Raw genomic sequence first — 64,590 nt, forward strand, 5'->3', positions numbered from 1 at the left:
CTGCATACTAATGTTGAATCTCAAGACATACTGAATGTAATTCTGCCAACATAGACAGAATTGAACAAATTCAGCAAGCGTCGAGGTTGAATTTTTTTTACCAGATTTGAAGGTTTTGGTCAATTTAAGTTAAAAAGATTGAATACAAACTGATATTATTTGTTTTATTAGCCTTACCATTGTGGTTGTTATATATTGTGTTTTTTCCATTATAGTGGTGAACCTGCGCACAAAGAGGCAACTTTTTGACCAGGTTATGCTGGTCAGGCGTATGGAAGAGGAAAAAGTCATCATTGTGAAGGAGATGACCCAGCATTGTCAAAATCTGAGGCAGGCACTGGACAAACTGGACCACCTCCTTCATCAGACAAAAGACGACATCAGGAACCAAAGTATGTTCCACAAATACCGATTTATAACATTTGCCACTGCCCCCCTCCCAGTGTCAAATGTCTATCACTGAATAGCATCTGTAATGATTGCATTTTTTCTGAATCACAAATATTTTTAGCTAATATACAGCCTCGGAGTTAAACATTAAAATTGCTTATATGGAACCAAAATCAATGCTAATTAAAAGTTGCCTTACATAGACTGTCATTTTGTCTTTTTATTTTAGTTTCTCCAAGCGATATAACAGAAGAGGGATACAGGGGACTGCACTGCTGTATTTTACACCATCAATATCTTCTGGAGCAGAAACTGAGCAGAGTCACCAGCACCTACAGCTGTATTGGCTCGGACTCGTCTTTTCTCGTGATGGAGGAAGACATTGAAGACGGTAATGAGGACGACGAACAGGACGGTGATGAGGACGGTGATGAGGACAACGAACAAGACGGTGATGAGGACGGTGATGAGGACAACTAACAGGACGGTGACGAGGACAACAAACAGGACAACGAACAGGACTTAACAAGTCTATTGTGTTGTATGCATGTCAACGTATTAAAACGAGTATTACGATTGAATGGCTTGTTTATTACCTTTTTTTTTTTATATGATCCTGCTTTGTATTTACTATGTCTGGTATTCAACTAAATGCCATCAGCAGTTATCAGTCACCTTCAGATCCAAGTTACCTCGAGGGCTGGAGGTTCCCCACCCCTGGTATAAGGTTTTGGTGATCACCCTTATTATCATCATGTCATTTAATCATGATCTGTTTAATTACCCAATGCTTACATCCAAAGAATGTGTCTAGACTTTACTCCTATAGACACACACTAACAATAAAAATTGAGCTAAGTAATACACTCACGAGCCACTTAATTAGGTACACCTTGCTATGATGGGTTGGACCCCCATCTGCTTTCAGAACTGCATTAAGTCTTCATGGCATAGATTAAACAAGGTACTGGAAGCATTCCTCAGAGATTTTGCTCAATATTGACCTGATCGCATCACGCAGTTGCTGCAGATTTGTCGGCTGCACATCCATGACGCAAATCTCTGGTTCACCACATCCCAATGGTGCACTGTAGGATTTGGGTCTGATGACTGTGGACTGTGACATTTGAGGAAAATTAATTGTCATGTTCAAGAAACCAGTTGGAGAATATTTGAGCTTTGTGACACGGTGAGTTATCCTGCTGGAAGTAGCCATCAGAAGATTGGTACACTGTTGTCATAAAGGCATGGACATGGTCAGCACAACCCGGTATCACGGCAAGACGTGAACATGTGACGATTTACCATGATGGGAGACGTGAAGCTGTCACGATTTCGTCCCTTCAAACGTGACAATTACACAGTATTGTTAACGTGGCCCAACCAGTGGAGATATACCCGGAAATGCCAAGCAAATGCTACCCCGACGGTCGGTTGTTATTATTATCAATATTAATATAATAATGATTTAATTTGTAATAATCACACTAAATTTCGCCAATTTTCTTGTTGCCCCAGCTGGTCGGCACCTCTTTTAGCAGATACAAAGGCTACATTCATTTATTAAATCGATGTGTGTGGATGTGGAATTAACGGACGTGACGTTGCACGATTGCGTTACCAGGCAACAGCTTCGGTTCATGTTAATTTATAAACTCTTCAACTCGAACCGTAGTTATATTTTAAAACATTTTAGAAAGCCTCACGAAATACTTTAATGTACATTTTAATTTAAATGTGAAGGAATGTGTGTATAACAAAATACATCCGTCAAAAACAATACCGGAAACAGACGTAGGCAAGATCCTCGGTTATGGCTAGAAAGGATCCGTCTAGTGTAAATATGACGTCAGCAGTAACATGATGCAACATACACATTAATGCAGCAGCAATATTAATAGAGAAACATCAGACATAATAGTAAAACACTGCAAAGGAACATTTTATTGCACCAGGAGCTATCTTGGGACTTTTACTGCGACAACGTTGACTTGCCTGTGAATAAAAAATAAACCATAGTGTTGGTGATCTACAGTGTTGTCATTCTTCTTTGAACACCAGCAAGACCGCTTTTCAACAATCACACTCCCTGTCATTGACATAATTAATAGATAGTCTAGCTCCTCACCATCATTTGCTGTGGCCAACTGATGTTAACGATCGTAACTGAAAGGCTGCCTGCCAAACGTAAACATTCAGCCACGTGACATTCAGCCGAACTCTCGCGAGAGTTTTACACAAGACGGATCCTTTCTAGCCATAACCAAGATCCTCAGCTCGGTGATTCATGGTTTAGCCGCAATGCACGTTGGGAAATGGTGTTTATGCGATGTGAAATCCGAAAACATTTAAAAAAAAATAATAATAATACTTTATTCCGAGTTTGCTTGCTTTTCTCTTTGGAGCTAATCACATAACGGCATTTTAATACACAGTTCGGCTGCATTACATATTACATATCTGCCGTAGTTATCTATTTATAGAGCCCTGACGAGAAGACTTCTATACAAACAGGAAGAACTGCCGCCAAAAATGAAAACGTGACGTGGATCACAAATATATCAGCCATTTAACAACATCTTAGATTTATTTTCACACAATATGTCTCCTCGCAATATCAACAGTAATTCGGCTGACTTTTATATTTGATCCAATTGGTGGATAGGCAGTATTTACACCATAACGGTGCACAGCTGATAGACGGGCACCTAGTGGTTAAAGCGCGTTATTGAATTGTATTATTATTATTAACTAACAGAATAAGAGACCTGACAGGTGATGGTCAGACGTTGACCTGGCTGCACAGTCACAGAGGCTGGCTGTGTCAACTGTTCACACCTGTACAAATACAAAAAAAAGTTATATGACAGATTATCCTGTTAAACAGCAATATAATAAGTGTTCACTCACTTCCAGCTGCCAGCAGCAGCAGCAGAGAGAACATGATGATGATGACTCTCATTTCATTTAATTTCAAACCTTTATTTATACAGGTGTATCCCATTGAGATCATTGATCTCTTTTTCAAGGGAGACCTGCTCAAGTAGGTTCCACATGAAACATAAAAACATAAACAGAACAACAAAAAAGGACATCATACAGCATCATTTACATAACTATCCACATAAACAGGTACCAATAGCTTCCGATTGAGTAGCATCCAACCGAGCTTTAAAAACTTTTAGTGGCACCAGATTGCTCAGTTTCCATTTAATTTGCAGACTATTCCAAGACAGAGGAGCTGCGCATCTAAAAGCTGTCTTCCCTAAGACAGTCCTAGCAGTTGGCACATTTAATAAAACCACAGCATTCGATCTCAGGCAGTAGCCACTTACAATTTTCCGTGAGATCAGGGAGCAGATATAAGATGGAAGTTTCCCTAACATGGCTTTGTATATACAAATTTACCAGTGACTGAGCCTCCGTACAGTTAGTGAAAGCAAACCAGCCCTTGCATACAGGGTACAGTGATGGGTTAATGCTTTACAGTTTGTCACAAATCTCAGTGCACTGTGATACGCAGCATCTAACTTGACCAGGCAATTTGCAAGTGCATTCATATAAATCAAATCACCATAGTCCAGCACAGGTCAAAAGGTCACAGTGACTAGCCTTTTCCTGGCCTCAAGCAGAGAAACAGGACTTGTTCCTGTAGAAGAAACCTAGCCTAACCCTCAGCTTTTTAAGCAGGTTATTGACATGAAGTTTAGAAATGTGAGACAATCATCAAGCCAGATACCAAGGACTCTGAGAAGACGTGAGCTCCTGATCCCCTTTAATATCCACTGACAGTCTCTTGTGAAGGCCTTATAACTGTATCACAATGGATATTACTGAGTTTGCATAGAACCAAACGTGTTCACGTGTGAATGTGAACATTAATAGAATATCACCTCCCATCTTCAGAGCAATCTGACTATTATAACATTAGCGTTAAGAAAGCTAATTAAATATCTGCCACAACATAAGTAACTGGATCAAAGTAACAGTACAGTCCGCGGCATCACATCATAATGTATCATATATTTCCTTATCTGAGTCAGCTGAGCCGTATCTGGCCGTGCAACACTTACAGTGTCACATACTGTATGCAGAAGTATTATTTTAAGCAACACATTACGAAACACTCGAGTCAAATGTAATTAAAGTCAGATCGTGTCTTAGACGGGGCATATCATAAACCTGTTAATGTACGCATTCAAACACTTTTTCTTGTACCAGCTGTATTCACCTTGCAAGTGCAGCTATGTGGCTTTTATCCTGGATAAAGTGTTTGAGTCATGGATGTTTAAAGTCTTCATATTTGTCTTATTATATAGTTGACTTTTCATTCAGGAAGTATGAAGCGCTGCGCTGTCAGTACGCTTCTCCATGTTTGTGATTGGTTGAATGCTCCAAATACTACCCCTTTTATGTGAACGCGCACCTAACTAGATAGGCACGGCTGGCTTGAGCGATCCACTTGATAACCCGTGTCGTAGTGCCGTTTAGCGAGAGGGCGTATGTTTTGGATTAGGCCAACCGGCTAACTCAAACATATCCAGGTTAGGTTGAACCAGTTTCGTGGTATACCCCCCAGGTCTTGTCCTGACTGAGCACAGGCACCTGTAGCCTTGGCTGCTGTGCTCTCAGTGTTTTGTCTCCCTGTTCCTGCCTATTGGCGTCAGCTGATAGAGGTGTTGGTTTTATCTTGTTATGCACAATGTTGATTCTTCTCTCAGAACTAGCTAAATATGGGTCTGGGGTAGAGATCTTCAGAATTGGTTTGGCATCTTTTGTGTCAATTCGTGGCACACATGTCTTGTGAATAAACCATCAGTTTGCCATCAAAGTTCCTGCTCTCCTCGTGTCTCTCTGACTCCTGTTTCCATTGCTTCAGAAGTTTCCATCGCATATGAAAGATTTTTACATGTTTGTAAATGATTTTGGTTTCAGTGTGTGTGTTTCACATGGGTGAACAGTATATTTATATGTTATGGAATGAAATACAATGTCAGATTAGGGGAATGTTAGGGGAGTGCATGTTAATGTGTCTGGAGGTGGCGTGTTCCAAAAGTGTGTGGGTTTGTCTGCCGTGTTTGGGCTGCGTTCCATTTCAAATTGCCGCCTGTACAATGTATGCAACAGTCTGTGATATGCCGATGTGCAGGCCCGCCCCTACATACACGCCGATCACACAGACTGCGTCTGCCTCTCGCCCTCATCTTGTGGAGGGAGCCTCATCTGATGCGCAAATGCGGCGCAATTGAGCGCCACAGTTTCTGCTGCGAGGCTCCACTAGCTGTAATCGGCTTGGTGTGTCCAGGGTTTACACACCACCCCCCCCGTCGACGCTCGCGAGGGCCTCATCACATCACAGCCCTGCCGATGTGATATAATGTATAGGACCTTTTTCCTCATGGGTGTCATTCACAACAGACCAATCATGACAGTTTTAGAGAATGAGTTTGTATGGATACACTTAAAACATATATTTGTATTTGTCTTGGCTTCAGCTCACTGATAACATAAGAACACAAATGGGCACAACACTAACATAGATGTTTTTTTTATATGTATTTTATTACTCCAAAGTAGAACAAAAAAAAGTCAGCCATATTTAACTGGGAAAGTTTTCCTTTGGCTCCCAGGAATTTTTCCACTTCGCCCCACTGTAAAACAGAAACACAGCAAAAAGTATTACTTTTTTTCAACTGTTTGGAATATGTAGTTCTACAGTATGTTGACAATGCTATTTCAAATGAGAAGATACACTAAGTCACTCAAAAATATCATGATGAAAGTGCAGTATAATGTATATATTTATATATAACACGTACATCATATATAATACAAGGTACATTTTTTATTTCAAAGTCAATGTTTCATTTGACCAATTCTTTGAATTTGCTGTCTTATCAACTGCCTGCAAGACTGCACACAGAAATAATACTACTTGCTACTACTAACTATACTTATAGTATAATTGTTAAGAACAAATGTAACAAGTCAGTAATTACAAAAGAGATCAAATACCATCCAGCCTCACATATCAATCATTTAACCTTTAGTGATATTGATCAAGGATAAACTCTATTGTATATTTTATTTTAATTTCTATTTCAATGTAGGCTACTTCCCTGCTTATGTGTTACAATCAGACAGCGTTTCTAGGGCGCGATGTCTGAATGACGAAGGGCAGAGAACTTGGATGTCTTACTTTATGGCGCAAACGTCTGATAGAGCCATTGATGAGATGGCTCCCCACCCCCATGTGATCAACTAAATTCAATTTACTGCTGAGGAACCCAAAATGTTTAAGTTAGTGATCTCAGGGTTGATGAAGTTGGTTGGTAAGACTACTTTGTGGCCCCTGTTCTGCCAGACCTATCAGCTACACTGAAGGAAACTTCAGATTAGATACATACCATCCAGAGCAAGACTGCCACTGCACCAACACCTCGGTATGGCCCTGAGTAAAGAAACACAGATTTTAGGTCAACTTCATTTTTTTCAAATGTCATACATGTAAATACAAAAAGTCCAGTGAAATCAAATGATAATTTGAAATAATAGTAGGTACGATTAACTCAAACATATGAAGGACTGTAACATAGTCAATAGCATTTTCCCCATCAGTTTAATATTTTGGAATACTATTATTATTTTAAAAAATATTTTTACTGCCAAGAATAGGAATTCACCTACAAAGGATTACAAGAAATTTTTTTATATACAAATAAATGGCTGGACATGATGCATTAATGCGACATGAAGCATTACACAAGTACCTCAACCTTAAATTAATAATAAATTATTGTTACTGTAATTTCAATTTACATTAGCAGTCATGCTTAAGACTGAAACACTCCTTTTAAACAAAGTATATGAAAATCCAATAAGATAAGACTTGGTTCCACGGAAACATTATTGTCATTGTTTATTTATTTAAAAATATTTTCTAAACAAACCTCCCTGATTCGTTCACTCAGTAGTTTTTTGTAGGGGAAAGTGTCTGACCCTTGATGAATGGGACATTCTGCAAGGAATTAAAAGATGGTAATAAGTTGAAATTCAGCAATAACCTCCTAAACATTGCCTAACATCACATTGTGCTCAATTAAACTGTTCAAAATGGCACTGAGACTTTTGATACTGCAAAGTCTTAAACAAAACAAAAGGTGGTGTATTCTAATTGTACCGATGATTGTTTTCTCTCTCTTTAACTAATTCAATGTGCAAAATCAAACACAGTTTCAGTCTATGTAAATAAGATAATTACTAATTAACCCGCACATACCATTAATTGCCACTTTATTCCTCGTTGGTCTTCTTTTCTGTGAGGAAGACACTGAGGAGAGAGCAGGAGTCAGGCCGGAGGAGAGAGCAGGAGTCAGACCGGAGGAGAGAGCAGGAGTCAGGCCGGAGGAGAGAGCAGGAGTCAGGCCGGAGGAGAGAGCAGGAGTCAGGCCGGAGGAGAGAGCAAGAGTCAGGCCGGAGGAGAGAGCAGGAGTCAGCCCGGAGGAGAGAGCAGGAGTCAGGCCGGAGGAGAGAGCAGGAGTCAGCCCGGAGGAGAGAGCAGGAGTCAGGCCGGAGGAGAGAGCAGGAGTAAGGCCGGAGGACACAGGGGTGAGGAAGAGAGTGAACTCAGTGTCAGTCTCGGTGGTAAGAGGTACAGACAAGTCTGATCCTGGGTCTGCGGCCATTTCTGCCTGTGTGGTTGAAGGGCCCTCAGGTTCAATTGCCAAAGTCACTATTGAGAAGAAAAAAAAGTAGACGCGTGGTGAATAAATGACCAAGTATAATCCGCCATATATATTTATAATCTGAGTAATTACAGCTAAAAATGAAACAGCGGAACATCAGTGATTATGTGTTACAATGGCGTTTGTTAGCAACCAGGAAATGACACCAGTAAGGACAAACAGATGAGAATGCTGCGTGGGGTCTGGGTGCCGTGTTGGCGGGACGTTTGAGGCTCGAAGAGCAGGCATTTTGAGCTGGATTACTGGTGTTGTTTCCTGGTTGCTGCGTGGGGTCTGCGAGACAGCGAGGAACTCAGCCTGAGCGCACACACACACACACTCACAGCCAGGCTGTGAGTGTGAGTGCGTGTGTGCGTGAGGAGATCCACGGAGCCTCGGCTGAGAAAAGATAAGGCTGAGTGAGTGTGTGTGTGTGAGCCGGTACGTCACTATGCCCGTTACGTCACTATACTCAGGAAGAAAAAAATTGAAAAAGAGCAGCATAGACAGGTATTTTCTGTGTTAGAGTTTTACTCGCTACAGGGTGTACTTTGAGGGTTTGTGACTCTGCAGACCGTTTACATGCAGGAAAAGCTTCATAACACACAAGGGGACGGGTAATAACCAGAAAAGCATGACATGGGCCCTTTAACTGACAAAACAAGACATAAGGACATATTTGTACTACTTGGTAAACAGTGATTCACATTTTTTTACATTTAAAACCAGATAACTGGGCAACTAATTTACAAAAAATGTTAACAGATAAATTGCTGAAATATAGCATGCAGATTTGTATACTTTACCATTAATAAGGCTTTCGTAAATCCTCTTTATGGTAACAAGTGCATTGTTACCATCTTCTGTCTCGATTTGCCATGGACAGATGCAATCGGCCGCAAAACCATTTGTGCCTCTCTTGGCAAGAAGGAGGATGGGACGCCGATCTAACATTTTCCATTTGTGGAGCTGGAACACAATGGACACAAAAAAACAAGAAATATTATGTACACAACAGCTCTAAACATTTTCACACACCTAAAGCCATTATAACTCCATTTATTTTGCATAAGTGAAAAATGCACTGATGTGATACATGTGCACATTGAGGAAGGCACCCCACAATTAACCAGGTGTGATTTTAGACCCCTTTTAGGGGAGCCCCTAAAAAAGAACTGTAAAAAAAAAAAGAAGTTTATCGAGCTTGGGTTCACTTTGAGTTTTTTTTACATGGGCATAGTTATTTTTATATGGGTTAGGGATGCCAGCGATTATTCTATTTTTCGAATATTCGTTACAGTCTCCATAATCGAAGATTATTTTTAAAATTCGATTTTATTTATATATATTTTTATTATTATTTATATTTTTCTTTTTTTTCCTGGCTTAGTTTCAATTCGGCGGCGAATAATCTATTAATATTCGCCAGGTCTGTCCGATTTTGATCATGGTCAGTTTCTGGCATCCCTAATATGGGTCCATTTAACTCTCACATTCAGATATCTGAATAAGCTACATTTAGCTTTGAAACATGTCAGCAAGCTATAACCTATATTTTTTCAGGTTCAAAGTTCTGCATTAAAAGCACTTCAGATGTAAAGCTGGTGTTACAGGGGAATTTTGAAATGACTGTTCGAACACGGCTCAAAGTCAGAGACTCTGGTAAGCTTAATGAAAGTGCTTTTAAAGGCCTTTTTATTAATACTAACTCTTTCCAGGTCTTGATTGTCTTTCAAGCACTATATTAATATGGGCTGGTTTTGATTCTCTGACATTCTTGGTTTTACCATTTATTAAAAAATGTATATGATATTTCATTTATTTTACTTTTGGAAACCATAGTCACATAATTATGTGTTTTCCATACCATGAAGTTCCAAAATAAAATATAAAACACCAAAATGCAGGTTTTTTTGTAAGATATAATTAGAAAAACATGTACATTGAAGCTCTGATTCTAGGAATTACCACTCGCCTGAACTATGTTACTTCTGGTTAAGAAATAATGTTTTACTAAAACTGGGTGCTTGCAAGTACAAACACTATCTAACATCAGTTCGAAAAAATGTGTTATGCCTTTACAGATTTAAATACAACGGTGACAACAATTTTGCTTAACACATTACATGAAGCGAAGTAATCGTGCACTAGTCTGTACTTCTTACATAAACTTAATTAAGAAATTAGGATTATTTTTAAAATGTAAATGAGGGCGACTGTTGGAAAGTATAAATCAATTAAGTAATTTAACAATTTGTATAAAAAGATTAAGATCAGGGATTATTTACACACTTTTTTATGATAACTGACATCTGCAAGAGAAAAAAGCTTACCAGTAAATGTGTCGAGTCATACACTTTGTGGACACTGTGGTTTTTCTTTTGCGTGGCCTTCCACTCCTGTGCAACCTTTTCTTTTTGCTTGGAGAGTTTCTCTTTGTAGGGTTGGATGGCACCACATTGTTTGCATTTTTTACTTGCTACTCCTATGCTTTGCCTGCATGTCTGGCACACTTTTTGAGTAGGCATATGTAACAGAAACACAGATAATGTCAGGGAACACCAAAAATAAGAATACTATACTACAAATGTTTACAGGATTCATGTATTTTATTATATCGTGAAAAATCTTGTTAAAACAATGAACTCATGTTTTTTTATCTTTTAGATAGGATGAACAAAAATCACAAGAGTAAGGAAAACAATGTTATACAGAGTCAGTCACATGTTTAAAGTGACTGTTATGGACAACCCTAATCTGTCAGTATCTGGTTGATCCAAAAGTTGATGCTCCATCATCACAGAAAATAATACTAAAATCATCATTACCAGGGGTGTATTGCTAATTCTATAAGTTCTGCGTGTGCACGCGCAGTTGTGGCTCGTTTTGAAGCTTATGTAACTACTGTCAATTAACACTCCAGCCAGAATCAACAAAGAATGGTCCTTTATTAAGTCTGCATTATTGAATAAATGTGTGATTCTTACAGTAAATGCTGCACACAGCTGCGTGATAGTTAAGTGATCAGTGAAGGACCTTTATAAACTAACTCCCTCCTGCTGAGGTACAAAGGTTACTATATAAAAAGTGTGCACATTTATTTAGTATCCTATCCATGTGAATATGTTTTAAGTGGGGGTGGACCTCATGTCCTCTAGGGCAGTGGTCCCCAACCCCCGGGCCCCGGACCGGTACCGGTCCGTGGGTCGTTAAGTACCGGGCCGCACAGAAAGAATAAATAACTTTCATTATTTCCGTTTTATTTATTATTCGAGTCTGAACAATCTTTTATTTTGAAAAATTCTCCGAATTCTCCCCGTTACATCCGTCTATGACTCACGTGACCCACTCTTGACACCGCTTGACCTATGCGATTGACACATGTCAATATTGTGGTCACGTGATACATTAACGGTTAGCGCTAATATTAAATATTAACGGTCGCGCTAACTCACAAGCTAGAAACTCACAAGCTAGAAAGATGAGTAAAAAACAGACGTCTTTGGAAAGTTTCTTTGCAAAGGGGAAAAGGGCCAGTGAGGAGACAGAAGAAGAGCCTATACCCACCAAGAAAAAGAAAGCTGCATTTAACAGACAGTACCAGGAGACCTACTTAAAATATGGATTTATCGCTACAGGTGATTCCCACGCACCAAGCCCGCTGTGCATAATATGTGGTGACCGGCTCTCCAATGAGGCAATGAAGCCTTCAAAACTGCTTCGCCACTTAGAGACTAAGCACCCTGCTTTAAAAAACAAGCCTTTGGAGTACTTTGAAAGAAAAAAGCAGGAACAAGAAGGACAGAAGCAATTACTGAGGGCCTCTGCAACAACAAATGCAAGTGCACTGAGAGCATCCTACTTGGTGGCTAACCGAATAGCTAAGGCTAAAAAACCATTCACGATTGGTGAAGAATTGATTCTTCCGGCTACTAAAGACATTTGCGGTGAACTTTTGGTGGAGGCTGCGGTTAAAAAGATAGCACAGGTCCCTCTGTCAGCTAGCACCGTCACGCGGCGCATCGAGGAAATAGCAGAGGACATTGAGACACAGTTGTTGGAGAGGATTAATACATCACCGTGGTACGCACTGCAGGTTGACGAGTCAACAGATGTGGACAACAGGGCAATACTGCTTGTTTATGTGCGATACCTTTATCAGGAGGATGTGCATGAGGATGTGTTGTGTGCACTATCGTTGACAACCAAAACCACAGCCGCAGAACTATTTAAGACGCTGGATAATTACGTATCAGGAAAACTTAAATGGTCTTTTTGTGTCGGCATATGCACAGACGGAGCTGCTGCCATGACCGGACGGCTGTCTGGTTTAACTACTCGGATTAAGGAGGTTGCACCTGAATGTGAATCTACACATTGTGTCATACACAGAGAGATGCTGGCGAGCCGAAAAATGCCACCGGAACTTCACAGCGTATTGAATGATGTTGTTAAAGTTATCAACCACATCAAAGCACACGCACTTAACTCACGCCTATTCGAGCAACTTTGTGAGGAGATGAACGCGGAGCACAGACGCCTTCTGTTATACACAGAAATAAGATGGTTACCCCGAGGGAGATCGCTGGCCAGAGTGTATGAATTACGAGAGCCGCTGCAAAGATTTCTCTTAGAAAAAAAGTCACCGCTGGCAGCACATTTCAGTGATGAGGAGTGGGTCGCAAAACTGGCTTACTTGTGCGACATATTTAGCCAGCTCAATGAACTCAATCTGTCTCTTCAGGGGAAAATGACAACAGTCTTCAAGTTGGCAGATAAAGTAGCTGCATTTAAAGCCAAACTGGATTTGTGGAGACGACGTGTGAACAGAGGCATATTTGACATGTTTCAAACATTGGCGGGGATTTTGGAGGAGACTCAGCCGGAGCAGTCATTCTCCCAGCTGGTGCACGATCACCTGTCTTCGCTTTCAAAAGAGTTCGAGCGCTACTTCCCAACCGCAAAAGACCCACGAACTGAAAAGGAATGGATCCGCGACCCATTTGTCAACAAACCGGGCGAATCCAGCATGTCCGCGCAAGAAGAAGATCAGCTGCTGGAGATCGCAAATGACGGCGGCCTGAAAAGGATGTTCGAGACATCAACTCTGCCGGTATTCTGGATAAAAGTCATGGCAGAATACCCCGAGATTGCCACAGCAGCTCTGAAAACCCTGTTGCCATTTCCGACATCATATCTGTGTGAAGCGGGGTTTTCTGCAGTCACAGGAACCAAAACAAAATCACGAAATAGACTGGACATAAGCAACACACTCCGGGTGTCTTTGTCTCCCATCACCCCGAGATGGGACCGTCTCATTGCAGAGAAACAAGCTCAGGGCTCTCATTAATTTAGCGTTATGGTGAGTTGTATTTTTCATGAACTTCATATGTTTTATGTTGTATTTTGAAGGTATGTTTAAGTGTTACCAAAGCGACCAGAGAGGTTGTTATTGTTATTATTATGTTATTATTATTGTTGTTGGTGGATGTCAGGAGGACGCAAAAAAAAAAAAAATGTCAGGAGGACGCTGCTAATAAAGTTACATACAAGTACACAGTGGATTCAGGCTTTTTATTATTATATTTACAAAATACCATGGTCTTGTCATTTTATTTTGTTGTATTTATCCGCCACACCTTAAAGGCCGGTCCGTGAAAATTTGTCTGACATTAAGCCGGTCCGTGGCGCAAAAAAGGTTGGGGACCGCTGCTCTAGGGGGGTCCGGGGGCCGTTAAATGCATCAATCTTGTGCACTTTGAGGGCAAAATTAACTAAATCTATGGATACATCTGTCAACACCCATATGAAATTTAACTGTATACATTTCAATAATAATAAAAATGATAAGAATAATACTTTTTTTAAATGTATCTTTGTGCATATTTAACTATTTACTGTTTTTTTTTTAATGCATTTGTTGTATGTCCAATAGTATGAATTGTAATGATTTCATCGATGTTTTAGATTCATTCGATTTTTTTTAGGGTGCTGTGTGACGTTGAATCTGCGACCTGCAACCTGTGACCTATGAACCTGTATTTGTATACTACCAAAGGAGCTATTGAACCTAAGAACTTGAATTTCCGTCTCCTATTGTGGAACATTACAATAATATAAAAGTGTGCCTTGGAAATATGTATTTCCATATATGGTGACCAAACTGTTTCAGACCCACTGAGATAACTTAGACTAAAGTAAACTGTGTAAACATTACATTAGGTACATTAGCCTCTTAGCCTATCCGTTATCATAGCTAGCTAGCACCAGATGCTAACAACCATCCCCGTTTTAGGTGCCGGAGCGGTGTTCCGGCAGTATTACACCCCTGGTCACTCTTCACTTCATAGATAAATAGTATTTAATATAGTTATAAAGAATGTGACGTGTGATAACATTTGGATCAACCGCATGAACCGATGGATCACATAACTTCCATGCTCACATTAACGTTAGCTGATTCTACTTTTGGCTAGTTTAGCTTTGCTATCATTATTCCTAGGTAAACATAGTAATCTTATTCACTGTACTAGACGACAAAATAAAACAACATAATAAATATACCAAAATGAATATACTTTTGATATGTGACTACTCACGTTTATTAGCTTGTCTGGGAAATAAATGGATGTTGTCAGTGATGCAGTGACGAGTCCAAAACCCCGGTGAGTTAGCATTTTACCACTTCCGGTTCCCTCGCCTCAGAACCAATGAGATTTCTCCATAGGATTTGGGAAAATAGCTCGAAATAAGGTCTGTGGTCGACACAAATTTAAGAGACGGATCACGTTTTGTTCTACGACAGACAGCCGTAATTTTTGAAGAGTGTACGTGTCTGAAAAACGATGGTTGTTAACAGAAGTTGTCGAGGAGGTTGTACGTCATTACGCCGCCTCCCGTTGATTTGAAACGCGCCCGTGGGTCGTAAAGGTATACAGGCTGACGCACACGTTGATTGAAAACGCTGCTCTGGGTCCTATTAATGGGTCGGAAAACAAGGAAAACAATCGACCTATTTGGTCATATTAGTTGGAGGACTTGTTGGATGTGAAATATAATCAAGTGTTAATTCCGACTTTAGTTCCACCTGGAGTAAATCCACAAGCTACCCTGCAGTATACAAAGTCATTCAAACTAGCTGCACCTTTACCAGCTTTGAGAACACTTTCATGATCAATCATTATAAAACATATCATATCTATTATTCTGAAATGGACCAATCTGCACAATGACTACTTTTACTGTCGCTACTTTCACTATATTTTGATGATAATACTTTTCTACTTTTACTTGAGGAACATTTTGAATGCAGGACTTTTACTGTAACAGAGTATTCCTACACTCTGGGACTATTACTTTTACTCAAGTACAAGATCTGAGTTCTTCTAATTTTACTCAAGTACAAGACCTGAGTACTTCTACTTTTACTCTAGTACAAGATCTGTGTGCTTCTACTTTTACTCAAGTACAAGACCTGAGTGCTTCTACTTTTACTCAAGTACAAGATTTGAGTACTTCTACTTTTACTCTAGGACAAGATCTGTGTGCTTCTACTTTTACTCAAGTACAAGATCTGAGTACTTCTACTTTTACTCAAGTACAAGATCTGAGTACTTCTACTCAAGTACAATATATATATATACTTATACCACCTCTGTTTATGAAAAAAACTATTAGAAATAGAAGGCTAAAGCTAACGTTAGCAGATAGTGACAATGTATGCTAGCTAGCTAGCTCAACGATTCCTTAAATAATATTGCCACAGAAAAAACTTTTCAGTTCACATCACGCTCTACCGCGCCGACAGGGAGCTCTGCTCTGAACACCTGAGATGAAGGTGTGCTTACCGGTGTTGTCAGGGCTAGCATGAGGGACAAGGTTTATAGAGTGTCGGTGAGTAGTGATAGCAAGAGTACCGTTAACCTAGAGTTAATTTATTCACATTAGTGACATTAATTCCCATCAACAAATCCATTTTATCTGTCACATGAAATCTTTATTACAAATATTACACACCAGAAAACAGAGAAATATCCATGAAATAAACATACAGTAGGCTATAAACAATTAAAGGGATAATTGGGAAGGCATTACAAATGTAAATATATTTTAAATAATAAAACAATCTCCCCACCACAGGTATCTACAGGAGAAGAGGGAATTCTCTCCACAAAATGTGAATGCCCACCTGGAGAATGGAAATGCAGTCATGAGGCTGCATTAGCCATCTTTGCCATCCACAATTTCAGCTGCACTGACACCCCCTGTCAGTGGAAGAAGCCAAAGGCAGCTAAACCTACACATTCAGTGGAGGACAAGAGAGCCCACCTCCGAAGATCGTGACTGGCTAAGGGACAGACTCGGGGGCAGGTTCTCAGGAAGTGCTTGGCTTCTCTCCCCCGAGCCAGAAGAGGAACACTACAGCTTGGAAATACTTACTGTTCCTGAAATTATCAAATCTGTTGGGCATCAGGGACCTGAGGCAATTGTGGCAAGCATGGCATTGTCTGAGGAGCAACAGAGGGCAATTCAGGTGGCTACCACTGGTCAGCGAACCAACCCAAACTGGCATTTGTTCAGGAAAGGAAGATTGACTGCCAGCAACTTTGGAGCTGTCCTGAGGTCAAAGCGTGTGACTGCTTCCCTTATTGCCAGGGTGCTAGGGCAACAACAGGCCCTTGATGGTGTTTTGTCTGTACAGTGGGGGACTATGAATGAATGTGAGGGCGTCAGGGAATTCACCATTGCAACCCAGATGCAGGTGGTCCATGAGTCAGGTTTGTGGCTCTCCCAATCAGGATTGTTGGGGGCATCTCCAGATGGTCTGGTAGGGTCTTCCGCTGTGCTGGAGGTAAAGTGTCCCTACGGAGCCGGGGAAATGACAATTAGTGAAGCATTGCAAATCAAGGAGGGAGAAACATTCAGCCTGCGTGAGGAACATCCTTACTGGCACCAAGTGCAAGGTCAGCTTCACCTCACTGCAAGAGAGACTTGCTACTTTGTGGTCTGGACTATGAAAGACAGTGTCATCATTCCGATAGCCCGAGATGACAATTGGCAGCCTAACCTGTTGGCTCTTGAGGACTTTTTCAAGGCCCACATGCTTCAAAAGCTGGCACTACCAGAATAATCACCTTTGTCACTTTGTGGTTATTTTCTGAAAGAGACAGAAAAACAAAAAGGCATATTCATTTACTTGTTCAGAGAGCACTGCTGTTAAAATAAAATGTTTTTTTAGAGAAAATTCAGCTTCAGGATGTTATGGTTCCCCTTTGAAGATCTTTCTTGTAGCTGCTGCGATCCTTGTTTGAGTCGTTCATATGTTCGATGAAAAAGATCATAAATCTATCATTTTCAAATATATTAATTTTAAGAAATTGTGAATCGTTTTTCATTTACATTTACTCACCTTTGCAATGTTGTGGTTGTTTGAGTGTTAGGTTTCTGACTAAAGAGAATAACATATTTACAAAATAATATTTCTTAATAAAAAAAGGCAGTCCATGCAGAAAACTATTGTGGTTTCTTGATTCAAGCCTGCCTCTGAATCCCACATCACAAACCATTCTTTGGAGTAACGTTTTTGACAGAGAAAGACAGAAAACAAACATGAGCCTACCCCGAGAGGCCAGACTTTTCAAGGTAAAAAGACAGTTTAAAGATTTATATTTGCAAATATTATCAGCAAATCTGAGTCAAATTAACATGTGTATTAAACAGAACCTAAATAAAATAAATAAAATGCACCCAATGAAAAGACAGTTTGAGTGTAATGATGAACTCAAAATGTAAAAAAGTATAATAATAATAATACATTTTATTTATATAGCGCTTTTCTACAACTCAAAGACGCTTTACAGTATGAGGGAGGGTAGACAAACAAGGACAGGCAAACAAATAAATATAGTAAAATAAAATAAACAGAAAAGTCAGTCAAGAGGAAGTTGATTGAGAGGGGGGGAGGGGGGCTTACAGAGTTGAAAAGATGTGTATTACCTCATTCACACCAACGCAACTCCGGTTCAAGCTCCGTGCTAGAGCTTTTCAGGTTCAGAACCGGTTCTTCGGTTTAGCTCCGGCTCTTTTCACACTGCCCAGAGTTAGACTGTTGCTACGTCATTGAGTCATCGTTTGCATCATGACGTAACCGTTTGCGTGCCTGCTTCATAAAGCCGAAGCCCGCGGAAACCCCTCACAGCTGACAACAACAGCAATGGCCGATTGTGCTCCAGCTTCCTCTGTACCTCTTCGGAAGACCAGATTCCCAGTAGGTAGCTGGTCTCTTCAGTGGACCACTGCTGCTTGTTAAGTTTCTCCATCGTTGTGTACACACTGGATAAAACGCCGGCTTTTTGTTGTTGTTCAGGAGTTGATGCTGCCCCTGCCCCTGCCCCCCGCCTCGACGTAAGCGTGACGTATGTGGTGCTTTTGCTCTGGCCGGACAATTTTTGGTGCTTGAAACGAACCGGTTTCCGGAGCTAAGAGGCTGCTCCGCTGCGGTGTGAAGAGGAAAACCCGGTGCTTTTCAAGATCCAGCTCCGAACCGGCCCTGAAACACCGTTGGTGTGTGTAGGAGCCAAAACGTTGATTTATTATTTTCATTATTCAATCATTTAATGTATGTAATGGAGTATAATTGATTGGTGTCATTTGATCGGGATCCGCAGCCACGGTGGGGCAGAGCAGCTGATTGGTGCTGCGATTTCCTCCAGCTGGTTAAAAGATTCCTGCTGATTATACTCTGCGTTCTATTTTGGTTGTGAAGCCACACAGTTTTTTGACCGCTGCATTGCACTGCAGAGAAGAGAAGATTTGTTTATTTAAATGATGAAAACTGTTTCCACATCGTCTGGTAAGATACCTTCATTTGTGTGTTTAAAGAAGAGAACGAACAGTGAAGAAATGGAAACGATAACATGGAAATAAATGTACCAAAAACAAATAATATATCTCTGAGTGATGTGTGAGCGCGTCGGCCAGGCGCTAAAACCAAAGAACAGAAAAGAGCTTAAGAAAGGTGGAAAGAAGGCCCTTTTATTAGTCAAAAAACCCAGCTTGATGAGCGCTTGTCCGTGGAAACGTTTGTTTTGAAAACAAGACCTCAGAACTCATAACAGCGTGTCAAACACTCGCCTTCGTTTTACTACGGATTCTACTTCCTGGAACGACGGTGTTGTGAAACGTGAATGAATGAAGGCAACAATCACTCATCCTCCAACTACGTATGTAATGCGTCACTGCTGTGGAGCGTTCAAAGACTGTTGGAAAAGTCTCAACTCGCGGCAAACTGCACCAAACGCAAGGGAAAACAAGGCAAGACAATGAAAGTCCACAAACAATTAAGTAAAATTCAAAAGAAATAAACGTGTTGTCTTGAACAAAAATGGCAGACTTGGAAAGCTTGGAAAGTGACATTGACTGTGTGCATATGGAAAGGCTCAAACGACTGAAATCATCAAGGAGTGCAAAATTGGGTGCATTGACAAGGAAAATAAATGAAATCAGACAATTAATGGAAAATGTCTGCAATGTGGAACTGGTTAAGTCGAAAATGGAAAGTGAGTTTACACAACTACGCAAGGAAATTGAACAGTTAAATGATTCTATTCAAGCTTTAATGTCCACTGAGGAGGAGAAAGAAAGGGATCAGGATGAATGGTACAACCCCAAAGCAGCTGCCTTGGAAGAGTTTACTCAGGAGGTCTTAAACTGGATCGCTGATGCTCCTGTGTCCAATGTGGTCCAGACAAAAATAAAAGAACATATGAGTGTTGCACCTCAGGACAGTATTTCAAACGTAAAGAGTGTTCATTCACAAAGTTCAAGGAGATCCTCTCGGTCTTCTATCACATCTGCTAAAATAAAGTTGGAAAGTCGAAATGCAGAATTGTTAGCACGAGCTGCTAGGCTGACTCAGAAGCAAGCACTGGAAAGGGAGGAAGCTGGTTTGAAGGCAATAAAGGAACAGCTGGAACTTGAAACAGATATTGCAGCAAACACTGCAAAATTAAGTGTAATCAAAGGAATGGAGGATTCACATGCAGGCATGTACCAAGCAGGAGACAGAATGAATGAATATTTGGAAAACTCACAGTTTGTGGGTACAGCATTAGAGCAAGAAAATGCTAATTTTAATGCTAACAAGCATACACCAAACATCAATAAAACTGCAAATGCCGTTAATAGTGAAACACAATTCATACCACAACGTTCCGAAAGTTCAACTTCATCCAGCACGTCTTCTAGCACGAGAGAGGGCAATATGAATAACTTAATAATCATCATGGAAAAACAGACCCCAATAACAGAAATAATGGTAAAGCAACAGAAACTTTCTTCATTACCCCCGCTCAGCATTCCTACCTTCAACGGAAACCCTTTGGACTATCGGTCCTTCATAAGAGCATTTGAGCATGGTATTGAAGAGAAAACAAATCAGTAAGGACAGGCTTTACTTTTTGGAGCAATGCACTATTGGCCAACCAAGTGAGCTTGTGCGCAGTTGCCAATATATGCAATCTGACAAAGGATACAAAGAAAGCAAAAAGGTTGTTGAAGCATCATTATGGAGATGGATATCTTATCGCGACAGCCTACATCGACAAGGCTCTCAATTGGCCATCTATTAAACCTGAGGATCCACAAGCTTTAAAAACCTTTGCTGTGTTTCTTAATGGATGTCTCAATACAATGGATAGTGTGGAATACATGGAGGAAATGGATCACCCAATCAACATGCGAGCTGTTCTTTCTAAACTCCCATATAAGCTGAGAGAAAACTGGAGGGCTAAAGCTTGTGACATACAAGATAGAAACAACAGAAGAGTTAAGTTTGAAGATCTAGTGAAGTTTGTCGACCATCATGCTAGAATCCCTTCTCATCCAGTGTTCGGAAACTTAAAGGAAATTCCAAATACATCAGCAAAGACAAGCTACACATTCGTTCCTGCTACTCCCAGCCCAAGGTTCAAACAGAGATCTCCAGAGTTATATAAAAGTGGTTTTGCCACTAGTGTATCCCCAATACCTCAGAAAGAAAACAGTAACCGACACAGTGACACATCCCAATCAAACCGATGCATCTACTCTAAAGGAGAACATCATCTTTCTGCTTGCAATCAGATTCTCAAAAACACCCACAAAGAGAAGTTGGAATTCCTCAGAGGCAAAGGACTTTGCTTCGGATGTTTGGAAAAGGGCCACATGAGTAAAGGATGCAAACAAAGACATACCTGCAAAGAGTGCAACCTCACACACCCCACTCTTTTGCATTTCAGTAATATAGGGTCGAGCAAAGGAAAGGAAAAGACTGTTGCAAATGCTTTAGTGGATATGGATAAAGATGATTCATGGGAGGAGGATATTGGGGCTGGTGAGCCTGAAGGCACCCTTGCTATCGTTCCTGTGAAGGTGAAAACAAAAAAGGGTAATACCATCCTAACAACATATGCCTTTCTGGACCCAGGTAGTACGGCTACCTTACAGAGTCCATTCTACAGCAGCTTCAAGTGACTGGACGCAACACGGAGATACTCCTACGAACAATGAATAAAGGGGAGTCAGCTAAAACATCTGTTGCATGTGACCTTGAAATATGTGGTCTTGAAAGTAACCAGTATGTAGCACTTCCACCTGTTTATTCCCAAAGCAAAATACCAGTACGAAAGGCAAATATTCCCTCTCAGGAGGATGTGGGACAATGGGAATACCTGAAAGAGGTCAATATACCACAAATTGATGCAGAGGTTGGCTTGCTAATTGGGTGTAACGTGCCAAAAGCTCTAGAGCCATACAAAGTCATAAACAGCCAAGGGAATGGCCCGTACGCTGTTAAGACCATTTTAGGTTGGACAATAAATGGACCTCTAGGAAGGTCAGATACGACTCGTTGGATTAAGCCAGTCGTTACAGCAAACAGAATTTCTGTTGTGGAAATCGAGGAATTGTTGAAGCAGCAAGTGAAGCTGGACTTTCCAGAACATCAACACAAGGAGCGTCTGGAAATGTCAAGAGAGGATCACAAGTTCATGGAAAGTGTCTCTAATTCTGTCAAGTTGGTAGACGGACACTACAGTATTGGACTGCCATTAAAGGAAAAAGGACTTGATTTTCCCAATAATATACGTGTTGCTGAACAAAGAGCTTTGAACCTAAAAAGAAAATTCCAACAAAACAACAAATTATACAAGGAGTACAAAGAGTTCATGGCGGATGTTGTTGATAAAGGTTTTGCCATAAGAATGACACCTGAACAAAAAGACAAGGCAAATCAAAGCAAAAGGAGCTGGTATATTCCACACCACGGCATGTACCATCCAAAAAAAGCGTAAACTGAGGCTGGTTTTTGATTGCGGTGCAACTTACCAGGGCACATCTCTGAATGCACGTCTTCTCCAAGGCCCAGATTTAACCAACAGTCTTATTGGTGTCCTTACAAGATTCCGGCAGAAGAACATTGCATTCATGGCAGATATTGAAGCCATGTTCCATCAGGTCAAGGTGCCAAAGGAAGACTCAGATCTTCTCACATTCTTGTGGTGGCCCGATGGAGATCTCAGTAGTAAGCTAGAAGAGTACCAAATGGTTGTACACATCTTTGGGGCAACATCCTCGCCTATTTGTGCCAACTTTGCCCTACAACAGTGTGCAAGAGACTATGTGGATGACTTTAGCCCAGAGGCAGTCTCTTCAATGCTAAGAAATTTGTATGTGGACGATTGCCTAAAATCAATGGAAGACGAGAGGAAGGCAGTAGGGATGTGCATCTCCATCACTGTCACGGTTTGTGAAACAAGCAGGACCCAAATGCAGATATAAACTGAACTTCCTTTATTGCAAGGCAATGAGATATATGTACAATGACAAAAACAGAACACTCACCGCAGAACTCGTCAGGGAACAAGACGAACCGACCAAGACAGACAGACAACCCAGAACTTAAATACACACAAGACTCAATCACACAACAAGACACAGGTGAGAGAGAGGAGAAAACACAGGGGCCCAGGTGAACATAATCAGACAATTAGATACACCAGGGAAACTAATGACAAGAGGAAAAACACAGGGGAAAGGACCAGACAATAACCCAAAGGAAAACATGACATGGAAAACAGCAAAAACACCCAAACCTACAAAACTATAAACGTGACATAACATGAGAATCGTGACATAACCCCCCCCTCAAGGGACGGATTCCAGACGTCCCAAAAAAAACAAAAATCCAGCAGGGTGGCTGGAGGGGGTCTGGAGGACTGGTCTCGGAAGGACGGCCCGGGGGCAAGGCAGAGTTCAAAAAAGGGGAATTTGGGCAGACGGCCCGGGGGCAAGGCAGAGTTCAAAAAGGGGAATTCGGGCGGACGGCCCGGGGGCAAGGCAGAGTCCATGGAGGGAATCTCGGGCGGACGGCCCGGGGGCAAGGCAGAGTCCGAGGAGGGGTGAAGACCAGACAGCTCCGGAGGCCGGTCAGGAGCCGGTGTCGGCAAGATCCCCCATGGAAGAGGACACAGGACCGGCAGGACCCCCGGCAGGAGAGCAGTCGGCGGGACCTCCAACGGCACAGGACATGGGGTTGGCAGGACCCCCGGCAGAAGAGCAGTCTGCGGGACCTCCAACGGCTCAGGACATGGGGTTGGCAGGACCCCCGGCAGAAGAGCAGTCTGCGGGACCTCCAACGGCTCAGGACATGGGGTTGGCAGGACCCCCGGCAGAAGAGTAGTCTGCGGGACCTCCAACGGGACCAGACATGGAGTTGGCAGGACCCCCGGCAGAAGAGTAGTCTGCGGGACCTCCAACGGCTCAGGACATGGAGTTGGCAGGACCCCCCGCAGAAGAGTAGTCTGCGGGACCTCCAACGGGACCAGACATGGAGTTGGCAGGACCCCCGGCAGAAGAGTAGTCTGCGGGACCTCCAACGTGACAAGACATGGAGTTGGCAGGACCCCCGGCAGAAGAGTAGTCTGCGGGACCTCCAACGTGACAAGACATGGAGTTGGCAGGACCCCCGGCAGAAGAGTAGTCTGCGGGACCTCCAACGGGACAAGACATGGAGTTGGCAGGACCCCCGGCAGAAAGGCAGTCTGCGGGACCTCCAACGACACTTCAGTGGGTTGGTTCGCCAACAGAACACGGGGAGCTGGCGTCGGACGGACAGCCAACAGGTCACGGGGAGCTGGCGTCGGACGGACAGCCAACCGGAGACGAGGTGCTGGAGTCGGCCGGTACGCCGACAGGACTCGGGGAGCTGGCGTCGGACAGACAGCCAACCGGAGACGAGGTGCTGGAGTCGGCCGGTACGCCGACAGGACTCGAGGAGCTGGCGTCGGCCGATGAGTCAGCAGGTGACGAGGAGCCGGAGTCGGGACCATGGTTACTGGAGCCGGCACTGAAGCCGGGACCATGGCTGTAAGGTCCGGTTCTAGAGCCGGAAACATGGCTGTAAAGTCCGGTTCTGGGGCCGGAAACATGGCTGTAAGGTCCGGTTCTGGAGCCGTAAACATGGCTGTAAGGTCCGGTTCTGGAGCCGGAAACATGGCTGTAATGTACGTTTCTGGGGCCGGAACCATGGCTCTTGGGGCTTGAGCTGCTAGCTTGGCCTTGCGACTCCTCCTCTTAGCAGCCGCCTGAATACTCCGTGGACCTCCATAAGCCAGACGAGTTCCAGAATATGACTCCTGGACAGGAGCAGGAACTGGGGCAGAGGCATGGGTTGACTGCAGACGGAACCCACCGAGGCGTATGGTGCCAGGTTGGGAATTGGGAGGCCGGGAGCTAGCATGCCTGGGGCTAGCAGGCCGGGAATCACACACAGAGAGGATCTTTGAAATCCAGCCAGGTAAGAACTTCACCATACCTGGTTTCTCTCTAGCCATCTGGCGCGCCTCCGACAATACAGCTTCCCGCTGCTAAACTCCGGGTGCTCTCTTCCATCGATCCGAGCAGTTAGCCAAAAAAAAAGAAACATTTAATAATTCCGACTCGAACGGATCTGCTGGGCCCATTTCTTGGTTTGGTTCGTACTGTCACGGTTTGTGAAACAAGCAGGACCCAAATGCAGATATAAACTGAACTTCCTTTATTTCAAGGCTATGAGATATATGTACAATGACAAAAACAGAACACTCACCGCAGAACTCGTCAGGGAACAAGACGAACCGACCAAGACAGGCAGACAACCCAGAACTTAAATACACACAAGACTCAATCACACAACAAGACACAGGTGAGGAGAGAGGAGAAAACACAGGGGCCCAGTTGAACATAATCAGACAATTAGATACACCAGGGCAACTAATGACAAGAGGAAAAACACAGGGGAAAGGACCAGACAATAACCCAAAGGAAAACATGACATGGAAAACAGCAAAAACACCCAAACCTACAAAACTATAAACGTGACATAACATGAGAATCGTGACAATCACTGAGGCCGATGCGATGCGCATCTCTATACGTTGCCACGATACGATACATTAACGATACCTTTGAAACACCAGGCGATGCGATACGATACGATTCACCCCTGTTGCGATACAGTTCGATACGATTTGATTCAACATTATGCGATTCGGGGCGATACGATACGATTCAACACGATGCAAAAATAATGATACTTCAATATGGTACGACAGAGGATTTTTGTTTTATTCCTTATATGCAGCAAATCATACATTAACAAAAAAGTGCTTTACATATTTGGTACTGCACATCCCATCATGCCGTTTATTTTTTTACCTTTAAAAGCTCTCCAGAGTACAATTGTATAACACCTCAGTTAAACAATTTAAGGATGCATTGCTCATGATTAACAAGTTGCAAATAACAGCTACCATAGAGCAATGCCCATACAGCTGCCAGCCTGATGTGCTTAACACTCAGAGGCTAACTCACCAGTGAGCAGAAAGCAGTGGTTTCTATCTGAACAATAAAGAAAACAAATAACCTTTCACAAACAGGTATTTCATAACTGCTTACAGTAAGGAAGACATTTAAATTATTATTGGCCGTCACAGGCTGCTGTAAGCTAAACACCTCTCTCTGACAGAACACCTCACTGAGTGATTTAACTCATATGTCTCACTTTCAGGTTTCTCTTTTCAGCCGCAGACCCCACGTCGCCTCTTTATGTGCGTCGCTAAGTTCCTCGTACTACTTGTGTACTTTAAAGCGGCTCGGCATCGTTAACAATTTGCGAGTGATTTTTCAAGTTGACCGTCTGTAGTAATAGTGCCGCGCACATATACCATCAGGACGTTACTGATGGGGTGCGGCTGCGGAGTGATACTGTGTGTATGCAAGTCCGCATCTAGGACGGATCTATGTATCATGGCTGTAGACCTGTTAAGTAATAAAGATACCTCATACAAAGGTCTACAGATACAGATACCTTATTACTCTCCATGACCTGCGGTCAACTATATAGCATAAATGACTATTACACCGTCTTTCTTGAACAATCCGAAGTGTTGCCAAACGTTTGATTTGTAGGTATTTTGCGGTGCGCTGTGTTTCTCTTTCTCCTCAACTTCCGTGTGTGTTGATAACTGAGACTCTCGTTCTCCGTAGTAGCGAAGCAAATATCAAAGATCGTCTCTGCTGAGCGTTGACAAGATGAGGGGATTTTATATGAATGAATCGTTTTTTTACCGATGCAAAGACGCTACGCAATCGATGCATCGCGAGTTCAACCCGGTTCAACCCAAACTGTAGCCGATGTGCACTCTTTCAACCGGTGCACTCGCATCTTGAACGTTTATGCCGGTGCACCGATGCGAATCGGTGAATCTTAACATCTCTAGAAGGCAGTGATAATCGCTCACGAACGTAAAACCCTGTGCAGTAAGGGTGGGTTCAAGTTAAACAAATGGGTAAGCAACAGCAGAGCTCTACGACAAACAATACCTGAGGAAAGCAGATCAAAGGAAATCAAGGATCTGGATCTGGATAAAAGTACCCTACCCGTTGAAAGAGCTCTCGGAGTTCAGTGGTGCACGGAAACGGACTCATTCCATTTCAAATTCACTCCTCAGGATAAACCACTTACCAGGAGAGGTATTCTGTCAGTCGTGAGCTCTGTATTTGATCCACTGGGTATGTTGTCCCCTGTGATCCTCCCTGCAAAGCAAATCTTGCAAACATTAACAGGAATAAGGCTAGGATGGGACGAAAGTATTCCTGAAGAATGTAAGGAACAGTGGTCGAGCTGGCTACACCACTTGCAATTGCTGAGAGACTTCACAGTCAAAAGATGCATCACACCACTCAACTTTGGAGATCCAGTCTCAGCTCAGCTTCACCACTTTGGAGATGCTAGTGAAAGTGGTTACGGAACGGTGTCTTACCTTCGCCTAATGAACAAAACAAACGCAGTTCATTGTTCCTTTATCATGGGTAAGGCCAGAGTAGTTCCACTCAAACCTGTGACCATCCCAAGGATGGAGCTTACCGCTGCCACTGTAGCCGTCCGGATGGACCGAATGTTGCAGGAAGAGTTAGAGCTTAAACTCCAGCCATCCGTGTTTTGGACTGACAGCACGTCTGTGCTGAAGTACATACAAAATGAAACAACAAGATTCCACACCTTCGTCGCCAACAGACTCACAGTCATTCGATCTGCTTCAGAGACTTCCCAATGGAGGTATGTTAATGGTTGCCTGAATCCAGCTGACTGTGTTTCAAGGGGAATCTCTGTAAGTCGCTTTCTGGGAGATGAAACCTGGTTAAGGGGACCAGAGTTCCTTAGTCTCCCTGAGCATCAATGGCCTAAATCTCCTGATTTGACTCTAACCGCCAGCGACCCTGAAGTGAAAGTTTTTGCAGTAATTGTCACCCCCATGGAAGAAAGCTCTAGTAAAGTGAAGAAGTTGCTCACTTACTATTCCCACTGGCATCGCCTGAAAAAAGCTGTGGCCTGGATGCTACGCATAAATCCGCTCTGATGGTGAGGACAAAAATGGATTTGAAGGAAAAGAGGGCAAAACATGAAAAAGGACCTCTCACTGTTGAAAACTTGGAAGAAGCGGTAGCTGCCATAATTCAGTTTTGTCAGTCCGCTTCATTTAAGGATGAGATAACTGCGCTAAAGGAAGGACTTGCAATAAAAAGGAGCAGTCATCTTCAAAAACTAGCACCCATTCTCCAGAACAACTTGGTAAAAGTTGGCGGAAGGTTAGCGAAATCCGCAATGCCAGCCGAAGCCAAAAGCCCAATTATCTTACCTGCAAACAATCATGTGACTCAACTCCTCATCAGACATGTCCATGAGAACAGAGGGCACAGTGGAAGGAGTCATACTCTGTCACGACGTTTAAGGCAGAAATATTGGATTCCTGGAGGAAATTCTGCCATCCGAAAAATCCTCTCTAAATGTGTAACCTGTAGGAAACTCAGTGGTGTAAAAAGTCAGCAATTCATGGCAGACTTGTCCGAAGAACAAGTTACCCCTGATGATCCGCCCATCACAAACGTGGGTGTGGATTTCTTTGGCCCATTTGAGTTGAAACAGCGAAGAGCCACAGTTAAAAGATACGGTGTAATGTTTACCTGTCTAAACATCATAGCAGTTCACCTTGAACTTGCACACAGTCTCAACTCTTACTCTTGCATTAATGCCATCAGGAGATTCATTGCAAGAAGAGGCCCTGTCAAGGTCATGAGGTCAGACAATGGAACCAACTTGGTTAGAGCTGAACGTGAACTAAAAGAAGCAATACAAGAGTTAAACCACACACAAATTCAGAACAAGCTTCTTAAAGAGGAAATAAACTGGATATTTAACCCACCAGCAGGCTCCGCCCACGGAGGAATCTGGGAAAGACAAAAATCAGAACCGTCAGACGCATTCTCAGTGCCCTCACGCAAGAACAGAAGCTTGACGAGGAAGGACTTGCCACACTTTTCTGCGAAGTGGAGGCGATCATAAATGATCGACCCATAACGACTGTTTCCAACAACCCTGGAGATTTAGAGCCCCTCACTCCAAATCACCTTTTGATGCTCAAATCAAAACCATTTCTTCCGCCTTATGTCTTCAATCCGAGCGACTGCCACGGGAAGAGAAGATGGCGCCAAATTCAGTATATGGCCAACTTAGTTTGGAAGCGATGGACCAAAGAATACCTACCGGAACTCCAAACAAGGCAAAAGTGGAACAGGAAAAGGAGGAATTTTGCAACCAGGGACATTGTCCTTATCGTCGACGAAAATGCTCCAAGAAATTCCTGGCTCATGGGACGAATAACCAGTGGTCAAGTTGTAAAAAAAAGCCGGGGGGGATGGTGGATCTGCATGCCCCCCCCCCCCCCGGAGATTAAAAACAAAAACTAACCTGCAATTCAGGGTAGTTGAGTAGACTGGATATATGTTTGGTGCTGACTGCCTTAAGGGCCCTTAATTTGATCTGATGACAGCGCATTTGGTGGGAGACCAACGTTGTACCCTTTTGATTAGTGTTTAAGCACAAAGATAATTATTATATTCTATTACTGTAAAACAACTTGCATGCTATGGATATATTATGTGTCAGATACTCCTGTCATTGATCTTGACCAAGGCACCTCAGAATTAGAGTTGGTCCCATGGCTACCACTGCTCCTACATAGTTAGGGTAAATGCAGAGGACACATTTTCCCACTGGGTGCAAGTGCAACTTCAACTTCAACTTCACACTCACAATACCTATAAATCTACTGGGGATTCATCCATGAAATGTTGAAACAAAACCTCACAAAACATTGAACATGAATCCTCTCTAGTCAAGTCCATTTTAATTCAAGTGCAAGAACATGGATTAAACAAATATACTATTTACAAAATCTGAAAATAATACATATAATATGATATACAAATAGAAATAAACAGTTTTATTCAATGGCTACCAACCCAATTCTCCCCTATACTGTAGTATCTCATAGGATCTTCCAAAGAGTTTCATAATCATGTTTTTTAATGACAACTTTCCGGGCTCTTGCTCTCAGATCATTAGCCAAGCTATGACTTTGAAGCCAAGACTTGACATAAACTTCTGGTTTGAACATTTGTAGTGGAGGGCCAACACACTTGATGAAAAGCAAGGCTGACATACTTTTTACCTCTAGCGTGCTTCTAGTTGTGGTTAAAATGTTCATCTGACTGAACCCACGCTCACACTCAGCTGTGGAGATGACCAGTGTGTTCACTGCTTGAAGGAGGGGTTTTAGCTCTTCTGGTGCTTGTGGTGTCATTTCATCAACAGTTTTGAGTTTCACCATATCAACATATTCCCTCATTCCTCTCTGAATTTGTCTGCCATCATCAAGCTTGAAAAAGGAGCAGAGTTCCTGTATTTCCTTTTCGGCATAACGAACACCACACACATCTGGCCAGTTTGATGGCTGCAGCACTTTGACATTGTCAAGAAAGCTCTGGTACTCTTCTTTGCTTCTCTGTTTTCCAGGCAGTGATCCCATTCTTGTCTCAATTGAAGAAAATGAAAAAAATGAAAAAAATGTTGGTGGTTTATTTCTCTGCTGTGTCTTAAATTATTTGTTAGTGGCACCCCTTTGAATAGCTTCAAACCGATTGCAGTCTGAGCCACTTCTGCCGCTGGTCCAGGCTGCTCTGCCATGGACTTCAACATACGGACCTGCCGACTGAGTATTGCTACAGCCTTGGGGAGCGTCATGTTTCTGTCTTGAAGAGAGAGAGAGAATTCAGACAACTCTTCTAAAGCATCATACATGATTCCAAGATTGTGCACAAAGGTGACATTAGAAAGGCGATCTATTAAACCACTGAACATGCATTTCTCTGTTGAACTTCTTTTAGGATCAACTGAGGCATTGGAAAAGTGCTTGTGGATTGCAGGGTACTGCTGCCATACAGCTTTAATGGTCCTGTAACTGGATGCCACCCATCTAGTGCTGAGAATTCTCCCTATGTTCAGACACTGTAAAGCGAGTTCCTCACAACATTCAGTGAGCTCACGGCGGTTTTTGGCCGATGCATGATAGAGACTGTACACTTTGTCAAAGAAAAACTGGAAGTCATTCATCCCTACAGTTTCTTCAACAGCATCTCCAACACTCAGCTCAAGACGGTGGTTCATGCAGTGCCACACCATTACGTTTGGAAACTTTTCTACGATTTTGGTTGCAACACCTGCTTTACCTCAAAGCATTACAGAAGCTCCATCTGATGCAAAGCAAACAAAGCGTTCACTCAGAATAGCTTCAGAGAAGCCATGATGTGACAGATTTTTCATTAGAGCTTGATAGATTTCACCTGCATTGGTAGCAGAAAGCTCAACTAGATCCAAGAAGAATGTTAGGGGCTCTTCACTCATCCCTAAGCTCGCTCTAATATAAATGATCAATACTGATTTTTTTACTGTCAGTTGTAGCTTCATCTATCATAACAGAAAGTTTTGTTCCACTTTGAAGGACCTTTCCAACTACTCTCTTTCGCATTTCATTTGCTATGTGTTGGCTGATTGTTGCACAGGAATAGTCTGAATGTAAAGTTCTTCCCATGTCTAGTCCATTCAAGACTTGCAGATCAATATCGGACGGTAGATCTGGGAAAGGCCTTCCAGATTTCACAATCTTGTAAACTGTACGAAATACCCTATCAGTAGTTAAGAAGTGATCCCTTTGCATTTCAGAAGTCAATGTTTCCAATGTCTTTTCTTTTGCTTTTTCCATGGTTTTCTCAGCTGCTTGGTGATAGTCTGACATTTTATGCTTGTGTATTTTCTTACGAAGAGACTGCAGCTGTGCTGCTCGGTTTGTACCATAGGCTGTAACCTTAACGTTGGACCACTCCTGAGCAATATGCAACTGGCTGCTCCCACCTGTACTTGGCCCAACCACTTTCATTTTCTGGCAGGTTAGGCAGCCAAGTTTTTTGCTTTGACATATTAGCCATGGATAATACTTTTTTTCTCTCCATGAACTTGGTAGATGTCCAGCATTCAGGGATATCTTGCTCATTATCTCCCTGGTTATTTTGGTCAGAATCATCGACACTATCTCGCCCTGCTTCTGCCTCCTCCTCTCTTCTTTTTTCTACCACAAAAACATAAAATCTATGTTAAAACCCCACTTGGTAAGATACATTTCCCCTCTTCGAAAAAGAAAAGTGTCTATTTAGAATTATCAAACCTGTTCCTTCTCCAGCTCTAGGCTCCTCTGCTTCTGCCTCCTCCTCTCTTCTTTTTTCTACCACAAAAACATAAAATCTATGTTAAAACCCCACTTGGTAAGATACATTTCCCCTCTTCGAAAAAGAAAAGTGTCTATTTAGAATGATCAAACCTGTTCCTTCTGCAGCTCTAGGCTCCTCTGCTTCTGCCTCCTCCTCTCTTCTTTTTTCTACCACAAAAACATAAAATCTGTTAAAACCCCCCCTTGGTAGGATTAGCTACATTTCCCCCTCTTCGAAAAAGAAAAGTGTCTATTTAGAAATATCAAACCTGTTCCTTCTCCAGCTCTAGTCTCCTCTGCTCTCCTTCCTGCTTCCTCGCCATGATTATCCTCTATATGAAGAAAACAACGGCATTATGGTTTTGTTAGAATGAGCAGACAGTGAAGTAGGCCTACTGTCAAGTTGTGTTTTTTTTTCATATAAAATAAGAGCGATGACATTCAACCACCAGAAGCCGCTATCACACGATTCGGAGGCATGCATCACATTTAAAGCTTTTTAAGTAATACATTTTGGTCGCTCACAGTGACTAAAGGTGCAATTTTCACACTTAATTTATATTATATGATCTCACTAAAATGAATGGAAAGCTTATCAAACAAAGTGCTTAAATCACTAGTGGATACATGATCATCGAATTGATACACAAAATCAGCCTAAAGATCCTCCAGGAACCTTAATTCAAATGGGTTCTTTCGGAACCAGTTTTCATACTGAAGAATCCCAAACTTGGACTATCTACCATCCTTAACTGAACTTCACCGGCTGTTTCAGGAACCGTCAACGACACCTGTTCTTCTCTGTGTTCTTCTGCCCCTGTCGTCTCTGCTTGTACACTAGCTTGCTCTGCCTCATCCTAAATTACATTTAATTTTTTCCCCCGACTGAACATGTCTAGGCTAGTTAAGTGTGTTGCTTATGCGGTCGCCTAAGCAGTAAAGAGCTGTGGGAAACCCTGCGAGATATTCCATGTGAAAAAGAAATCAAATCTGACATTAACTTTGTGAATATAAGAAAGGTCTAACCTGACGTTGGTTACTATAGCAGCTAGTACTAGCTGCCTGGCGTTAGGCTAGTTAACAAGAAAAAAAACGTAAGCTCCCAAACTATAACTCTGTTGTTATCGCCTCTGTCCAGAGATTACACATTTGGTGACATATCAAAAGTATTCTTGACTTACCTTCAGTGGTACTTTTTGTCCTCTTAAAGCCGAAGTAGTCCCTCAGGTCAAGCTGTCCTTGTCGCTTACTGGCCATGATGCTTGCACAGGCTGCGCTGCTATCGTTGACGCTGACTGACTTGACATCAATTTCGTGATCGTGATATGTGCACGAGCCCCTCGTCAACAGTATTTTAGCGGCTAAAATAATGTGGACGAGGGGCACGTGACGTGCACATATAAAATGTAGAATGTTGAAAATTAAACATTGGCAATATTTCCACATTAATTGATCAAATAACAGGGGATGGGAAGGGGGGATGGCCGTTTCATAAGGGGGATGGTTTTGACCATTTTAATACCTAAGGGGGATGCCATCCCCCCCCATCCCCCCTCAACTCGACTACTGCGAATAACGCAAGTATTGCCAGACTCGAGAGGTTTTGTACGACAAGTGGAAGTACAGACAAAAACCAGCACACTCCGTCGACCCATCACGAAGCTGGTACTGCTGATCGAGTCCCAAAACGAGCGCTAGCCCCCTTCCACTCTTGCACCACACAAGCAAATTTACACACACGGACTCATGTGTTAATACATATTCACCCCACAAAGGGTCAGAAGCCCTGAAGATGGACACTATATTGCAGTGGACTTCATATGAATTATAGTAGTTAACAAACAAATGTTTTGTACTGGCTGTCCATTTTATGTTTATTAGTAATTCTCATGTGTGATTCCATAACAATTAGGGGCCGGAGTGTAGGAGCCAAAACGTTGATTTATTATTTTGATTATTCAATCATTTAATGTATGTAATGGAGTATAATTGATTGGTGTCATTTAATCAGGATCCGCAGCCACGGTAGGGCGGAGCAGCTGATTGGTGCTGCGATTTCTTCCAGCTGGTTAAAAGAGTCCTGCTGATTATACTCTGCGTTCTATTTTGGTTGTGAAGCCACACGGTTTTTTGACCGCTGCATTGCACTGCAGAGAAGAGAAGATTTGTTTATTTAAATGACGAAAACTGTTTCCACATCATCTGGTAAGGTACCTTCATTTGTGTGTTTAAAGAAGAGAACGAACAGTTAAGAAATGGAAACGATAACATGGAAATAAATGTACCGAAAAAAAACAATATATCTCTGATTGATGTTTGAGCGCGTCGGCCAGGCGCTAAAACCAAAGAACAGAAAAGAGCTTAAGAAAGGTGGAAAGAAGGCTCTTTTAGTGTGAATGAGGTATATGAAACATACAGTATGTGTTTACATGTGAAAAGATACTATTTTTTTGCCACCTCTTTTATGAGAGGACGTTGGAAGTTCACTAGTGCGCAACATACCTGCAGCAGTTTATCTGCGAAGGTCCTCAGGTGAGATGGAATGAACTTTAGGATTCTAAATTCTTTCAAACGAGCATTTGCTTTCTCCTGTGGCTCTATCCTATTTTGTGCGATAAGCTTTGTAGCCTGTGCTTCGCTGTGTGTCAGTTGGCCGTGACAGAGGAATGGGGGAATGTTGACAGTGACTCCTTCAGGAAGAATGGTCTGGATTAAGAATCCCTTGTCAGCCAATATCAGATCTCCAAGTTTGAAATGCTGAAGAACACCAGAATCCCGTACTATCTCTTTGTCACTTGTTGATCCTGGATATAGTTTGCTGCAGTATGTGATCACAGCATTTGGTGCTACCCCGAGCAGTAGTTTGAAGGAGTGCATGCCACGATAAGCAGAGTAGGTCTCTTTCTGGATATCCATTTGCTTGGGGATAGGAATTTTGATGTCCGTACAATCCACTATCATTCTGCAGTTTTGGATGGGCCGAAATGAAGAAGGCAAGCTGTTTTTATTTTTCTCCCGGCTGGGAACAGTACTCATTATGTCCTTAAAAAGTAATTTATGGAGAACCTCTATAAATGTCACAATCACATTTCTGACAGTGCTTTGACCGCAGTGAAAGAGTCCAGCCAGATGAAGGTGTGTTTAATTATGACGCAGTTTCATGAGGGTCATGAAAACTTGGTCTTCAAGACTCAGTGCTTTGGGGAACCAACCTTCTGGGTATGTAATGGAACCCTCAAAACGAGCAACATACTCACACACAGCACTGAATGTGTCTCTATCTGGCAATCCTGTCTCCATCCGAAGAACCTTTTCACTCAGCTGAGAGGCAGAATACTTGTCACGGCAGTAACTCTGCTTTGCCTTGGACTTCTCTAGCTGGATCTCTAGCTGCATTATGTGTCTTTGCTGAGATTTAAGTTTTTCTTCTACCGTGGTTGCTTGCTCCTCGTCATTTTCAGATAGTGGTTGAGGATCTTCATTAGCAGCCGCCTGTGTTGATGGACCTGCTTCCTCTTCAGTCATTAGACACGCAGCTTCTTCCTCCATTCCATCAATTATCCCTCTCAGACAGTAGGAATGCTCTTCTACATTCTGTGCTTCAAATGAAACAGGCCTTTTTATCTTTTGTAAAAGGAAATGACAGCTGCAGATGCGGGAACGGGCATTGGGCTTCCTGTCAGCTCGTCTGTTGGGAAGATATAAAATATTATTTTCATGGAAGTCACACCGTCACATATAAGAGCATTAAGACATACAGTACATAGGCTAAAGCAAAACACCTAAATATATAACCTTGCACTTTGAAGTCTCGTGAACATTTTCACTATTTTGACATTTTTATAGATCAAAATTGAACTAAAGAAATAAATGGTAGATTAATCCATATTGAAAATAGGTGTCAGCTGCTACACTAATTATAATAATTAGATTTCTTAATTAAGATAATATATTACTTTATTGATCCCAATTTGGGAAATGTTTGTGTTGCAGCAGCATAAAAAGAAAATATAAGTTATTATATATACAAAAGTATGGAAGGGGTGGAATATTAAATATTAAATTGAATATAAATGTAAAATGTACATGTGATTTTACGTCCAAGAGAAGCTATGGAGCAGAGCGTTCTCTGCTAGCCAGAGGTGATTTGTTATTAGTTCAATATGTCAAACTGATTTCCCTGACTACAATCTTTAGTTACATGGTGAAACGTTATGCTGCTTGTACTAATTAGACTTATCATATAAGCCACACAGGTTTTTAATAGGATTTATTCATTATCTTTACTTATAATAATAATAATAATAATGCATTTTATTTATATAGCGCTTTTCACGACTCAAAGACGCTTTACAATATGAGGGAGGGTAGACAAACAAGGACAGGCAAACAAGTAAGTATAGTAAAATAAATAAAAAGGCAGTCAAGAGGAAATTGATTGAGAGGAGGGGGGCTTATGGGTAGGCAGAGTTGAAAAGATGTGTTTTGAGGCGGGACTGAAAGACTGTGAGGGACTCAGAGTCACGGAGATCTTGGGGGAGGGAATTCCAGAGCCTAGGAGCTGCCACTGAGAAGGCTCTGTCCCGAAAGCTGCAGAGTGTGGATGTGGGAATGGATAGGAGTCCGGCTGCGGTGGATCTGAGGGACCGTGGGGGTTGATAAGGAGTGAGAAGGTTTGTGAGATAAGGGGGGGCCAAATGGTGGAGTGCTTTGTAGGTGAGGACCATCATTTTGTAATTGATGCGATGGGAGACAGGAAGCCAGTGGAGCTCTTTGAGGACTGGGCTGATGTGATGCCATGATTTGGTATGTGTGAGGAGACGTGCAGCTGCATTTTGAACCCGTTGGAGTCTGTTGAGGGATGTAGTGCTGATGCCGTAAAGAAGTGAGTTGCAGTAGTCAAGGCGGGAGGAAATGAAGGCATGGATTAGTCGTTCGGCTGCGGGGCGGGTGAGAGAGGGTAGGATTTTTGCAATATTGCGGAGGTGGAAAAATGAGGTTTTGACTGTTTGGCGGATGTGAGGTTCGAGGGAGAGGGTGGGGTCAAAGATTACGCCAAGGTTGCGTGCCTGATTGGAGGGGGAAACAATGTTGCCATCGATGGTGAGTGTTATGTTAGTGACCTTGCTGAGGGTGGATTTGGAGCCAATTAGGAGGAGTTCTGTTTTGTTGCTGTTCAGTTTGAGGAGGTTATGTTGCATCCAAGTTTTAATAGCTGTCAGACAGGAATCGATGTGGGTAAGGGGTGGGTTATGGAGGGATTTGGTGCTGAGGTAGATCTGAGTGTCATCAGCATAGCAGTGGAAGTCCAGGTTGAAGTGGCGGAGTATCTGACCGAGGGGCAGGATGTAAATGATGAAGAGGAGGGGTCCAAGTACTGATCCTTGAGGAACACCTTGGGTGACTGAAGCTGTGGCAGAGGAGTGGTTGGGGAGGGAGATGAAGTGGGATCGTTCAGTGAGGTAGGACTGGAGCCATCTGAGTGCAATACCTTCAATACCAATGTCCCTGAGTCGGGTGAGCAGGATGTTGTGGCTCACGGTATCGAAGGCTGCACTCAGGTCGAGGAGGATGAGAATATTGAGGGAACCAGTGTCAGCAGAGGTGAGGAGGTCATTGAGGACTTTGACGAGTGCAGTTTCCGTACTGTGGTGAGGACGAAATCCAGACTGAAGGGGTTCATAAAGCTGGTTGGTTTGGAGATGGCAGTGAATTTGATTGGCTACAATGCGTTCAAGAGTTTTTGAGAGGAATGGTAGGTTGGAGATGGGGCGGTAATTAGTGAGGGAGGAGGGATCAAGACCAGGTTTTTTGAGGATTGGAGTAACGGCAGCAGTTTTGAAGGCAGAGGGGACGGTTCCATGGGACAGCGAGGAGTTGAAAAGGTTAGCAAGATAGGGGCAGAGGACGGGGAGGCAGGACTTCAGGAGAGGAGTGGGTAGAGGGTCAAGGGAGCAGGTTGTGGGATTTGAGGAACCGATCAGATGGAGTATTTCAATTGGGGTAACGAGGTTGAACTGGGAAAGGCGGCGCTGGGGAGGAGGAGTCAGGAGGTCAAGGGAGATGGGGGGAGAAATGGTAGCGGTGGAGGTTGGGGGAGATGCTTGTATATCAGATGGAGCTGAGAAGGAGTGGTTAATGGCGTTAATTTTTTCTGCGAAAAACTGGAGGAATGAGCTGCAAGTAGCGGAAGTAGAAGTAGGGAGGTTATCAGCACGAGGTTTGAAGAGCTTGTTAACTGTGGAGAAGAGGGTCCTGGGGTTACGTTAGGGGTCAGTGAAGATGTTGGAGAGGTAGGCAGATTTAGCGGCAATAAGAGCATCTCTGTATGCATTGAGATGGAGTTTGTAGCTTATGTAATGGACTGTGAGGGATGATTTCTTTGAAAGACGTTCAAGTTGGCGGCCTCGCTGCTTCATTTTACGCAGTGCGGGTGTGAACCAGGGTGAGGAGGTCTTGAAAGTAACAGTTTTATTTTTGAGGGGGGCTAAAGTGTTGAGGGAGGTGAGTAGGGTGGAGTTGAGGTGGTTGAGCAGATCGTCAGGTGAGCTGAGGGTTGCGTCCAGGGGGAGATTAGACGATAGCAGTTCAGAGAGATGGTTATGGTCAATGGAATGTAGATTACGGAAGGTGATGTTTCTGGGTGGGCAGGGGTTTCGGGTGGGGGGGGCAATGTTGAATTGTATGAGTTTGTGGTCGGAGAGGGGAAATGGGCAAGGGTGGAGGCCAATCACTGGGAGGTTGGTAGAGCAGACGAGATCAAGAATGTGTCCTTTCTCATGGGTGGGGAAGGTGACATGTTGGGTGATAGAGAAATTGTCCAGTAGGGTTGTGAATTCGGATGCCAGCTTGCAGGTGGGTGAGTCAATGTGAATGTTGAGGTCACCAAGTAGTAACAGATGTTGAGAGAGGGATGAGGCAAGTGTGAGGAACTCAGTGAAATCGGAGAGGAAGGAGGGATGAGGTTTAGGAGGCCGGTAGATGAGGATGACTGTCAGTGAGGGAGGGGCTTTGAAGGCAATGAATTCAAAGGATGATACTGAGGGGAGGGTTAGTTCTGTGATCTGGATGTTCTGATTGTGGATTACAGCAAGGCCGCCACCACGGCGGGAGGGGCGGGGTTTAGTGATGTATTTAAAGCCAGGGGGGGATGTTTGGTTGAGGGAGAAGAAGTCATCGGGCTGTTGCCAGGTTTCGGTGAGCAGAAGGAAATCAAGGGATTTTTCCAAGATTAGTTCATGGAGGATGAGGGCTTTCTTGTTGAGTGATCGGATGTTAAGGAGGGCAATATTAGTTGAGTGGGAGGGGCGTGGTATGGTCACAGGCTGAAGAGGTGAGAGGTTGTCCAGGTTGACAGTGCGGGGAGGAATGTGAGATGGGGGGGAGGAGCGGAGAGGAGGTGGAAGGAAGTGTGTTATTATCAGTTTTTGGTGGTTGAGGGCGGTGGAATCCACTCCAGGTATTTGGGCCAGCTCTGAGCAGAGGGCAGTGGAATCCACTCCAGGTATTTGGGCCAGCTCTGAGCAGAGAGCAGTGGAATCCACTCCAGGTATTTGGGCCAGCTCTGAGCAAAGGGCAGTGGAATCCACTCCAGGTATTTGGGCCAGCTCTGACAGAGGGCAGTGGAATCCACTCCGGGTATTTGTGCCAGCTCTGAGCAGAGGGCAGTGGAATCCACTCCAGGTATTTGGGCCAGCTCTGAGCAGAGGGCAGTGGAATCCACTCCAGGTTTTCGGTACAGCTGGGATTGTAACGGACCAGTGGTGGGTGTATAATATGGAGTAATAAGTGCACTCAGATGACATGACAGTTGTGGGACATGGCGGTTAATCGACCAGATAGATGTTATGGATCAGGGGTGCCCAACCAGTCGATCGCGATCGACCGGTCGATCGCGGGGAGATTCCCAGTCGATCGCGATATTGTCTAAAAATAGAACAACAATATTCTGTTTTATCGTTAATGTCCTATAACATAATCTTCCTGTGCCAGAATAATGCACTTGAACACATTAAAGCTTTGTGATTGGCCGGCATGACCCCATGTGTCGGGGCCTGTCTGGTGGACAGTGGGCACTATTTTGCTAACGTTGTCCGTGTCATCAACAGGAGTGACAGTCCGCACACACACAAGACCGCAATTATGGCAGAAGCTAAAAAGCCCAAAATATATAATTTTCACTCCGAGTGGGAGGATGATTATTTTTGTATCTATTCCAATTCAAAGTCCATCTGTCTCTCATCTGCAATGCGAGCGTGACTTTATCGAAGAAGGGTAATTTAGGAGCGGCATTTCAAAACAGTGCACAAACGCTACGAGACGGAATTCCCTCCTAATTCTGCCCTACGCTCCCAAAAGGGGAGGGACCTGAAAGGAAAGCTAAATGCACAGCAGTCCATTTTCACCATGCCCAACAACAAGAGCAAGGCTGCTACCATAGCATCTTAATCGTGTCAGTCACGTTCTAGCGAAACACATGAAGTATTTCCAGGCCCGGATCCAGGATGAAATGACTGAGGGGGCTGTTCAAAAATCCTAGGGGGGGACTTTTTTTTCACAACAACGAAAAATACTGGCAATGTAAGGAATTGACACACCAAGTTTTTTTCATTCTCACTGCTCTACAATCTCTTTGCTTCTTTATTTGTATTCTGGATTGACCCCTCTCATTCTGTTCTTTTCCTCTGATCTTTAATAATAGATAGTACATTATTAGATGCCTGCACTTAGTTAGTTACGTTAACAGACTAACATTGATTTCCTCAATTTATAAATGGACAGGCTCTGTAATTATACCATAACCTTTTCTCCTCTATCCCTTAACTCGTCTTCCTATACAGATTTATTTACTTACTATCTACTCTAGTCAGGTCAGGATTAAAGAAAAAATGTATCTGGTTGATTTTTTTTATTTTTTATTGAATGTTCAAACCAAGACCTAAAACCTGGCATTCCATAAGAAAGTGATTAATATATAAAACAAATGTAATAATGGATCAAATACTACACCAAAGGGACAGACACAGATTAAAAATCCGTCACTAGATGTCACTCATTGTACCAATACGGTTTATATAATAACATATTATATTATTATAGTAAAAGGGCTCGCTTTGGCAAAAACCTGATCCATACAGGCAGCCCTAAATAATAACAGTTAAGCATCATGTGTGGTGCTATCTGTTGTTGTCTTATTTTTTGTTGATTTCATCTTGTTTTCACAGAGCTGTGGAAATGAATTTCCCCCTGGGGACAATAAATCTAATCTAAACTAATTTAATATTCAATCCCACACTTGGCGATTGAGAACATACATTCGTAATTTACCTCGTTTAAATCACTTTTGTTCTAATACTATGGATTTAGTTGACACTACTAGCAGACTTTCTTTTGTCCAATATTTTGCGGGAAGGTACATTGAATTAGAAGTAGAACAAGAAATAGAAGGAGAAGGAGGAGAAGAAGGAGAAGAAGTAGAGATAGAAGCTTCTTATTATACATCCATGGGTAGAAGAAGAAGAAGAAGTAGAGGTAGAAGGAGAAGAAGTGGAGGTAGAAGAAGTAGAGGTAGAGGTAGGAGAAGAAGTAGAGATAGAAGCTTCTTATTATACATCTATGGGTAGAAGAAGAAGAAGTAGAGGTAGAAGAAGAAGAAGTAGAAGTAGAGGTAGAAGAAGAAGAAGTATTAGAAAAAGAAATACGCTAACGCTACAAACAGGCACAACACTGTTACTGTTTTTACTGACATGTAACATTTTATTTCACCTTGCTCTATGTTTTTTAACGCACATTCCGAAAACGGGCACTTTGCCCGGAAAACAGGGGCGTTTTGGTCCCCCATCCGACTGTGTTTACAGCTAAGCACACATGCTAACATTAATTAAGACTACAAGCTCACTTGGGGTTGAGGCTTGTTTACACGTTGCTTGACTGCCTGCCCACATATCTGATCTAAACATAGTAACGTGTATTGGGGAAAATAATTATTTAAAGTTATTTAATAATTGTGACATTTATTTAACTTTTCGATGGATGAAGGATGCTCAAAGTGAGGGGGCAAATAAGACTACTTAAGGGGCAATGCCCCCTTTTGCCACCTCGTGGTGCCGGGCCCGAGTCTTTCAATGACGGCGAAGTCGTGAAAGAAGCATTCCTGGAGGCTGCCTACGCGCTTTTTGGGGACAGTAAAAATAACAGTAGCATTTCAACAGGTTTTTGATATAATAAAAACTCAAGTTAGATACCGTTATTAATCAGCTATAAGTTTTAGTTTGTTTGAACTTATTCATTATAATTATTGTACAAAATGGTATAAGATAAAGATTATAGTCTATTATCAATTCAGGTTAAGAAACTAGTGTTGCTTGCATCCTATTTTTTAAAAGGCATTTATTTTTATACTCTATTCTACTAAATGTAACAAAAAAAGGGTTTGATTCTATTAATTTTGTCTTTTTTATTGCACTTTGGCAGCAGATTCCTGTGTAGCTTCAGATCTCAGTTGTCTTATATTAGTAAGCCTAATTTATACTTTTTGTAGCAACACTACTCAGTTTTATACAAGTAGAAGTGTGTATTTACCTGGTAGTAGGCTGTCAGTAATGGCTACGCCTCTTTATTTGGACTGGTAGATCTCGGCAGACTGGCAACTTTAAAAGTAGCTCTCGGTTCAAAAAAGGTTGGGCACCCCTGTTATGGATGATTTTCCGGACTGGGAGTAAACAAATCTGCGTTTGGAACCTCTATGGACATACCTCGGTCTGCGTAGAAGCCCGAGGCAATTGATGACAGACAAGCTTTGAGGAAGCGCAGAAAAGTTATTGAGATTAAAAAGTTGGGAGACAGAGTATCGTAACATCGTAGTGCCGCGGTAGGATGCTAGCGTTAGCACAGCGCTGGCTATGGTTGTAGACCAGCGGCGCTGAAAGTGGAGATGTTGGCAGCCGTCAGACAGGATGAGAGGTCAGTTGCAGGCTGTCCTTTACAGCAGATGGGGGGACCGGCAGGAGCGGGAGGTTTAAAGAACCAGAGTCAGGGCCCACGGGGAGGGGCAGGACGAAGAATGGGGCTGGTTATTTGATGGATGGAGCAGCGTTAGCAGGTAGGTGTAGCAGGGTAGAGAACCAAAGCGTCCGTCAAAAATGGTAATCGGGTGTAACAAATATGTCCAGATCAGAACACAAAAGCCACAGAATAGTTAGAAATCTATAGCAGTAAAAGTGGTCAGAAACTCTCAGATTAACACAAAGAAAGACGAGATTTTCGGACAGAGAAGCGGCGAACAGTCAGCGCCAGCGTCCTCTCACGCCGAAGAAAAAAACGCTGTATTACAATCTATTTACAATGCAAACATCCAACCAGGATTGTAAGGCTCATACCATTTGCAGACCATACTGTACATCTTGTTAAAGGCAAAGATCGAATAATCTACTGAATGAAAATTGAAAATGTTCCTCGTTAAATTTTTACTGATTGAATCGAGCATGATAGAAGACATGTGTAACAGGCATTCATACTAGTACTTTCTGGCTACTTCATTCATGCATTTTCTATTCAAATTACAGTTAAAGATTACTGCTACGATGTGTCCTGTGGCCGAGACTACATTCTCATTCCCAATGAACCCAGAACATGGCTTGAAGCCCAGAGCTACTGCAGAGAGAAGTACACTGATCTGGCCACCATCAACGACGTTCAGGACATGTATAGGGTCATGGAAAAGATGGAGAATTATCCCAACGACTTTTGGATTGGGCTATATGAAGGCGTTGCTACCTGGAGGTGGTCTCTGTCAGGTTATTATGGAGCGAGTGAAGCTGAGTTCAGGAACTGGGGTGCTGGTGAACCCAATCTGGAGAGTGCCACCCAGGACTGTGCAGGCATACAACACACGGGAGAATGGAGAGACCTGCAATGTGACTTACTTAACTTCTTCCTATGCTTTGATGGTAATATGAAGGAAAATATTATGCACACATCAACATATACTCAAAGCTTATGTTCTTTTAATCCAGGAACGAGTAGGTTTTCGTTGTGTTTTGGTGCATCATGATTCTTTCTGTGTTCACAGGCAGACCAGGTGCACTCAAAAGCAAGATTCTCGTGGAAACAGCTACGAATTGGGCCGACGCTCAAGGCTACTGCAGGAAACACCACACAGACCTGCTCAGTGTGAGAAACCAGGCGGAGAACCAGGAAGTCCAGAGCATGGTGCCGGAAGGAAAGCAGGCCTGGATCGGCCTCTTTCAAGACTCCTGGAAGTGGTCTGACGGGAGTTACTCCTCGTTCAGATACTTGTCTCAGGAACAACCCCTTTTAGGAGAGGGTCCCAACTGCGCTCATGTTTACGACAGGAAATGGAACGTCAGGTCCTGCAACACCAAATCTATGTTTCTCTGCTACAGTAAGTGCTACAGGGGTCAAACAATAAATCAATTTGTTTTGTTGGTACTTGTGGGTTACCTGTCGCCACTTTTTAATAGCGTGTAGCTGGCTCCTCCATCAGAACAAACATTAATCCTAGGGGTTAGGGTTGTCTAGTGAGTGGGAACAAAACAAAAATAGTAGAACCAATTTTTTCAAATAAAAGGATTTGGTGCATTTCCCTCATTATAAAAATATTTATTCATTTCTGTTGATTAAAAAAATTGTTTTTTGATGAACTGATAATGAAAAATAATAACATAATTGTATCCCCACTCCCATTGTTGACATGCGTTATTTTTACCTTGAGTAGACCAGTGATTATTTATTGCATGTATACAGTATATGTGGAATTGATTGGAAGTGCCAGTTACCCTGTTTTTTGTTGACATTTTGAAAAATACAAGCTTGTTTTGTGATAAACTTGAACCAATGGCTGCCTTCGATTGATACAACTAATCTTAAAGTCACCTTATGATGATAAATGATGGTCCTGTAGTGCATTTACTAGAACAATGAACAAATGCTAGGGCTTCTAAAGTCATCAAATTAAATAACATTACCACTATTTTTCAGCGTTTAAGAAGAAGACGTTTGTGAGGATCAGTGCTGACTTTGACATGAGTGACCCAGCCGTCCAACAACAAATCGTGAGCCAGGTGAGAATAAAACATTTTGTTTCATATTTGCATTTATAACAGTTTACTCCCGTAGTTATTAACAATATATAAGAACTTTAGCGAATGAGTGGCTGGATTTCAAGTTGGGACAAATGTATATTTGTCCTGGTATTTTTGTATGTTTCTTAGCTGGAGGCAAAGATGAGAAACATGGGAATCACTGATTTCAAGATCAAATGGACGATGTCCGGACAACCATGACAACCTCCCATTGAATTAACTTGTGAAGTTGTACACTATGCTTGTTTACTTCTGTATTTGTGTATATGTTTAAGTAACCCTCTCAGAGAGACATTGGTTCAAAACTGACGTCGAACTCAAATGTAAGTTGTGTTTAAGAATATACTATATAATATAAGTCTAAATAGACATTGTCTAAGCAAGGTCTCATAACATTTTACATTTAACCTACTTTTTGATGGCAAATTAAATTGAACCTGTGAACAACATCAGGAGTTTTTAGTTAAAACTGTCAGTTTGACTTGTGCATTTAGTGTTGGTACTGATTTCTGATTTTGATCTGTTATAATTCCTTTTCGTTTTCTGTGTAAGGAGCCTTTGTGAATAGCTCAGTTTAAAAATGTGCTGCAGGAGAGTTTGTCTGGTTACTGGCTTGTAAAAACTCCAATATAAAGCCCAAACATCTTGAAGTCATCCTCAATATAATTGACCTTTACGTTTTTAGTTTTAGGGCCTTGTTTGTCAAGCCTTCTATTGACAGATAACTATGTAAACATCTGTTGCTTCACCTGGAGGAGGTGAAACATGAGTCCTGCTACCTTGAATGGACTTAAGTTGAAACAATGTGGACTAATTTGTGTTCTTGCATAAAAAAATGCAGTATTTTAAACCCATGTGACCGGAAGAAAAGCATTGTATATTAGTTGCTTTTTGCCATCTTGAATTAAGAAGTTAATTGTTACACAGTTAAAGACATAAGTCGTTTTTTGCATTTCAAAATGATGCCATGACTATGGTTAATACTTGATTGATTATTTAAGATGCATTTTGAGATCAGAAATGTGTATCCTTTGCCACTTCAAATGTTTTAATACTTATTGTGAGTACAAATAAACACATAAATTAAAATACCCATTTTGAGCACTGTGTTATTTTTTAATTTTATGTCTACATGTCATCTTTTGTTAAAATAAATCTTTACAGAGTAATGATGATTGGTTAGCTGGCTGGCTCTTTTGTGATTGGTCAACCACTCAGAGATGTCCCGCCCCTTTAGCTTAGGCAATAGAAGTGCTAGTGTTACCTACTGATTTGAATATATTACAGAAGTAAACAAAAGAGTCCAATGGAGGTGTTTGTACAGTCTTCTGTGTGTGGAAGAGAAACTTTGGGATTTTAACCTTTACAGGCGATTTACATGCATACAAAAACCTATATGACACACTACAGGAGCAGGGGCGGTTCTAGGGGGGGGGGGCAGTGCCCCTCTAACACTGCCTTTGGACCCCCCTGAAAATGAAAAAATAAATAAAAAAAGTTTATGATTAAACGATTTCTCGGCTGACGGAATAGGTGGAACTAATGATATTTGTAATTCTAGTAACCTTTATCTATTTCATATAGTTGTACAAAATAAAGTAAGAAATCATTCCAATGTGTACTATAAGGCAGTAACACAAATTAAAAACAGTTTAAAAGGGGAGTGATTCGTAAAATATGCATAAATAAAAAGAAAGAATGCTAACTAGGTAACATAATATAAGCATAAACAAGTTTAAATGATTTGTTATTAGTTGTGATCATATTCCAAAGATTTTTGGATTGTTGAAAAGGATACAGCTCCCTTTCATCAGTGTTCAGAGCTGTATCCATAAAATCATTTTGTGCTCAAAGTGCACCACATGAATTCATTTAACTTCAACATTTAAAAAAAAAATCTTCCCGGGGGTGCATGCCCCCGGACCCCCCTGGAGGATGTGAGGTCTACCCCCCAAATAAAGCAGCTTAAATAATTAGATTGCATACATTTTCTTTTAGTAAGCATTGAAAACGGGTCCCACAGACCCAAACAGAGCACAAAGGTTAAAGGTAAGCATATAATAATGTTAAAATGAGCTAAATATATACACTGCAAAAAAAACTGAACTACATTTATTTGTATTTCTTGGCTGATGTTCAACTAGTTCTCTTTGTTGTATTATTAATCATGTGAGACAACAGCCATAATAGAAATGTGAGGACTGTGTGAAAATAACTTTTAAATATTGGTCTGCTCACTGTAGATGCATTTCTGTGTTTTTTTCAGTGACATAGGTGTTGATTATGCATTACTTCTGACACTATTCTTCTTTTCCCACTTATTTTGTGTTCAGACTGTGACATACAGTAGGTCTTTATTCTGCAGTACTTCTGAACACCCTTGTTCCTCCTTTTTGATATCATTTGTGATCATGTGTATATCAATATTTCTGCTCTTTCTGCACTTGTTAACCACCTAAACCTCTGCCCAAAGCCTCTCATCAGTACCACCTCATAAATGGCTCTCTGACCTGGTATGAAGCTAAGAGCTTCTAAAGGTTATTGTTAACCGACCTGGCCACGAGCGACAAGAACGATCTGGTCAACACTCTTGGCAGTCATGGGACATACAGCTGGATCGGGCTTCGAAGAGGAAACACTCGCAGGTGGATGTGGTCCGATGGCAGGGGCCCAGCTCACTATACCAGGTGGAACGTTGGTGAACCCAGCAGCGGCGGTGTGAGCGAACCGTGTGGAGAGATGACGGTTGGAGGAAAGTGGAATGACGTACCGTGTGGATATGGAAAAGATTGTGCGTGTTATGAAAGTAAGCAAATTGCACACAGTGTGATATTTGTAGTAGATGTTAAAGATGTGATAAAATAAGCTTTAATAAGATCTTAAACCAGAAGAGCACCCTGAGAGCTCGGACCTCCAAGAGGGCGTTTCCATAACTGAAAAATAATGGGTATATCAGCCCTGTGATTCTGATCAGATCCGAAATTGTATGTGTTTTCTCTGGTCATGCTGTAACTTCAATCAATACTTTAGCGAGAATTGTTGGGTATTTTTTGTGTAATCCTGCTGATAAATATCAAACACAAACTCCTTGGCTGAGTTAATACAAATCCAGATGTAACAACAGAAGTTATTACTTTTGTTGATGTTGTTAGCAATAGCTTACAGCAGTTTCTCTTAATCCTTTCTTGTTTGACACCTACGGGCCCTAAGGGGACATGGACACAAAAAAATATTATTGTGCTCACAAGAAAGTTACCGGCGGGCAGAGATGGGGTCGTTACTAAAAAAATGTAATATATTACAATACTTCCTTATTCTCTACATAAAGTTACTCGTTACTTTACTCGTTACTTTACTCGCCAAGCACGTACGAACTGCTCATGCGTGAGTGGCAATAACTCTCCTTACCAGCAGGCGGCGGGAGTGTGTATTCGTCATTCAAAACAGGCAACAACCGGAAGACAGAGAAGAAGAACGGACTGTGATATAAACAAACAACAAATAGCGTGTGCGTTAGCTTCACTGGGGCTTGGACTGTGAGCCGTAGGGTCGCCGGTTCAAGTCCCCGACCAGACCTACATTTGGAGTGTGGACTTCTACTTGGAGAGGTTCCAGTTCACCTCCTGCCCTGCCGTGGTGCCCTTGAGCAAGGCACCGGACATCCCCCTTCCCCCCTCACTCCCATTGCTCCCCGGGCGCTGTACAATAGCTGCCCATTGCTCCTAGTGCTAGACTCCTGGTACTAGTATGGGTTAAAAGCAGAGAACACATTTCACTGTGTGTGCTGTGTGCTCTGCATGTGTGACCATTAAAGAGGGTTTCATCCCTCCCAATTCTTCTTCTTCTTCAACACGTCAATATGTGACGTGGATCATAAATATATCAGCAATCAAACAAAATCTTCAATTTCTCTTCACACAATACGTCTCCTGGCAGTATCAATACTAATTTGGCTGACTTTTATGGGGACGGGGTGGACCCGTTCAAATCCAGTTTTGGACAGTCTGCCGTGGTTCCATCCCATTTCAAAGTGTTGTTCGACGCTCGGCGTACTATGGGCGTAACCCTTGGCGCAAACTCAAACATCCAATCACAGAGCTTGAGGACTATCACAGGGTTTGCGAAGCGGAGAGAATACTTACTTCCAGGTGTAAAATTCTCTAAAGCAACTACTATGAGCTGCTCCGACCCTCGGTCCTGACGGACTCCAACTTTTGTTTATTAATCAAACAAATAAATAAACACAAGGATAATTATCTGTTATTGTTGAGTAAATAACAATGTGTTGTTTAGAAAATAATACAAAATTAGAAGGAAAAAACGATGAAACAATACAGATTTCAGTTTTCTGAGCCCCTACTCTCCCCATAACTGACGGCAACAAAAGTCCTATATTATTCAAATAAAATAAAAAGTAAAAATAATAAGTGTGGCTTGATATTGAGTAAGAAAAAGGTTGATAAACGCTGTGAGAATGGATCTGCGGAGAGCATTTTGCCGCGATCCCAACTCCTCTATTACCAACGTTCAGGGAGCTCTATGCAAGTCAATGGGACGCCCTGCCCGTTGAAAACTGACTTCCAAGGGGTACCCTGTACGTAATAGCGTGACGGGGAGGGGCCCTGACAGTCCGTCAATATGTGACGGGTTGGGAGTGAGAACGTGTTGGTGACATAAGTACATATATGTTCAAAGAAAATCAGATTGATCCTTTGGGTGTTGTTTTCAATATAATCTGCTTTTAATTAAGAACATATATGAAAATGTAATCTTGTTAGTCATTTATTTTTCTTCTTCTCAATACAGAAACTGTTAACCAGAGGTGCCACCAATAATTTAACATGACTCTTGGGGTTAAGATGCTCTGCGTGAAGAGAGTTTCCCTCTATTAACTGCCTTGTAAAAACTTTAGTATAAATCCTGAGCAACCTCGGGTCATATTCAATATAATTGACCTTTAAGTTTTAAGGTTTGCGGCTTGTTCTGAAAGCTTTCTCTTGACAGATAAACATGCAAACATCTGTTTTCTCTAAATGTGCATCTACTTAGCTTTTTCACATGTTTACCTGTGGAGGGAGTCGGATTACAGAGTGTGTGTGAGCTGCCATTTCTCCAACAAGTGTATTTGGTGAAAAAGGAGTCCTGCTACTTTGACAGGAATATATGTTGTAGAGGGAATAAACGGGAAATTAGAGTAAGATTGTAAACAGAAACAGTATTTGTAACCTCTTATTTTAAATGTACTCAATGTAACTGGAGGAAAAGTTAGTATTGGACTTGCTTTTTGCCATGTACTGTCAACACACTTGATTATTTAGGATGCACTCTGAGGTCAAGAATGTTTGCCCATTACATTCTTCTAATACTGATTGTGAATAAATATGACTTGATTTAAAAAGTAATGCCTGTTGGGTTTTGTTGTATTTTATGTCCAGTTGTTTGTTGAAACTCAATCTTTACACATGAATGCTTGCACATCGTTAAGAACCTTTTAGTAACAATTAAAACATATCCACAGACGGTCCATCTATACATTATATATTTTTGTAAGAGCTTGGAAATGTCAGGTGCATTGAGTTGCATAACAATTATAAAAGCAATAGGCCAATAGATAGTCACAAATGTTAACGTTTTGAGTATTTTTGTAGGTTTCAAGGTTACGTTAATATCCTAAAACACAGGCTTCTGCATCTACAAATGCAAATTCAATCAATTGTTGTAGAATTTGATTGGTAAGATCCACAAAGCAATACTTCATTAAAACAAAACAAACACGAACAAAAAAGGAGTGCACCCCAAGGTGATAGTTAAAGCACGGGATGCAAAAGGATGACAAATATTCAAATGTGTTCCCTCCGCTCTAATGGAAGTGTTTTTGCATGAAGTGACATTGAAACAGTGACAAAGCTTCCAATACATATTTCTGTCACACAATCTAAACTTTGGAAAGAGTTGGATGTGGAAAGAAGACAGGTAAGCCCTTTGTGTGGAACAATATACAGTATATGCTATTGTACGTCAATTGGTAGAAGGTCATTACTCTGATCTAACTTAATTATTATTAAAGTATTCCACGTTCTCTTTGTGATATAGTTTATGTGATCCGCTGTCTGCTGTCTCACAGATAAAATGGTGTGGCTACAAGGTGTTATCCCCTTCATTGGTAAGCACATTTAATACTAATGTTAACTTGTTTGTTGTTGAATTGTGAGAAAAAACGCTTTGCTTTTTTCATAGGGATTGCCCTTTTGTCACAGAGGATGTCTGCCCAGAGTAAGTACTGAAATAACTTTATTTTTATTTCTTGGCTTATGTGCAACATGTTCTCTTTGTTTTATTATTAATCATGTGAGACAACTGTCATAGAATAGTCTGCAAATTAAATGGAAACTGAACAATCTGGTGCCACTAAATGTTTTCAAAGCTCGGTTGGATGCTACTCAATCGGAAGCTGTTGGTCCCTGTTCATGTGGATAATTATGTAAATGCTGCTGTATAAGTATGATATCCTTTTGTTGTTCTATTTATGTTTTTATGTTTCATGTGGAACTACTTGAGCAGGTCTCCCTTGAAAAAGAGATCAATGATCTCAATGGGATTCATCTGTATAAATAAAGGTTTGAAATGAAATGAAACAACTGGCATAACAGAAATGTGAGGACCGTGCAAACATTTCTTGAGAATTTTGGTCTGCTTGGATTCCTTTTAACTTATTTTTATCGACTGTTTTAATAAAATCGACCGATTTGGCCAAGACAGAAATTAGACCGTCATGGGAGAAGTTTTTGCCTTAGTTAGAAAATGTAAAACGTACCGCCTTATCCACCGCCTGGTGATAGATTAACAACTTTTAGATCACAGTTAATCATTTGTTTGTAATATAAAACCAGACAAGTTAAAGAAGTGAGATGTCCCACAGGAGCCTAAATGGGTTGTTCCCTAGTTCTTATTTGCATCATGATTAAATGCTACAACTTTCAACTATAATGACAGGTTAAACTACCGTAATTTTCGGACTATAAACCGCACCTGAATATAAGCCGCAGCAGCGGCATACCACTCTCGGTTCCACTTTTACTTTTGCGCGCTACCTGTCTCACTCTTTTCCGGCCTCCAGCTTTTCCTGCTGGAACCCGCCGCTTAAAGGTGGGGGTCCGCGGACCGGCCATAGAGCCCATAGAGTTAAAGGTGTTGGCCGTTAGCTGTACAAATCCATAGATTAGCCGCACCGTTATATAAACCGCAGCGTCGAAAAATAGGGGAAAAGGCGCGGCTTCTAGTCCGAAAATTACGGTACATGTATGTTGAAGTCTCAAAAACAATGGTGTACACTTGGTTAAACTGTTTTACTCAACATTTGAACTGTGACTGCAGTAGAAATCTTAATTTAAAGTTGATATTTCAACCTACCTGTACACCAACCTTTCTGACAGTACGTTGCATTGGGATTATTTACCAATGGGGAAAGAATAATGCAACGCAGCATTAGCTGGGGAAAGCTATGGTGAAGCATCCAAGGAAAGTTCCAGATAGGAAGTTTCAACATCAAAACATCAACACTTGTGATTCATCTGGAAACCTATGCCTATATGACAAACTAAAGCAAATTAGCACATTACCAAGTTCCACCCTAACTTTATCCAATAATTCCAGTGCAGGTTTTTCACCATGAATTCCACGGCAGCGAAATGGTAAAGAAAACAGAGGAATTTAATTAAATAACACTTTTTCTCCTCAAGTAAAATGCTAACTGTTTTGTGTTCAGAGTGTGACATACAGTAAGTGTTGATTCTGCTGTAATTCAGGAAATCCCGATTCCCTGTTTGTGACTTTTAATGTTTCTGCTCTTTTTTAACTTGTTAACCACCTAAACCTCTGGCCAAAGCCTCTCATCAGTATCACCTCATCAATGACTCCCTGACCTGGTATGAAGCTCAGAGCTTCTGCAGATTAATGTATACCGACCTGGCCACGGTGAACAACGTGAGCGACAAGAACGATCTGGTCAACACTCTTGGCAGTCATGGGACATACAGCTGGATCGGGCTTCGAAGAGGAAACACTCGCAGGTGGATGTGGTCCGATGGCAGGGGCCCAGCTCACTATACCAGGTGGAACGTTGGTGAACCCAGCAGCGGCGGTGTGAGCGAACCGTGTGGAGAGATGACGGTTGGAGGAAAGTGGAATGACGTACCGTGTGGATATGGAAAAGATTGTGCGTGTTATGAAAGTAAGCAAATTGCACACAGTGTGATATTTGTAGTAGATGTTAAAGATGTGATAAAATAAGCTTTAAAAAGATCTTAAACCAGAAGAGCACCCTGAGAGCTCGGACCTCCAAGAGGGCGTTTCCATAACTGAAAAATAATGGGTATATCAGCCCTGTGATTCTGATCAGATCCAAAATTGTATGTGTTTTCTCTGGTCATGCTGAAACTTCAATCAATATTTTTGCGAGAATTGTTTGCTATTTTTTGTGTAATCCTGCTGATAAATATCAAACACAAACTCCTTGGCTGAGTTAATACAAATCCAGATGTAACAACAGAAGTTATTACTTTTTTTGAAAGTTGTTGTTAGCAATAGCTTACAGCAGTTTTCTTAATCCTTTCTTGTTTGACCCCTACGGGCCCTAAGGGGACATGGACACAAAAAGCGTTATTGTGCTCACAAGAAAGTTACCGGCAGGGATGGCGCACACAAGAGACCATCAGTTAATTGCAGAACCTTGTGTTCATGTGTGGAAATTACATTACAGGAATTATTTGAGTTATAATTCAAACTTGGACATCTTTTTAATGACATTTTAAAAGCATGTATTTGGTTAAAACTGCCTCGTGCCTTGCGCACAGAACAGACTACACATTTTCAATCTATATGTGATGTGGGTAAAGATGTACAATATGATCACTTGATTGACTGATTGATTGTTCACACATAGGTGCACTCCAGTGCCGAAACAAATAGCTCTTGTTTGCACGAAAAGGTTGTTTTTACGTCCATGTCCTTTTAGGAGCTCAGTGCTTCGTTTGCTGATGAACAAAATGTAAGTATTTTTGTGCCCTATCCCTGAATCTCTCTTTAGCCCGGGCAGATGGAACAGAGACATTTGTGTTTTACCCAGGAAGAAGTACCTGGGTGGAGAGTCAAGAGCAGTGCAGAACTAAACACACCGACATGGCCTATATAAGCAGTGCCTTGAATAATACAGCTGTTGCCAATCAAGCTAACTCATGGATAAACAGTATGTGGATCGGTCTCTTCAATGATGCCTGGATGTGGTCTGATGGAGGAGAAACCTCCTTCAGGAACTGGCTGAGTGGTTCAGATTCAGGGGGAGACTGTGCTTCTGTTGCAGAGCAGGGACGCTGGGTTGGAGCCGATTGCAACAAGAAGTCCACATTTGTCTGTCATGGCGGTGAGTTACTGAAACGCTAATTAAATACATGACTCTGAGACATGCTTCCTAAGTTATTCAGGTTAGTAAGTTGAGAGAAGTTGGCTAAGAACCCATACATTTGGATTTCCCTTCACATTTAGAAGAGTTTCACAGCTAAAGAGCCAGACTTTCAGTAGCTGGTGGAGACCAAAACAGAGCAAAAAGGAGAGGGAATATTAGACTTAGTCTTATTAATATTGGCATAATGGAAATATAACTGTATTATAATCCTCATGTTTTATATGATCAACAACATAAGCATTACTTGTAGTGGTTTGGTAGCAAATTCACCACGTCATTTTATTAAGAAGAAAATGTTTCTTTACAACTTCATTCAAATTTCTGAGTGGCCAAACCAGACCTGATACTTTACGATAGTTTATGTATTATATTATCTTAATTAAAAAGAACAAGCAGAACCGTTCAAAGGTATTTGTCTGCAGATAGCAATGCCTTCCTCCTATACTGCACCTAGGACAACTTCTTTTTCCATTTTTTGATTTTGGCTGCTGGATGGTATGCTTCTAGAGGTTGTTATGAGTATTTCAAACTAAAACTGTAAAAAAGGGATGTTTAAAATTAAGATTTTTAATATGTGACGGGACATACATTTTTTGTTAAATAACCTACACTCCATTACTGTTTTCCACTAAATCATTGCACTTTGCCTGACATTGATCACTAACATTATTCTGTGTTGTAATGCAGATCTTAAAGTAAAGAAGACTGTTATAAGAATGACGGTGCGCTCCGATCTCGACCTCACTGACTCCACAATCAGCGATGCTCTTCTGGAAAAGGTAAAAGGTTTTACAAATAACAAAAGTAAGAACAAAGGATTCTGTTATTTCTAACACTTTCTTTTACTTTCAGTTGAAAGTGAGCCTGGCACAACAGGGCATTACTGATTTCAATCTCAGCTGGCGAAGGGACAGCAGTGGACTCGCCTTTCAACGTCATAAGGTCCCTTAGGGGTGAGTTTAGCTTCCTAATCTTAAAATACATGATTGTTGTAGTCCAACGACTGACATATAAACAAACCTAGCCTCCAGTGTTTACAGAACATATAGATGTTATTTTGGATTTGTGTTATATCGAACCTTTTAGAATTAAAACGACATATACAAATATAAAGCAGATGTTTAACCTGCAATAAATCAACACTTTACCATTGGGGCCAGTATCTCAAAATAATGCGATGTGCTTTTTAACATGTGACATAAGTACATACGTGCAAAGGGAATCAGAATGATCCTTTGCGTGTTGTTTTGAAATATAATCTGCTCTTAATCATGTTTTTTTTTATGTTCTTCTCATTACAGAAACTGTTAACCAGAGGTGCCACCATTGATTTGATATGACTGTTGGGATTAAGATGTTTCAAGTTTCAAGGTTTCAAGGCTTTTATTTTCATATATGCATAGCTAATATGTGTGATTTTGGAACATTGAACAATGTAAATATATTCTGGTAGACCTCAACAATGGAATTATGATCAGTCGAAATGGCCATGTCATGGGACCTTTGGTATAAAGCCTGAGCAGCCTTGGGTCATATTCGATATCATTTACCTTTACATTTTAAGATTTGCGTCTCGTTCTGAAAGCTATCTCTTGACAGATAAACATGCAAACATCTGTTTTTATCTTCTTTGCTTTTCCACATGTTTACCTTGTGGAGGGAGTCCGATTACAGAGTGTGTGTGCTACTTTGAAACAAATATATGTTCTATTAGAAATAGATTGAGAAAGTAGAGTACAATTATTAATACAGCAGAAACAATATTTTTACTTCTTCTTTTAAATGTACTAAATGAAATGCCATGAAAAGTTTGTATTTAACTTGCTTTTTGCCATGTACCGTCAACACACTTGATTATTTAGGATGCACTCTGAGGTCAGGAATGTGTATCTGTTTACCCATTAAATTCTAATACCGATTGTGAATAAAAATGAATAGATTTAAAAAGAAATGCCTTTTTTTTTTTTTTTTTATTTTATGTCGTTTGTTGAAACTCAATTTGTACACACTAATGCTTGCACAACATTGATTATGTTTTAGTAACAATTCAAATGTATCCACAGACGGTCCATCTATACATTATATATTTTTGTAAGAGCTTGGAAATGTCAGGTGCATTGAATTGCATAACAATTATAAAAGCAATAGGCCACAGTCACAAATGTTAACGTTTTGAGTATTTTATTATGTTTCAAGATTACTTTAATATCCTAAAACACAGGCTTCTGCATCTACAAATGCAAATTCAATCAATCGTTTTAGAATTTGATTGGTAAGATACACAAAGCAACACTTCAGTGAAACGGAACAAACACAAACAAAAAAGAAGTGCAACCCAAGATGAAGGTTAAAGCACAGGATGCAAAAGGGCGACTCATACTCAAATGTGTTCCCTACGTTCTAATGGAAGTGCTTTGCATGAAATGACATTGAAACAGGTTAAGGTGACATGCTTTTGTGACGTGGAACAACATTTACATTAACATTAACCTTTCAGTAGGTCGCTTGTTAGCAGACCCTTCACGCGATGTGAGCGAACAGGTAGAGGCAGGGCCCTTATAGCCCTATAGTTTAAATCTACTACCCACAAATAAACATATGGACATGGTAAAAGTATTTAGGAACCTATCCATGTGATTTTAAGTGCGGGTGGACCTCAAATCCTCTAGGTGGGTCCGGGGTAAGATTTTTTTTTTATTTTGGAGTGAAATGCATCAATCTGGTGCATTTTGAGGGGAACATATGAGACTAGATCTATGGGAACACCTATATGAAACAGAACTGTATACATTTCAATAATCATAAAATCATGGCCACAACCAATAACATACCATTTCCAATATGAAAAAACACTGAAACTTGTTTATTTTTTTGTTAATTCATAGTTTGTAGTTGTGAGTGTGTCTGTGCTCCTGAATCAGCCTCTCCTTCCTTTCCTCTTCGAGGCAGCAGCAAAGACTAGTTTTAGCTCTCAACAAGTTTTAAAAGTGTATCTTAACTTTTTTCACCTAGTTAACTTTTCTTTTTTTTAATTCATGCATATTTTACTAATCACTCCCCCCTCAAATGGAAATATGTGTTTACATAAATGGTGACCAAACCGTCTGAGACCCACTGAGAACTTAGACTAAGTTAACTATCAACACTCAGAGTCCTTTACCTCACCTCAGCTGAGGTTATCCCGAGCTTGAATGACACACAGAGACCAATCAAGGGCTTTGATTTATGATCTGTATGACAGTGGCCATGTCGGCAAGCCACATCATGTAGACAGCCAGTCACCCTGTATGAGGCAGGCCACTTACGGCCCGTACACACGGCGGTGTGCGTTGAAGCTTCAACGCTTCTGTTCACTTTGAAAGGGGTGACGCCACGCTTCGCCGAACTGCATTGTGCTACGCGTCGATACACGTTGCTACGCATCCCTCGCTGCAAAAGTTGAGCAATGTTCAACTTTTGAAGCTTCGACGGAAGTTTCAGCCAATCGAATCATATGCCAGTACAAGCTCTAGCCAATCAAACCGTGTGCTTGTGTGTCCGGGGCAGGAGATTCATGTGATTGGTTATTGGTCGAGTTTCAGACACGCCCGCCAGCAAGCTTCAACACACGCCGCCATGTGGACGCTGCGTAACAGGCCAGGTGGACATATTATTGTCCACCTGATATGATTTTTATATCATTTGTGATGTGTATATCAATGTTTCTGCTCTTTTTCCACTTGTTAACCACCTAAACCTCTGCCCAAAGCCTCTGAGCAGTACCACCTCATCAATGACTCCCTGACCTGGTATGAAGCTCAGAGCTTCTGCAGATTAATGTATACCGACCTGGCCACGGTGAACAACGTGAGGGACAAGAACGATCTAGTCAACACTCTTGGCAGTCATGGGACATACAGCTGGATCGGGCTTCGAAGAGGAAACACTCGCAGGTGGATGTGGTCCGATGGCAGGGGCCCAGCTCACTATACCAGGTGGAACGTTGGTGAACCCAGCAGCGGCGGAGCAAGCGAACCGTGTGGAGAGATGACGGTTGGAGGAAGGTGGAATGACGTAACGTGTGGATATGGAAAAGATTGTGCGTGTTATGAAAGTAAGCAAATTGCACACAGTGTGATATTTGTAGTAGATGTTAAAGATGTGATAAAATAAGCTTTAAAAATATCTTAAACCAGAAGAGCACCCTGAGAGCTCGGACCTCCAAGAGGGCGTTTCCATAACTGAAAAATAATGGGTATATCAGCCCTGTGATTCTGATCAGATCCAAAATTGTATGTGTTTTTTCTGTCATGTTTTAATTTTAATCAATATTTTAGCGAAACTTGTTGGCTACTTTTTATGTAATCCTGCTGACAAATATCAAACACAAACTCCTTGGCTGAGTTAATACAAATCCAGATGTAACAACAGAAGTTATTACTTTTTTTGAAAGTTGTTGTTAGCAATAGCTTACAGCAGTTTTCTTAATCCTTTCTTGTTTGACCCCTACGGGCCCCTAAGGGAACATGGACACAAAAAGCGTTATTGTGCTCACAAGAAAGTTACCGGCAGGGATGCCGCACACAAGAGACCATCAGTTAATTGCAGAACCTTGTGTTCATGTGTGGAAATTACATTACAGGAATTATTTGAGTTATAATTCAAACTTGGACATTATTTTAATGACATTTTAAAAGCATTTATTTGGTTAAAACTGCCTCGCGCACAGAACAGACTACTAGATTTCAATCTAATTATATGTGATGTGGGAAGAGATGTACAATATGATCGATTGATTGATTGAATGATTGATTGTTCACACGTGTGTCGTTTGCACTCCAGTGCCGAAACAAACAAGCTCATGTTTGCAGGAGAAGGTTGTTGGTTTTTACGTCCATGTCCCTAGGAGCTGAAAAACGTATTCATTTGTACTTGTTTTGATCAAAATCGTCATTTTACTAAGAAGAAAATGTGTCTTTACTGTACAATTTATTTAACCTGTTAAGCCAGAGAGATCCCGGTACCGGGGCCCTCCCGCAACATCTTGCAGGAAACAGTGTCTGAGTGCATGTTCATTTAATTTAACTATGAATGTTTTATATCCATGTAACGGGAACAAACTCATCTAACTGATCTTTTTTTTTATTTTATTTTTTTAAACCCCACAATGCTAACGCTGAGCCTCTGAATTAGCAACGAGCGAAAAATGCTAATAGATTTACTGCAACGGAACTCACTCATAAAACCTTATTATTTATCCATTCTGCACATCCAACCAATCGATCTGATCGTGAGATGACACAGAATCGATGGGTAGAGACATTATCACTCAATGATGCGAACTCGCGACTTTATAAACAAAAACAGACATCAAAACATGTGGCGCTAGGTAGCTAAAAACGCTAACATGGCTAACCTGTGTCGTCGTCTGGTCAAAAGTGGTCTGCAATGGCATTACAACGATAAAAATGCTGCTGAAGTTAATCCATAGGTTAATCCAATGTGTCTGTGTCCCTTTGAAAGGATTTCTGATAATCCATACGCAATAAACCTGCTTTTCCGTTTCCAGATGTCAGAGCTAGAGATAGCTTCACTCTGGTGCAAAACTGCGTGTGTGAAGCCCCCACCTTTTTGTTTTACCATGTGTGTGTGTGGGGAAATCCCCCTTTGATTCTATTGGCTCTCGTGGTCAGAAAGAGATGTCAATCAGCAAAATCGACAAAGGGGTTCCAGAGATATGGAAAATGCACCCAAATGACCCCAGAAGTGTTTTTTTTTTGCTAAATCTCTCTAAAAAAGGTCAAATGTCCCTTGTTTTTCATTGATCTTGATACAGGGTACTTATTATATGTTGTACTTGGGATTCCTAAAGCTTTTAGTCTACTAACCCATCATCCAAGGGTAGTTTTCAATATAAGTACACAATATATTTGGGACGGACACTATAATTTACAGTTTTTTACTATGTTCAAATCCTTCACTGTTTACACTAAATGTTTCTCGATTGCCTGACATTGGTCACTGACAGTATTCTGTGTTGAAATGCAGGTCTCAAAGTAAAGAATATTGTAATAAGAATGACGGTGCGCTCTGATGTCGACCTCACCAAATCCACAATCAGCGATGCTCTTCTGGAAAAGGTCAAAAGTAATATAAATAATGCTAAACATGGGCAGGTAAAGCTCTTTCTGACGGGTTGTGAAGAGAAGGTCAAACGATTGTGTTTTTTCGGATGCTTTTTTTGTCTTCAGTTAGAAATGGGTCTCAGGCAACAGTCGATAACTGATATCAACATCAGCTGGAAGAGGGACAGCAATGAAAAACTCGTTTTTCGACGACAGTTGAAGATCGAAGAAAAGAAAGGTGAGTTACGCTTCCTCGTCTTAAAGGTCCCCTATACTGTTTTTTATTACTTTATTACAGGTCTCAGATATATACAAAACATGTCTCTGAAGTGTTTGGCTCCAAACACCAAACAGATCATTGCAGCATTACCCATAATCCCCTCTGTTTCAGCCCTGTTTCAAAAGTGCTGATTCTCTGTCTGTTACTTTAGATGAAAATAAGGAGCCCCTCCCCACGCCCCTCTGAGAGAAATTTGGTTAAAAAGAACTCAATGGTGCTCTAGGAGGAGATTCAGGTGATAAGGTGGGGAGGAGGGGGGTTACCTTGGTTGCTGATTGGCTAATGGTTACACAAGCCAAAACATCGTTATGACATCATAAAGTGGCCAAAATCTGATCAGCTCATTTTCAGACAGGTTTTTATATAAATGGATCAGGACAAAAAGAGTAAGAATCTTTTTTCACAGAGGGGACACATGTTGATGTAGAAAAGACATGAAAAAGTGGATTTTGCATAATAGGTGACCTTTAAAATAAATGCTCTGCGTATTCCAGCGACTGACATACTGTATAAACAAATCCTCCAGTCATATCATGAAAATACAGCATAGGTATATTTGTTCTTTACATTTTAAAGATATACAAATATACCTATGTTGTATTTTCATTATATCAAACCTTGTAGAGTACAAATGTCAAATATATTTTTAGAAGGAATGTTTAATGCCTCCAAGAAAGCAACTATGGCATGATATCTCAAAATAATGAGTCAAAATAATAAGTCCATATTTGGATGAAATCAGTATTATCCTTTGTATTGCTTTAAAATCCAACCTGCTTTCACTATAAATGTTTTTGTGAACCTTTTAATATTTTAGTAATGTTGTTCTCAAACTTGGTTTTTTCTCATTACAGGATGTTAACAATTAAGAAAGGCGCCCAATAATTATATACAGCAGACGGGAATAAAGTGGGTTGAAGAGTTGAGAGGGATCACTTCACTGTCTCTCTTGTTGTTGTTTTTATGTTATTAACTTGAGGAATGTATCGTCTTAAAACTCACTAATATTCTCTTACGATGTCAACATTTACACTTTGATTCTAGGCATGTGTGTTGTATCATGGTGCACACTTGTAAACTTTCAATGGTTTTGTGGATTTTAATAATGTATTTTACTCTTTTATCGTCACATATTGTCATAACTTGTGTTTGATGCCAGAATGTCAATCAAAAACCATTTGTTGATATAAATATGCTTAAACTATATGTCTGCTTGTTTGTTTCACCATGCTTTAAACGTGTGTATTGAAAGCTATACAGTAGTATTAAACATTTCGATCTTTCCTTGTGTACAAACATATTTTGAGATTGACAATAAAGTTGACTTTGATTTTGACTTTTGAAAAGGACTTAAATCCCTTTCTAAAGTAATTTATTAGACAGCAGTTTGACTAAGAAATGTTGTCTACCATTTTAATCCTGCCAGGAATTGTGTTAATCCTTTTCAGTACATTTGTAGTCAAATACATGTTGATGACGTCATCGAAGTACACTTTAGGTTTGCATACAGTATGGAGGATTTAACCCTCAAGTGAAGTGCAGGGTGAGAGCTGAGAGCCTTCAGAGAAGATGAGACATTATTTATTAAATGGCTGTAACTTTTACTGCTTGTTGCTAGTGGATAGAATACTAAAATAGAAAACAACTAAATATTATATAATATTATTTAGTTATTGTTGTTTGAAATCAAGGTCAACTTACCAAATATCTTTAGAAGTGGCAGTTGTGAGAGTGAAGTGGTATTGTTGAATGAAAGATTTTTGTAAAAGATAAAACAAATACATATAGCAAGATAGAAACACATGACCAAATAAACTCGAGGCTTTTCTTTTAGAACTACAACTTTACTCATAATGACATTTACAGGTATATTGCATTACAGTACGATTATTAATTGTGATTGAAGGGCCCTATGCTTTTTGGCCTTTTCCCTTTCCTGTGTTATATACCTTTTTGAACGCTGATGAGACTGAATAATCTGCAAGGAACAAACTAGCGGCAGAGAAATAATTATATATTAAAAGACAGCAACATCATACAGTAAGAGGCCAACCAGAGTGACAGAGTGTGTCACTTTGCTGAAGGATATTTGTGACCAGCTATCCAGGCCAGTCTCTTAAGACTTTCCAAGGTGTGAAAATGCTGCTGCCGGATTACTGACAGGAAGTATTGCTGATAATATGTCCACCATATCCTCTCAAAATACTCTGTCCAACAATATAAGTGTCATGAAGAAAGGTGTTTTCATGCTTATTAAAAATAGCAGAAAAACATGCATTATTGTATACAGTAAAAGTACTTCATAGTTCTTGTGGGAGTATTTTCACTAGTACTGAGTCCAACAGGGTCAATCTCACGAATAACTAATGTCAAACATCATTTTTCCCCTCATCAAACTTAACAGAAGTGGCTTGATTTTGTTCTCAGGAGGGGACATTGACAGAGGATTTTATTTAAAACAACACACTAGAAGTACTTCCTTGTATTGTGGTAGTACGTGTAAGACTACTGAGTCCAGCAGTATCAATATCATTAAGAACTAATGGTACAATTGTCTTTTTATCACTCATCAAAGATAGCAGAAAACATGCATTATGTAGTTGGCTACTATGGAGGGGACTCTGACAGAGGATTACTCACAAAGTACACCGTAAAATAACTTCAATGTATTGTTAGTAGTAGGCTTACTAATACAAAGTCAAACAGTATCAATATTTTAAGAACTAATGGTAACATTTTATTTTTATCATTCATCAAAGATAGCAGAAAACATGCATTATGTAGGCCTACTATGGAGGGGACTCTGACAGAGGATTACTCACAAAGTAGCTACATCGTAAAAGTACTTCATTTTATTTCTGGTAGCAGTCAAGCTAGTACAGAGTCCAACAGTATTAGTTTTATTAAGAACTTATGGTAACAAATATTTGTATCGATTATCAAATATAGCAGGAATAATGAAGAGCAGCTGATTTGAAAAAAAAAATGCGAGAGGCGGCTGAGGTGACCGCAGTGCAGAATCGCTGTATGGTCTAAATCTCCTCACAATGTTGTCCATTTTAGACACAGGCTTATTATATTTAAAGCCCTTAATAACATACATTTTCTGGGCTCAATATGTGTCTGGGGCGTTTTCGTTGTGATCACCAAATTCACCTTGTTTCCCCTTGTTTATAATATTATCCCCATACCAAGCAAACGGGTGCTTTTGTTTTGAAATCACTTCCGTGAGTTCCGCCCCGCACCTCGCTCCAATAACCATTAGAACATTTAGTAAGGCAAAAAGCAAAAAGGCTTCTCGAACGCTCTTCCGTTTACGTTTTTAATAAAGAAAAACAAATGGACGGTAG

At 41.2% G+C, this 64,590-nt stretch overlaps 4 protein-coding genes and 1 long non-coding RNA gene across 9 annotated transcripts in view; 3 read left to right on the forward strand and 2 right to left on the reverse strand.

The window, feature by feature from the left end:
- LOC307029646 (uncharacterized protein) overlaps positions 1 to 1,513 on the forward strand; it is a gene marked incomplete at both ends in the record, with an annotated part of 2,167 nt that extends 654 nt beyond the window's left edge. The window contains 3 exons of the mRNA XM_079665727.1: positions 216 to 392; positions 620 to 817; positions 1,485 to 1,513. Of these exons, the coding sequence (XP_079521853.1) occupies positions 216 to 392; positions 620 to 817; positions 1,485 to 1,513 (404 nt within the window). The remainder of the gene's footprint in view (positions 1 to 215; positions 393 to 619; positions 818 to 1,484) is intronic.
- A 4,467-nt stretch (positions 1,514 to 5,980) lies between these two features.
- Positions 5,981 to 10,641, reverse strand: LOC307030796 (uncharacterized protein). Its single transcript, XM_079667450.1, has 6 exons — positions 10,448 to 10,641; positions 8,972 to 9,083; positions 7,670 to 8,122; positions 7,341 to 7,408; positions 6,798 to 6,841; positions 5,981 to 6,041 (listed from the first exon to the last, which is right to left on the reverse strand). Exons 2-6 carry the CDS (start codon positions 9,066 to 9,068, stop codon positions 5,990 to 5,992), a joined length of 714 nt encoding a protein of 237 aa, XP_079523576.1. The 5' UTR covers positions 9,069 to 9,083; positions 10,448 to 10,641; the 3' UTR covers positions 5,981 to 5,989.
- Positions 10,642 to 29,861: 19,220 nt separating this feature from the next.
- LOC307030044 lies at positions 29,862 to 33,851 on the reverse strand. 2 transcript variants are annotated; one of them, XR_013805502.1, is made up of 2 exons: positions 32,405 to 33,851; positions 29,862 to 30,778 (listed from the first exon to the last, which is right to left on the reverse strand). It is a non-coding gene; the product is annotated as an uncharacterized lncRNA (long non-coding RNA). The 2 variants fall into 2 exon arrangements; XR_013805503.1 differs by having other exon boundaries at positions 29,862 to 30,782.
- Positions 33,852 to 39,978: 6,127 nt separating this feature from the next.
- Positions 39,979 to 46,489, forward strand: LOC307030036 (L-selectin-like). 4 transcript variants are annotated; one of them, XM_079666271.1, is made up of 5 exons: positions 39,979 to 40,056; positions 43,858 to 44,241; positions 44,364 to 44,696; positions 45,293 to 45,375; positions 45,526 to 46,489. In XM_079666271.1, the coding sequence occupies exons 2-5, from the start codon at positions 43,995 to 43,997 to the stop codon at positions 45,595 to 45,597; spliced, it is 735 nt and encodes a 244-aa protein (XP_079522397.1). In that variant the 5' UTR covers positions 39,979 to 40,056; positions 43,858 to 43,994; the 3' UTR covers positions 45,598 to 46,489. The 4 variants fall into 4 exon arrangements, with proteins under 4 accessions (XP_079522397.1, XP_079522396.1, XP_079522394.1 ...); XM_079666270.1 differs by lacking the exon at positions 39,979 to 40,056 and adding an exon at positions 42,962 to 43,255; XM_079666268.1 differs by lacking the exon at positions 39,979 to 40,056 and adding an exon at positions 43,261 to 43,394.
- Positions 46,490 to 53,290: 6,801 nt separating this feature from the next.
- On the forward strand, positions 53,291 to 56,737 carry LOC307030331 (uncharacterized protein). Its single transcript, XM_079666673.1, has 5 exons — positions 53,291 to 53,626; positions 54,482 to 54,814; positions 55,544 to 55,635; positions 55,709 to 55,809; positions 56,158 to 56,737. The coding sequence occupies exons 1-4, from the start codon at positions 53,350 to 53,352 to the stop codon at positions 55,805 to 55,807; spliced, it is 801 nt and encodes a 266-aa protein (XP_079522799.1). The 5' UTR covers positions 53,291 to 53,349; the 3' UTR covers positions 55,808 to 55,809; positions 56,158 to 56,737.
- Positions 56,738 to 64,590: the final 7,853 nt, after the last annotated feature.

The sequence above is a fragment of the Notothenia rossii genome, assembly GCF_949606895.1.
Source record: "Notothenia rossii genome assembly, chromosome: 2".
NCBI lineage: Eukaryota > Metazoa > Chordata > Actinopteri > Perciformes > Nototheniidae > Notothenia > Notothenia rossii.

Coding starts and splice junctions, on each gene's coding strand:
- LOC307030331 (XM_079666673.1), top strand. CDS start 53,350: ATGTATACCGACCTGGCCACGGTGAACAACGTGAGCGACAAGAACGAT. Junction 53,627..54,481: donor AGATTGTGCGTGTTATGAAA/GTAAGCAAATTG, acceptor ATCTCTCTTTAG/CCCGGGCAGATGGAACAGAG. Junction 54,815..55,543: donor CACATTTGTCTGTCATGGCG/GTGAGTTACTGA, acceptor GTTGTAATGCAG/ATCTTAAAGTAAAGAAGACT.
- LOC307030036 (XM_079666268.1), top strand. CDS start 43,373: ATGGATGGAGCAGCGTTAGCAG. Junction 43,395..43,857: donor GGATGGAGCAGCGTTAGCAG/GTAGGTGTAGCA, acceptor TTCAAATTACAG/TTAAAGATTACTGCTACGAT. Junction 44,697..45,292: donor ATCTATGTTTCTCTGCTACA/GTAAGTGCTACA, acceptor ACTATTTTTCAG/CGTTTAAGAAGAAGACGTTT.
- LOC307030796 (XM_079667450.1), bottom strand. CDS start 9,068: ATGTTAGATCGGCGTCCCATCCTCCTTCTTGCCAAGAGAGGCACAAAT. Junction 7,409..7,669: donor GAATAAAGTGGCAATTAATG/GTATGTGCGGGT, acceptor AATTCCTTGCAG/AATGTCCCATTCATCAAGGG. Junction 6,842..7,340: donor TGAGTGAACGAATCAGGGAG/GTTTGTTTAGAA, acceptor TTCTTTACTCAG/GGCCATACCGAGGTGTTGGT.